The sequence below is a fragment of the Polyergus mexicanus genome, unplaced genomic scaffold, assembly GCF_030449975.1.
Source record: "Polyergus mexicanus isolate NDT 795.1 unplaced genomic scaffold, iyPolMexi1.0 SCAF_7, whole genome shotgun sequence".
Lineage (NCBI taxonomy): Eukaryota > Metazoa > Arthropoda > Insecta > Hymenoptera > Formicidae > Polyergus > Polyergus mexicanus.
The window spans coordinates 6827279-6899367 of NW_027223327.1; the positions used below are offsets into that span (position 1 = coordinate 6827279).

Below are 72089 nucleotides of genomic sequence, written 5' to 3' on the forward strand. Positions count from 1 at the left end.
TTTATATATATTCTTCATCGCATTGTTAAGCGAACATCGTATCTCGCGGTAACTTTATTCTCGCGGTAGCTTTATTCTCGCGTTACTCTATATATAACACTTTCAAGAATATAATAAAGAGTCATGGAAATCATCGATCTGTCCAATTCGCGGCTAATCTCGACTCGATTTATGGCAAATTCTCGCATTCTATCTCGTTTGCATGTAGCATGTAGCATAATATATGTTCGATGCTAATGAAGTAGAATGCGAATTTGTCAAATCGAGTCGAGATTTGCCAAGACTTGGACAGAATGGTGATTTCCACGACTTTTATATCGCAAAAACGCAAAAAGTTCATTTTTTCGCGTTCTATACGAGTTCTCTCTCGCACCGCTACGCGGCCGCCGTATCCTGCGTTCTCTCTTTCAAACTTTATACGTACTCTTTCTCGCGCTTTGTATACATTCTTTATTACGTCACTATGATAACGCTAAAACTCGCATTAACATCTTTTTCACATTATTCTATATAAAACACTTCCGAGAGCATAATAGAAAGATCGTGAAAATGTACGATCAGTCTTATTTATAATAGATTTTATATCTAATACCTATTATATATAAGACCGATCGAACATTTTCACGATTTTTTATTAAAATCTAATAAATAAAACCGATTAATTTTTATTATTTTATTAAAATCTATTATAATAAATTATATTTAAATTATATTATTCGCGCAAATTTGTTCTTCGAAACGATTCGTAGAACGTCCATCGATGTTTTTTCGACGCAATCGTGAATTATATCGAAAATACAATGATAATATATTATTTATAAAATATGTTTATACTAAATAAACTACTAATTAAAGTTTAAATGTTTTAAGAAACGTATAGTATTTTTTCGCTCCCTACAACGGTATTTTATAATGTCCCCACGGTAACGTATCCGTAGTTCCCGATATCGTGTATCGTTTGTCATCGTGCGGACTGAGCGCGATTTTTAATTCCGATACTGTATACATCTCGTGTAACTCGGATCTTATACAAAACTGCTCGCGCTTCATCTCGATCCCCTGTCGAAGACAGCGCGCGTAATCGTCAAACGTTATCGTTCTCGCGACAACGCCGCTCTTAACACCCTTGATTCTTTTTGTATCGCTTTTACCGGCGACTCGCAGCGCGTACATTTTCGCTCTAAGTCCAATAAATTCGGTCATAATCGCGCCAGCGTTCTCATCCTTCATCGCACCGGGTATTTTTTTATTAGCGAGAGGCATTCCATACGCATTGTCCATTGCGTAATCGCTCGTATCGAACTTGTCGATATCGCGCTTCATATTCTCGTATATGTCCTCGCATTCGACGCGATAAATGAGACTATCCGTATCGGTGTACATTATTTTACACTTATCTCGATACAATGGTAGCATGTACTCGTAGTGAAATTCGTATAAACGAATTTTAGATATATCGAGAATACACATACCTACATAAATTGGTTTATTGAACTTAATCTCGAGTTTACGCAATTCTACAGCTACGAGATCCTCCGCGAAAACGCTTCTACTGTGAAAATTCGGTTTCGCGATCATCGCCTCCGCGCCGTATCGCCCGTCCCATCGAGTCACGAGTCGAACATTCGAATGATTGCGCACGTTTTCCATAGTTTTGCCAAACACGGCATTATTCATTAATTTGTATAGATTTTTCTCAAACTCGTTTTTCGCGTTAATTCGTAATCGTGTATTCAGTTCGATATATTCGCGCAACCATGAAGATTGCGCGAATCGCAATATTCTGTGTATTTTCGTAATGCGTAATCCGTGTCGAACGCATTGCTGCAAATTGCGATAATATATCACGTAACGGTTCTTATCGTACAGTGTGGCGAGAAGCTTCTCGTCTCGTTTTCCGGGCGGCTTATCGCGCGTCGGGCAGAATGGCAAGTCAGCGTGAGAATCGTGAAGGTCGGACGGATATGCAAGGTCGACCTCTAGAATATAACCGATAGGCGAGTCCGATGTCACGGACATTAAGTCAACGCTCGTAACGTTATCGACCCATCGAAAATTTTCGTAAGGCAACGATTGACACATCGCCCATCCGTACAAATTATTTATATCGAAGTACATGAGATACGACGATGGTTCCGAAGAATCGTATGACTGTAAATATTTGTTATTAGCGCGCGCGTATCTGTTGGAACATTGACTTAGCCCGCCGCGTATTCCACGCTCCACGAACATTACCATATCAATGTCGGTTAATAATTCGAATCGCACACTCGTATACTTCAACATAGCGTCCCATGTGTATCCCGGTAACGTGTAATAATACGCGGGATCTAAATTATAACTTCTCATACACGCGTCACGAAAATTTTCGAAAACATCGGCCAATAGAAGAACGTCGGTCTTTAAATACAAATCACTATAATCACCTAACGTTTCGACGCGAAATCGCTCCCAGACTCTTATCGCGCGCGCGTAATCGTTCTCAGATATCGCATCACCGGTTAGCGAACTGTGAAAAGCCTCGCGCGGCGGTAGACGAGTCTCTAACAATTTATCTACGTCGTCGACATACTCGTACGGAAATACACCCTTTCGCGCGAGAAGCTCGAAATCGGCGTCGCTAAGATCGGAAAATTCCGAACGCGCGATCCTCAATTCGCTTTTGTCTAGATACGACGCCAATTTCTCGAGACTCGCGCTTAAAAATTTGAAAGAATCCACGAAACGCAACTTCAAGCGTTTTCCGAACCATCCCTCGTCCCACGCATCTTCGACGTTCTTCGTGAAAGAGATATACGTTTCTTTCGTTATCGGCAATATTTCCACGCTACCGGGAAAAGCGTTAGCTACATCTTTAATGATAAAATGCGCGTCGTAACCCGATAAATTGTGAAAGAATACGGGAATTACGTAAGTATCCTTATAATTTAAATTACAATTCGAATGCGCCGGACCTCTGTACCGTCCAGTCAGATGACAGTGATCGCGCACGCGAGCGTCTCCCAATTCGAACGGTTTCTCGCATATGCTGCAGTACGTCGCGTTTACGAATCTCTCCCATTCATCCGATGTAAGATTCGTCATAGGAGCATCGATATCGAGAACAGTTTTCGCGCGAAGCGCTAGATCGTGCAGTTCTCTAACGAACCACAATACGCAATTGTCACCGCGATAAGCTCTGTAAGTAGAGCTAACGCCATCGAGCGCGCATCGCGCGTAATATCCAGCGCTATAAACTTCGTGATGCTGAACGATAGATGTATTCGACGTTCTCCTCTCCTCTTTCTTCTTCAGTACGCATTCGAGATCAGCGTACACCACGAATGGAAGTCGCTCCTTTCTACTATAGTTACGAAACTCTAACCATTTGTCGTCTTTGGTAGGAAGGACTATAGCGCACTCGTTCATCCTTCCGCAGTCCACGCTGTGAGCCGATAACTTATCGCTCGTTCGAAAATAGTGCATGCATCTGCGACATAACGCACATTTTAAATCTCGCGCATTATCAACATCGCGCGACGATTTTTTTAATTAGTACTCACCGATCGCATATATGCGATTTATGTCGTCTACCGCTGAGTTGCGAGCCGACGAGTCGCGACAAATTCTTAATCCACGCGAAATGCGTCGCGTCATCTCGTCGCGTCATATCGTCAAAATACAACAGATTAACGTGTCTGTTCTTTTTATCATCAGTGAGACGCAAAGGAACAACGCGACAACCGTCTTTTCCCTCCTTTTTATCTCGAACGGTATACACATTAATAGATATATCGTTAATACGCTCGAATCTAGTAATTTTGTTCAAACTCATAGGAAATTTAACGCCCTTCAGATTCAGCACCGTCGTGTAATGCGGGTACGAAGATTCCCGACCCACGTTTTTTTCAGCTGGATACAGAGCGGCGACCACCGCCCATGCGAAACACGCATTGTCATTAGATTGCACGTTTATCACCGCTTTCTTCAACGCGATCTCTCGCGGTAATTTGACGCGACATCCCGCGTGCATAGGATTGTATCTGTTCACGTTCACGGTTAAATTGAATATTCGCGATAACGCCCATCCGCTATCGCGCTCCTGAAATTCTTCCAACGAGGTTAGAGTAGCGTCGACCACTCGCTTCTCGTACCACTCTCGCGAGTCGGAAAGAGGTAGAAGCGGATAATTCTTCGTGACAATAGTCTTAACATCGATCTTGTCGCCCGAAACGAACTCGCCAACAAATACGGTATTGACCTTAACACCGTTATATTCATTCATAACATCGCGTATTCGATCGAGCACGGTATCTCTAGCGTCCTCGAGAAATCGTCGAGGTTCGATATAATCGAAATTAATAACCGCGCCGGTTAAAACGCGTCTAGAGAAAGCCGTCTCGATCTCGGACCACGAGAATCCCTCGCGTTCCTCTACGCCGCCTCCCACGTGTTCGAAACGTCGACGCAGATCGTCTCTCGCGCCCGTTAATCGAACGATTCGAGCGATAAGAGAATTGATCGCTCCGGTCGATCTCCCTCGGCGCTCTCCTCGACATCTCTCCCGCAGAGACTCGAGACACTCGTCGCACCGTCGCGCCCACGCGCGATACGCGTTCCCCGTCGCGACGTCCCGCGCGCTATCGAGAAGATCGCGCGCCTCCATCTCGTCACTCGTCGTCTAACGAACGCCAAGATTTTTTACAAATAAACCACGTCTCCTCCTCGTCGTAATTCTCGATGTAGAACAAAGCTCTCGTCTCGCAGCCGGCGCACCAATTATTCGACACGTCGAAAACCTCGTCGACGAGATCGCAAGCGGGCACCATCTCGCTATACACCGTTTTCGTCACGTGCGTCGATACGCTCTTCGCGAAACTCGAGCTACGCGCGCAATACGCGCAATATCTCTCGTTCTCCTCGAAATACTCTCCGTTCTCGAATCGGCAACCGAACTTAAAGAAACAATGCACGACGTGATTCACCTCCCACGAAAATTTCGGAATTCCGTATCGCTGTCTCCAATTGCGATAGAGCAAATAGCCATCGGCTCCGACATTCGCGAAAGGTTCGTCGAATCGCGTCTCGCTCGCCTCTCGCACGAACTCTTCCGCGAAATCGATCTCTTCTATACAGTACAAACGATCCTCTATATAACGTTCGCGTAGTTCTTTCTTCAAACAATTCGGTATCTCCAAATTCCATATATCCTCGACATTTCCGATTCGAACGTTCACCGCTCTTCCGGCTAATCTCGTTAAAGCGCTCGGCGCGCGCTTCATCGCGCCGCGAAATATCCTCGAACGTACTAACACCTCGAGATCATCGCGGCGTCCTTTTATAACGAGGAAAATAGCGAGGACGCGCCCCCGATTAACCGAACCGGATACTCGCTCTCGGACGCGCGACGTCGCCGGAAAATGAAAAAACTCGCCCCGAAACGCGACGAGCGCGCTCGCGCTAACGCGCGCCTCGAGAGGAGGAGAGCGACGAGGGACGCCCCTCCGTCCGCTCGACCGCCCACCGACGATCCCCCGCCCCCTCGACGCCGGGCGCCCGCCGCCCGCTCGCGGATCGCGCGCTAGAAGCGCCCCCCTAAAGAATCGCGACGGCGGATCGCGCGCTAGAAGCGGCGCGCCCCCTAAAGAATCGCGACGGCGGATCGCGCGCTAGAAGCGGCGGATCGCGCGCTAGAAGCGCCCCCCTAAAGAATCGCGACGGCGGATCGCGCGCTAGAAGCGGCGGATCGCGCGCTAGAAGCGCCCCCCTAAAGAATCGCGACGGCGGATCGCGCGCTAGGGGCGCGAGTCGCGTCGAGGTCGCGAATCGGGCGCGCCACCCCCCGAGCGCCATCTCTCGAGCGCTCTCGGCGACTCGTACCCACCGCTTCCCCCCGGCCGCGCTTCCCCTCTTATCCTACTTACCCCCCCATGCACCCGCCCAGCCCGCTCTCCATCCCTCGGGCGCCCACAAACTGCTCCGAAACTATCTCTCTCTCTTACTCCCCAACGATACCCTCTCTCTCACACTCACACAAAACTGATCCAAAACCGGCCTATCTATACTACTTTCCAGGTTGCCAGCCGGCATTCAGCTCGACCACTGAATTTTTTGTCATCTCTGGTCGCATATTTCGCATGTGGTGCCCAGTGGTCCACACCCCCATGCCCGGTAGCCAATTTTCCACTGTCTACCCCGGACGCAAGACAGCGCCGATCGTCAGTCGGATCGCCAGACAAACTAGATTCATTTGTCGACATTTGCATAGTGCTCATGGGAGTAGTAGTGCAGTAGATTCCCCTGCCTTTCTGTACCGCAGTATTCCGACCGTTTAAGACTGCTTCAGTCACGCTTGGAATATCTTGCTCCTAGGCCATTCCGAATTTATTCTTCTTCTGCCCTAGTGCAATACTGATGGTTGCTGCTGCCCTCCATCAGGTTCACCATATCTGGCTACCCTTACTTAGTTTGGCCTGCAGGTCAATGCAGTTTTCCGGGGTGTGGCGCTGGGAGCCATAAGTAAGAGTTGGGTTCCGTACAAGGATCAGTTACCTCTAACCATCCCTCGCAGATACGTTGGATGTGACCGCTCTCAGTCAAAGGTGCTACCTCTGTACCGAAACCCTACACCCCAATCAATGTATATAGTATCGAGGAAAAGAACATTGTCCCGATACGTCTGAGCGAGTTAAAGAGAGACAAACATGTCAACCGATTGTACATTGAAGATAACAACGTTGGATACTTCGCGTGGATCACGTATATATTTAATAAAATATTATAGAAATAATTGAACAAAAAAAATAATTTCTTTTTACAGATGTTTGCATTACTTTGGCTCAAACGACAAGTTACAGTCACATACGGTGGACTGTCGAAAGATGAACGATTGCACTATCCCAGTGCTGGGATTTACTTGCACATTTCGGCCCGATTCCGTGGCTCACGCCTATTGCCCCCCACTCACCGCTCGTGCGTTAGCAACGAGTCGCCAGATACGCGTAACTTAGGAACGCGACGCTTTGTCTCAGGAGCGTCCGTATATAAGAATGCCCAAATATAATAATAAGACAATACTTTTCTATAATTAAAAGTTTTTCTTCAATATTTTATATCAATGAATTATAAAATATTGAAGAAAAACTTTTAATTCTAAGAATCTTCGTGCTATATTTAGAAAAGTATTGTCTTATTATTATATTTGGGCATTCTTACATATAAACGCTCCTGAGACGAAGCGTCGCGGTCCTTAGTTACGCATAACTGGAGACTCGTTGCTAACGCACGAGCGGTGAGTGGGGGGCAATAGGCGTGAGCCACGAAATCGGGCCGAAATGTGCAAGTAAATCCCAGCACTGCACTATCCGATTATCGAGCGATAAGGACAAGTGGCTCATGTTCAACAACTATAACCAGAAAGAACGGCTTTCTTTCGTCGTGTACGCCGACTTGGAGTGCGTTTTGGAAAAGATGGAGGAAGAGAGAAATTACCAGGGGGGTCCCGTTTGCCTACATTCCCGATTGCCAACAGCTTCGTTTGCCTACAACATTTTGCCGACAGCCTCGATTGCCGACATTCCCAATTGCCTACAGAGCGATTGCCTACAAGCATTATTGCGCACATAAAAATTAAAAATACGAACATATGTTTGCATACATGACGTTATTGCGCATATACACATTGCACACATGATTTCGTTGCACACATGGAGATTGCACACATGATGTTATTGCGCACATACACATTGCACACATGATATTATTGCACACATAAAATAAGGAAATTGTATTAATGTTTTGCACACATGATTTTATTGCGCACATACAGATTGCACACATGACGTTATTGCGCACATACACATTGCACACATAATATTATGGTAGACATAAAATAAGAAAATCGAATTAACGTTTTGCACACGTGACTTTATTGCGCACATACAGATTGCACACATGACCGTGTTGCACACATAAAATAACAATTAGACACCGCACGATTGGATACCGCACGATTGGATTCCGCATAACTGAGCACCGCAAATCCATATGGAACCTTTCTTCGCAATAAAAAACAAACACTTTTTAATGCGAAGAGAGGTTCCACATGAGTTTACAACTTTCCACGCGAAGCGAGGTTTCACATGGGTTTACAACTTCCCACGTAAAGCGAGATTCAACGCAAACCAATTTGTCTAGTTTTTTTATAGTGGAGCCCCTCGCAGGAGGGGGGGGGGCGGAAGATTCTTCTTCCACGCATAAGCGGGGAGCACACACATTTACATAAATGCATAATCACAAGCATAAGAAAATTGATTGGTCCATTTTCTTATGCATAACGAAATTGACCAATCAATTTGCTTATGGTTATGATTATGTGCCTATGCAAAAGTATGTGTTCCCCACTATATACTTTTTAATGCGAAGTGAGATTCCATATTGATTTGCAATGCTCAATCATGCGGTGTATAATCGAGCGGGATCCAATCGTGCGGTGTCCAATTATTATTTTATGTATGCAATATGGTCATATGTGCAATCTGTATATGCACAATAAAATCATGTGTGCGGAACGTTAATACGGTTTCCTTATTTTGTGTGTGCAATACGGTCATGTGTGCAATCTGTATGTGCGCAATAAAGTCATGTGTGCAAAACGTTAATTCGATTTTCTTATTTTATGTGTGCAATGAAGTCATGTGTGCAATGTGTATGTGTGCAATAATGTCATGTGTGCAAACGTACGTTCGTATTTTTAATTTTTACATGTGCGCAATAATGCTTGTAGGCAATCGCTCTGTAGGCAATCGGGAATGTCGGCAATCGAAGCTGTCGGTAAAATGTTGTAGGCAAACGAAGCTGTTGGCAATCGGGAATGTAGGCAAACGGAGCCTCCTCGAAATTACCAATATTATAAAGTATTTAGTATTGCTTATTATGTACACTGCTCGTACGACGAATCGTTATCCGTGTATCATTCTCGTCGCGGTACCAATTGCATGTCATGGTTCGTCGAAGAACTTAAAAATTTAGCACTGCGTGTAAAAAGTATTTTATCAGCTAATGTTCCCATGATAAATTTAACACCCGATGAATGGGAAAAATTTCACAACGCGACACAATGCCACATTTGCGAGAAACCATTCGTACAAGACGATACACGCGTACGCGATCATTGCCATCTGACAGGGCTTTACAGAAGTCCCACGCATTCAAATTGCAATTTAAATTATAAAGATTTTTCTTGCATTCCTATAGTTTTTTATAATTTATCTGGTTACGACGTGCATTTTATTATCAAGGAAATAGCTACAGCGTTCGAAGGAGAAATCGAGTTACTTCCGATAACAAAGGAAAAATATATATCATTTATGAAAAACGTTAAACTTGTCGAAGAGAAATCGAAAAATCATATTAAATTACGTTTTATCGATTCGTATAAATTTCTTACAGCCAGTCTCGATAAATTGGCATCATTCTTGAATAAAGACAAACTCAAAATTTTAAAATCTGAATTTCAAAATTTCATAATTTTAATTTATTGACACGGAAGGGCGTCTTTCCGTATAAACATATTGACTATGTCGACAGGTTGCAAGATACGTGTTTACCATCGCGCGAATCATTTTACAGTTCCTTGATCGGTGACACGATATCCGAGAGCGATTACGCGCACGCCGAGAACGTCTGGAAGCAGTTCTCCATTCGAACGCTGGACGAATATAGCGACTTGTATCTCAAAATTGATGTCTCGTTATTAGCAGACATTTTTGAAAATTTCCGCGAAAGTTGTATTAAAAGTTATGGACTAGACCCCGCGTATTACTATATTCTTCCCGGAGACACGTGGGACGCCATGTTGAAGCATACGAATATTACCTTCGAATTGCTTACAGATATCGACATGGTTTTATTTATCGAACGTGGAATATGCGGTGGTTTGAATCAATGTTCCAACAGATACGCACATGCTAATAATAAGTACATGCAATCGTACGATCCATCGAAACTTTCATCGTATCTCACGTACTTTAATGTAAATAATTTGTACGGATGGGCAACGTGTCAACTTTTGCTCTATGCAGATTTTCGATGGGTCGATGACGTATTTTGATACATGATCGATCGCGCTCGATTCGCCTATAGGCTATATCCTTGAAGTCGATCTCGAATATCCGCAATATGTTCACGATGCGCACACTGACCTACCGTTTTGCCCGACACGCGACAAACCACCTGGTAAGCGGCAGGTTAAGCTGCTCGCAACCTTATATGATAAGAAGCGTTACGTGATATTAGGTGTACAACTTTGCTTCCGCCATTTTCCTATAGATGGCTTTAGCGGTAAGTAGTGGTCGAAATAAATAGATCATAAACGTCATGCAATAAACTTGGGCATCTGTCAACATAACCCCATAGAAACATTAGTCGATTTGTGTCTGCATCATAAAGTTATTCTCGATTGAAAATGTCAGTTTACGAGCCAAATTCTCGTCATTTGCGGGAGGTTTTAATTTTCTGCTTCAATATGAAGAAATCTGCGGCTGAGACTCATCGAATGCTCTCAAATACTTATGGTGAAGCCGCTATTAGTGAAAGAACGTGTCGTGAGTGGTTTCAACGCTTCAACAACGGTGATTTTCATGTCGAAGACCGGCATAGCAGTGGAAGAGAGAAGGTTTTCGAAGATGCAGAATTGGAGGCATTACTTAATGAAGACTCGAGTCAAAGTCAAAAAGAATTGGCACGATCATTGGGAGTGACTCAACAAGCAATTTCAAAACGCCTCAAAGACATGGGAATGATTCAGAAGCAAGAAAATTGGGTGCCGTACGAGTTGAAACCGAGAGATGTTGAACGGTGTTTGTTTGTTTGTGAACAGTTGCTTGAAAGGCAAAGACGGAAGGGATTTCTGCATCGCATTGTGACTGGGGACGAAAAATGGGTTCATTACGATAACCCCAAGCGCAGAAAATCATGGGGATATCCTGGCCATGCTTCCACGTTGACGGCCAAACTGAATATTCACGGCTCCAAGATCATGCTCTGTATTTGGTGGGACCAGCTCGGCGTAGTTTATTACGAGCTGTTAAAACCGACTGAAACAATCACAGACAATCGTTATCGAACGCAATTAATGCATTTGAGCCGAGCATTAAAAGACAAACGGCCGCAATACAACGAGAGACACGATAAAGTGATTTTGCAGCATGACAATGCTCGACCCCATGTTGCGAAAGTGGTCAAAATATACTTGGGAACGTTGAAATGGGAAGTCCTACCTCACCTGCCGTATTCTTCAAACGTTGCTCCCTCTGATTATCACTTGCTTCGATCAATAGCACACGGCCTGGTTGACCAGCACTTCCGGTCTTATGAAGAAGTAAGAAATTGGATCGATTCGTGGATCGCTTCAAAAGATGACCAGTTTTTTCAACGCGGGATTCGTACGCTGCCCGAAAGATGGGAGAAAGTAGTGGCCAGCGATGGACAATACTTTGAATCATAAATGTATAACCAGTTTTTTACAATAAAGCCTCGAATTTCGGAAAAAAAAACGGCGGAAGCAAAGTTGTACACCTAATACATTACCGCAACCTGCAACAATCCACGCGACACTGATTCCGCGTTACAAAAATACATCGAATATTACAGTTTTCACAATCTCCATGGCTTCGCAGTTATATCGATCTCAATACACAATTCCGAACACTTGCGAAAAATGATTACAAAAAAAATTTATATAAATTAATGAATAATGTATTTGACAAAACGATGAAAAATGTGCGTTAATATTAAGCTTATAACACGGATGGAAGATATGGCGCAGAGGCGATGATCGCAAAACCAAATTTTTATAATAGAAGCATGTTTTAGGAGAATCTGATCGCCGTTGAATTGCGCAATCTCGAGATTAAATTTAATAAATCAATCTATGTGGGTATGTGTATACTCGACATATCCAAGACATGTTTGTACGAGTTTCACCACGATTATATGGTACCTGTGTATAGAGAGAAATGTAAAGTCATGTACACCGACACCGACAGTCTCATATATCACATCGAGTGTGAAGATATATATGAGAATATAAAGCGCAACGTCGACAGATTCGATACCACCGATTATGCGGTGGACAATGTGTACGGTATACCGCTCGCGAATAAAAAGATACCGGGTTTAATGAAGGATGAAAATAATGGCGCCATCATGACCGAATTCGTCGGGCTAAGGAAAAAACGCGTTGCGAGTAGATGGTAAGAAGGATACGAAAAAGGTAAAAGGCGTCAAGAGTAACGTCGTCGCGAGAACGATAACGTTCGACGATTATACGCGGTGTTTGAACGAAGAGATTGAAATGACGCGTCAGCAGTCTCGTATAAGATCTAAATTACACGAAATATACACTATTCGCAAGACAAAAATTGTTCTAAGTCCGTACGATGATAAACGGTATATCGTACCCGAAACCACCTACCGTGGAGACATTACAAAATATCGTTGTAAATAAAAATCATGTATATTTATTGTAAATAAAAATTATACGTATATTTATAAATTAAAATTATATGCATATTTATTGTAAATTATATATATATTTTATAATGTGTATTTTGTAATGTGTATTTTACAATTTTGTTTATATTTGTAAAATATCTTTAATATTATGTATTATTGTTAACATATTTATAATATATTATTTTTATCTATCCAAGAATTGTGTGTAGCATCAAGTCCCAGCCATTTCACATAAATCTTGTTACCCTTTTTGCGTATCACCTTTTTCACGAGATGTACGTCGGGATTAACAACGCGTTGTATTATAACTCGTATTCGTAAAATCCGCCGGCGACTGGATTTTCGCGCGAATCTTCGAGTACATAGGTCGCGGGATTAGTTTTCTGTACTTTAACGATCTTAAACACTTCGATCGACCAATTTGGCGTATAACCTTTGTCAAAGATGGTCTTGACTTTACTCACGCGTACCGGATCGCCTACTTTGAATCTAACTAGTACCGCAATCTTTACGTTGCTGTATACCGTATTTAAAAGTTTTGGATCGGCGATCGCGGGGATAACATCGATAGATCTCATACCGATAGTGCGATGTTTTCGCGCATTGTACTCTCTAACGAGCCGGGACAACGCGTCGATCCACATGTAATTTCCATTAAGCGTAAACATTTTCAATATATTGCTCTTTAACGTTCGGTTGAATCGTTCCACGACCGAGGCTTTCATGACAGAGTACGTCGAATAATAATTAATGCGATGTTTATTCACGAGTTTCTGTACATTTGCGTTGTAAAATTCTTTTCCTCTGTCGGTTTGAAAATTTTTCGGACATCTTCCATCGCCTCGAATTATCTTTGCGATAGCGTCAGCCATCTCGTTTCCACTCTTACTCTTGAGCGGTACAGCCGACGCATACTTGCTCAACACATCGATAACTGTGGGTATGTAATTGTTGCCTTTGTTGAATTGTGCATATGGACGCATCTCGACCATGTCCGCCTGCCACAGATCATCGAATCCGCGTACTATGACACGTCTACGTGGGAAATTTTTTCTCACTGTCGCGTGTAATTCCTCCACGAGTAGCTGTTTTTCAGAGGTCTTTCGCGGCATATTTGATCGAGGCATAATTCGCAATAATGAGATAATTCCATCATTTTTTATATATTCTTTATATCTTTCTTCTCCTGCGCTGAATTAGATGTAGTCTGTGCGTGAGTTGGATATCAAAGCATTTTCTGTATCTCGTCCATCATTATTTGTAGCGTCTGCATTCGTCTCAAGCGTGATTATTTTTTTCTCAAGTTTTTCCAATCTATCTTTTAAAAGCTTGACACGTATTTTCTCGTATTGTTTGTTTGCGGCATCAGTATCATCTTCCGGTTGCGCTACGCGTCGTATTTTGCGCGACCTTGCATCAAAGCCGGAGGCAGTCTGACACAGAGCATTATCACGCACGTAATTTCTTAGTAATCCATTCCATTGATAGTATGAGTTGTTCGGTGTTTCCAACGATAATCCCAATTTATTAATCGACATTTCGATACAAACGATATTGACAGACTGACTCGTTTCGTCGACGCATAGTTTAATTTATAATAAGACCAACTTCGCAAAGTTCCTCGATAATTGATACTATTTCATTGTCGTGGGCATTGTTGCCGGCTTGACGCGAAGCTTCCAGCAATCGCAAGCGATCTACAAACTCGTTGGGATCATTCCAATGAACGTAATCGATCTTATTATCGTTTAACGTCATAGCGCATGGTATGTTTATAGCTCTTCCAGCTTTTTTGGTAGAGATTAATGGCGCTATTATATTTTTATACTTGTATCCCTTGTTACTTAATACTGGATTACACATATCATTGTCACGTCTATGCGCATTAATATATTTATACATTGCCAATAATATATTTTTGTGTTTAATTTTATCATCTTCAGTGTATATGTCACCGTCAGACACTCTCTTGAAAATCAACTCGTAGAGACCTGGTGTTCTCACGTATCTCACTCCACCGATAATTATATTGTCATCTTTATCCACATCAAAAATTTTATCACCCATCATCATTCCTTCGTTGCGAAATTTAACACCATATACATAATCCATATTGTTATCTTTATCTTGACTCAAAATAGCTCCTACATATTTTTGCCCTAGTGGGCCCAAGTATGCGCGCAATGTACTTTGACCCTCGGACGTTTGTAATAAATGTTGAACCGACGTCACAAGCGTTTCAGGCGTGGTTTCGAAAATTTCTTCCACAGACGGAGACGGTCTTTCGTGCAATATTTGACTTGGTTGTACATCTTTTATCGGAGTAGAAGTAACAACATTCGATAATTGTTTCATTCGCTTACGTTTTGATTGATTTGGAGTAGAAGTTATTAGCGAATCGTTCAATGATATATTTGATCGTGTTCGCTTTGTTCCATATTTTGACTCTTTTCAGATGCTTGTTTTCGAGCAAACTCAATAGGTCGATTTTCGCTTCATTAGATTCCATATTGATTGTATTTTCGACAAGTTGTTTTAGAGGTTTGATAATTGGTTTAAAATGCCTTTCCAATACGACGTCTTCCTCCATTTGACCAGTTTTTAAAGAACGATATTTTTTGCGAATTGATTCGCTCGTTTTCACAATCTCTTTCGCAATTTTTTCACGATCGTCATTGTCAATCGTAGTTATCATGTTGCGCGCGGACGAAAAATTTTCGACGTTGCTCGATCGATGTATCAATAGCGATTAACCACTTTACGGTATTGCAAAATCGTTAATTCTTTTCGATATCGTCCATTAGTCTGTAAACTGTCTTTATCAATCACTACAAATCCATACTTGTGTTGCCAACATTTCTGACAGAATGCGCGAAAATCGTCGTAAGACATGTCAGTATTTACATGATCGTTCTATTCATGTTTCAAGTTTGTACCATCTTGTTTAAATAAAATCAGTAAATTTGCATTGTCCCGTACGAGATGCTTGGATATCTTGGCATACGTTTGACAAAGATAGAAACAGTCGACGCTCGAGTATCGACCCATTGCAAAGTCTCTTTTATCGTATCTTGCTTATCGCACGCCACGTCAAAGATAAAAATGGAATTCGGAAGCGCCTCGCTCGGTGGAATAACATCACTATTATTAGAGTAAAATAACCAATTTCATCGATCGGTAATAACAAATTTTCCAAGTATCGATATTTCGGTTGTTGAAGCGATTTCGAGTACACATTTCGACATATTCTCGAAACGTACACCGTGTGGATTTTCTATTAAACTTATCAACACGTTAGTCTTACCGCAATTCAAAGGACCGCAAATGATATCGCGTATAGTAATCGGCAGCATGTTTCCGAGCTTGTGTATTTCTTTCTCGGACGTTACTCGTGTTTTATCGTCAAAATTTGTGACTTTGATTGTCGTCGCTTGTCGCACGAACCGCATGTTTGCTCTCGCGAATCTCGAATCAGATTTTTGGAAAATGAGTCATCGGGGCCCTAATTATAGAGGTGCACCGGATCAAAATCGATCACTCTCAAAAATGTTTCTTCTTCTATCGGTTAACAGCGATGTTCTCGAGCTTACCACCGAGCAGTTACAGATTATCCCCAAGACTGTTTTACTGCGAGACTTTGGTAGCTACGTTGGAACAATTGTGGGACAAGCTTCCCGAACGTATAAAAGCTGACTCAGAGGTTCGACAGTATCGTCGATGTATGCGTCATTATAATTTACCGTGGCAGCAAACATATACATATCGACGTTCCAGCACCGTTAATAAAAAATTGTGGCAAATGCCGACAAAAATTATAAGAGATAGCGGTTTGTTAAATCGTACGATAAACGCACTTCCTATCGAATTACATATTCCAGGATATTCAGTTTTGCCGACCGGGAACTCATTTAGAAACACGATTGGCTAGAGGCGATCGGGGTATCAATCCCTTGGATGCCGCGTGTCGCGAGCACGACATAGCTTATTCCCGAAGCAACGATCTCCGTCAACGGCACGTTGTGGATAATATACTCGCCACGAAGCGCGAACACGTATTACTGCGAGAGATTCAATTCTTGGCGAATGAGCGGTCGCTACAGCTGTTTGGACCGCTATGAAAGCAAGGACAAAATTCGGTATGGGGATGAAAACCAAAAAATCATCGATGAAGAGAAAGACTGTAAAAAACGAATACTTCCTATAGCGAAGCGCGATGGTATCTTACCAATTTTACCATTATTGAGAGTTCTCGGTTCGTTGGCTGGCGAAGCAACGGGAATCGCGAAGGCGGTAAACGATAGCAAGGTGACGCAACGTCAGCTCGAAGAAATGCAACGTCATAATCGCGCCATGGAAGGTCACGGACTTTATCTTGCCACATATAAACGTGGACGAGGGTTCTCAACAGCGGCTAAGAAAAAAAAACCGTCAAAATAACGATAAAAATGCCTGCCGGTATAACAATCAATGTACAATTGGAATAACTTGCAAGACGTATGCGTATACCATTTTTTAGAGGCGTTTTCATTTGCAATAATTTACCGATAAACGGTGTACGGCGAAATGAGAGTGCTATCGTCAATTTGGATGATGTCGATGGTTCTGGTACTCATTGGATAGCGTATGCAAAGGAGATCGTATAGTATATTTCGATAGTTTTGGACGGTCGACCGCCCAAGGAATTAGTGCGATATTTTGGACAGAATGTTGCACATATAGAACACAATCACACGGCCTATCAAAATTATAATCAAAGTATTTGTGGATAATTGTGTTTACGATTTCTTCAAACAGTCGATGATCGATATGAATTTAAAGCTTGACAATTCAGCGTCGCGACTCAGTATTTGTTCGACGGTTTTCCAGCATGTCACTCATACTTACGTTGAATGGCAAGAGTAGCGTTCTTGCTGTAAGCTACTTTCCGGCTATAGATTTAAACGATGACGATTATGAGCTTGGTTTAACGGACTTTGAAATTTATCATACGATATCAAACGTGAATTCTTGGAATAATAAATTTTATTTTGATAACGACGACAAGAAAATTATGATTCCCGAGGGATCGTATGAATTACACGCTATAAACGAATATCTCCAACGTGCAATTTTACTACATCGACGTGTAGTTGGTTCCAACGATATTGTTGATAACGAGGATGTCGCGCGAGAGGAGAATGAAGATGATATCGAAGAACACGGCCAATATCCAATAACGCTTCGCGCTAATCATAATACGCTAAAGAGTGAAATCAAATGTGTCTATAGAATAAATTTTAATAAACCAGACAACGTTGGATCATTGTTGGGATTCTCGTCGAATCGTATATTACAGCCTCGGAAACGAATCGGATGTACCGATAAATATTATTAGCGTAAATATTATTCGTATAGAATGCAGCGTAACCACTGGCGCGTACAGCAATGACAAGCGCGTACACACGATACATGAATTTTCACCGAGCATGCCGCCAGAATATAAGATATCGGAAACGCCAGCACAGATCATTTATCTACCGATTGTTGCACGGAGCAATACTGATTTAACGATATGCATTGTTGATCAAGAAGGATATTTGCTCGTTTTTCGAGGAGAGAAAATTAAGATTGCATATACGGCGGCGGTAAAAATAATAACGTGCGACAAATGAAATTCTTGTGTTGAACGAAAGCACGGAGCACGCGAGAGACAATATCTTTACGAGGGACAATATTTTTGCAAGAAAGCGAGTGGCTGCAGTATCGGGTGACAATAATCAGATATCCGGCTAAAAAGAAGCTCTGCGCGTTGAATCGCGAATTTTTAAGATCATTGGGATTCGTCGTACGAAATACTTGAACAATATGATTGACATCTTGAATATCGGAGGCGAGCCGATCATTCACGATCGTATCGTCAAGATTGAGACTCATACGTACAATCCATACGCCAACACAATGCTTGGATATGGCGACGAGATACGGATACCGATACAACATCAAGATTTGTACACAGTGCCGTGTGAAAGTTTTCTATACGTTGAGGGTGCATAAAATAGATGAAGGGGCGAGAATGGTATTGGGAAACAATTGTGTCGCGTTTATGTTTGATGAACTTCGATATGAACTCAACGGTATGGAGATTGATCGCAACAGAAATGTTGGAATAACTTCCACGATTAAAAACTATATCTCTCTAACAACCGAGAAAGGTAAAATCTTGAGGAATGCTACGTGGAATATGTCGCATAATGCTGTTGTAGCTTACTTCAACTTTTGCGTGCCGCTAAACATACTATTGGATTTTTGCGAAGATTATAAGCGAATTGTGTTTAACGCTCGTCACGAATTAATTTTGATACGTTCGCGCAACGACAACAATTGCATATTTGGAAATGCTTTGACTGAAGCTGATATCGAATTATTCAAGATACAATGGCGCATATAATATTGAGCGAGGTCAATAAACTATCCTTGCTGCGCGCGTTGGAAAGCAGGCGATACTTGAATATCAGTTTTCGCTCTTGGGATCTAAATGAATTTCCTCTATTGCATAATACGACCAAGCATTCGTGGACCGTGAAAGCCGCCTCTCAGCTGGAGAAGCCGTGATACGTGATCTTTGCGCTGCAGACTGGCAGAAAAAATGCTGTGTCAAAAGATATTACTACATTCGACGACTGTAAATTGACCAACGTCAAACTCTATCTAAACTCGAAATTTTATCCCTACGATGATTTGAATTTAAATTTCGATAAAAATAGATTCGCCCTCTTGTACGATATGTACTCCCGTTTTCGCAAATATTATTACGGATGTGATAATGATGATGTGCTATTAAAATTTCTACATTGCGTTCCTCTCGCGGTTATTGACTGGCCGCGACAAAACGAATCTGTCAAAAATTTCACCGTGGATGTGAGGTTAGAGTTTGAATGCAAAAAAGATATACCGCTAAACACTACCGCCTATTGTCTCATCTTGCACGATCGCGTTGTCGAATATTGCCCATTGACTAACGTAGTTCGTTTTTACGAAGATCAACAAATATCCTCCCCAATGTCAAAATATATATAAAGATTGAAATTTTGACGGTCGATAGCAGTCATAGATCATTCTTGCAATCGTACAGTAATATTATCAGCATGATCGCACCAACGTTTGTGGATCTGCAAGGATTCATTGTCGGGCGAAACTTTGTCGTGAAGGAAGTAGCGATACTGAGAAACGGATTTGTTCTCTCTCATTACTTTTTTGCAAGTCCTGTACCATGGCGTGCGCTTACAAAATCTGAGAGATGTCAAGCTTCATGGCTAATCAGGCATCACCATGGACTTCAATGGGAGGATGGAAACGTTCCATACAGCTTCGCTAGACGATTGATTATGAGAGCTGTGATGAGTGCGACGAAAGAGGAAGATGGAGCATCTCCTATCGTGTACGTTAAAGGACAAACGAGAATGGCTGACCGATATACTTGACGATGATGCGAGAAACGACGTTATTATCGAAATTTTGGATGCAGACTATGAAGATATCACTTCGTTAAATAAGCTAGATGTTACTAATACTATGCGCTGTGAAAAACATTTAAAAAATTGCGCTTTACAAAATGTATTTAAAATATTCAATTGGTAGACGAATCATCATAAGGATTCACCCAAAAATTATTTAGAATAAACTATTGTTAAAATATATTTTTATTTTTTTTTATTCTTTCCTTTTCCTTTTTCTTATCCCAGTATTCGAATATCAAATTTCAGTATGTGACGTTAAATAGCGGTGTCAGCCGCCTTATCAGGCTACAGATGTTACATTTCAGTACATGGACATAGACTTTAAATATTTGAATAGCGTATAAATAATTGTTTCTGCCGTTCAATAGTCGTTTATAGCTATTCAATAGTCGTTCAAAGCCGTTCGATAGCCGTTTGATAGTCGTTCGATAGTCGTTCATAGCCGTTCAAAACTGTTCGATAATCGTTCTATAGTCGTTCAAAGCCGTTCAATAGCTGTTCGATAGTAGTTCAAAGCCGTTCAAAGCTGTTCAAAGCTGTTCAAAACTGTTCGATAGTGGTTTACATATTACAATAATACATTATTCATAGTTAAAAACTTTAGATAATTGTTCGTAGGTACGTGCTTACTTTTGTCTTCTTATCATGTACAGAAGGTAAGCGTTCTTTGTAAGTGATACATCCCCTCTCTAAAATGTTCTAGACAATGTCTATTCCGTTGTGTCCGTCGCAAAGTGTTAAACTATCTAACAGTCTAGTGTCGTTAAAGCAAAAGTTAATAATAATGCCGTCGTTAATAGAATTAATATTACAACGAGGACGGTTGAACGCGTCATGGTGGATGCATGATTTGGTGATGGGGCTGCTCAGAGCCCTGTTAAATCTAGTTGTGTTTCAAAGAGTAAGTAATATTTCCGCATATTTTACGATGTATTAATTATTTATAACATATATTATAATATATTATAATTTTATTTTATAGTACAATAGTAAGAGCGACATAGATTCCCGGATTCTTAAGAGGATGCCGGATTACAGAACGCGAATATTCGTTATTTTGCAAAATCTTTTTGTTGATTATAGATATCAACAAATCCTTTTCCATAATTAAAGTATACATAATAACGGAGTGCGGAGTTCACGATTTCATATGAAAAGTGAAAAAAAATGAGAAAATTACAGTGTTGTTATCGGCTTCTGCGTCAACATTTACTTCATATAACAAATTTGTAATCTACACGTGCCTAATCAGTAAACTCCGCACTCGGCATTTCATCAAAGAGTATAAGTGAACTTAGAGAAGTGAGTTTAGAAGCTTTATAAAAAAGATTTTGCAAAATAAAATTTTCGTGCATATGTGTGTGTGCGAGATGGAGGCTCAAGAGTAAAACAGAGCAGTAGATTAGTTGCGTGATGTCGCGATAGACAGAGCTGCAATCGTACTTGACAAAGACAGACATAATCCTACTATCTTCGTCTCTTTCATGTATGTAGAATAATATACATGTATGCAAAGTACGCACTAATATTATTGCCGTTTCTCTATATCTTTTTTCTTTTAATCATACACTCTGTCTCTTTCTAATCGCTCGCTCACTATGTACTACGTATTGTTTCATGCTCTTCGCATATTCACTGTACGTTCACTCGCGGTTCTCTCTCTCTCTCTCTCTCTCTCTCTCTCTCTCTCTCCTTTTGTTCATTCATTATTCTTTCATCCCATTATTATATTTTTGTATTTGTTCAACATTTATTCTTCTCTCTCTACACGTAAATAAATAAATAAATAAATCTATTTATTTTTATTTTTTACAGCATAAATGAGATATACAATATAAGCTATTTTCTTTTTTTATTTTCTTATAGTTAAATATAACACATATGCATACAAAAATATACATATACATACACATACACATGTATAATACTTTTTTTATTTACAAAATACACAATGTTTTATTTATGCTCTATAAGTGAATGAATTAATTTATTATTGTGTAGGAAAACAAAAATAAAAAGAATAAAAATTAAACAAATAAAAGAATATAATAATGGGAATGAATAAATACAATAAAGAACAAACAGAAAAAGAGAAAGAGAGAGAGAAAGAGAAAGAGAAAGAGAGAGAAAGAGACAGAGAAAGAAACAAAAAGAAAGACAGAGAGAGAAAGAAACAAGGAATTTAAATAAATTAAATATATTTAAAAAAAAACTATTTAAAAATTTGGTTTTGCGTGCGTGCGTGCGTGCGTGCGTGCGTGCGTGCCTGCGTGCGTGCATGTGTGTGTGTATGAACTTAATATATAAAACTTATACTAAAATTAATATAAAACTTAAAATTAATAAACTTAAAATTAATAAAAATTAATAAATTTAAAATTAATAAAAATTAATAAACTTAAAATTAATAAAAATTAATAAACTTGAAATTAATAAAAATTAATAAACTTAAAATTAATAAAAATTAATAAACTTAAAATTAATATTATAAATTTCAAATAATCGCGGGCTAATAAGAGCCAGGACGCGGATAGTAGTGCGTTAGTTTCATAGAAAAATAAGTTTTCTATGAAACTGAATATGTGCACAGGGCACGAAATTTACTTGGTGCTATACCAAGATTTTTAAAAATAATCTCAACTCGAGATTTATAATAACTCCTCTTTATCCCCCTGGATAAACGAAGGCGAGAAAAAATATCGGGGCAAAGTCGCTGAATCGGGAATCTAACTCGAGTCTTTCGCTTGCCGGGCGACTGCTCTTACCTCTGAGCTATTCAGACCCCACACCACCGATACTTCTCATTCGCCTTATAATATCTATTACTAATAACGCTATCTTTCAGCCGGCGTAAACTAACAAATTTAGCCTCTTATTAGCCCGCGATTATTTGAAATTTGTAATGTCACATGAAAGCCTAATTTCTTAAAATTTGTTAAATAGTACAATAATACACCTAGACAAATTAGAAAATATATTAGACCATAACGGCAAATTATTAAATAATTAAATCATTATGTTCGAGAATATAATTCTCGTGAAGAAATAACCGAATATGTTACTGTCATCACCGCGATGATAATAGATTTGATTCGAGACGCGAATATCTTACGTATATACGCAAGGACACGATACATCCCGTACTAACACTTATCAACGATATTATAAGACACTTAAAAGAAACAGCTATTCAATTATCTCACGGCTTATATTTCCCTTTCGAAATCCGAAACGATGAATGGTTAGCATTAGAAAAATATGTTAACATAATTATGTGAAGGATCAATCATATTGTTATGCCTCCGGAGAGGCACGGTAGTTGGGATCGTTTGCCGGAAAGAATTTGGGAATTCAGACTCCGCCCGAGTAACTCACTGATTTTATTATAAAAGAAAATGACAGTTTTGTATTCGGAATAAATATACATATATCTGTTTTATTCATAAATTGGCTTGATTACAAAGTTCCCGCACGTTAGCTCGCGTCGCGTATCGCGATAGTGGATATCTTGGCATGCGCGTGTCTGGAATCGAGTTTCGATCGCGAGATTCATTCCTCGATCTTTCGTATTTCTTTCCGCCGACTGCGTGGCTTTAATTTAATAGCCGCCCGTAATTAGCGTTATTGACTGCCCGCTTGATAATTATGGTGACTGCCCGCGTAATGTTAATTAATGATAAAGACTGCCTGCCGCTTATTAGCGATGAGTCTTTTTATTATGTCCCCTTGGTTTCCCGGGAGGGGATCGTTTGGCGGCCGGGTCACGTGTCGTCGCTCGATTTTGGCGGCAAGACCCGGATGCAAGCTACAGAGTTCTAAATAGAACTTCTTTGCTTGCATTTTCGCAATTTCCTTACTCCGTTTGCCCTGATTTCCGTGTTTTCGCAATGGAGTGATTGCGCGGTCGCTTGGGCTTCGAGCGTGGCTTGCGTTGTCAGCGCTTCGCTCGGTCAACGCTCGTAACATGATCTGTATTCGGGTTTCACGTTGAGCAATGCCTTATCGTATAAAATAATATATATCTAAAATAATATATATCTATTAATTCGCGTATAGCCTTTTCGGGCTATAACAATATTTATTGTATTCCACTTTCCGCTAATTTCACAACCAGTGTATGATATAATAAAGGTAAAATCCCACACCTACTTACGACCACAAGAATATATCTACTCACGTGGAAATATGTAAGTAACGAAATAATAGTAATAATTTATATAATTATAAAAAATAAAAAAAGGAAAATAAAGCGACCATCGGTCAGAATATACGATAAAGAACCACGTATATCTTACGGACTCCCAAGACGCATAAAGCGTATTTATTTTGATTATTTATTTTGTTTTAATTAATAAAAATAATTATATTTTTTATGTACTCAAGATTGACTCGTTTGAGAAGAAAGCAATAATATATTTTTATTGATTATATTTATTTTACTGTACCTTCCCACTTACTACTCAAGTTTTTCGAAAATCTAGTAGCAGATTATAAAAGTATATATTTTCATATTTTCTGTATGTACAATCTCCATGTTTACAATATCTCACAGCTATTATTTTTTATGAATATGTGAAAATGTTTCAAAGCATTTATATTCTGATTTTTTATTTACAAATTGTATTCTTGAGTTTTTATTTTATATCTTATGAATGGAAAATCAGAATATATCATATTCTACCTTTACAACGACTTTATAAGAAATCGTTTCCCCTGTCGGATACCTTAAATTACAATGATTTTCATCAACCTTCCGACTAAGCCCCTCGACTAATCTCTCATTTAAAATAGAAATATCGGAACCCGTATCAATTTTGAACATACAAAATTTTCCGTCATTTTTTCCCCTATAACTAAACGAATTTTTCATAATCTTATTTACAGAAGAACATTTATAAGTCACTTTCGGGGCATTAACTTTGTTAGCCGAACTCGCCCCGAAAAGCTCGACTAAACCTTGTTTTCCTCGCTTCTTAAAGCGGGACATTCCGATCGAAAGTGTCCCTGTGCTCCACATTGCCAACACTCTTTGTTCTGCACAAAATTTCTTCGAGCTTTATTAAAATATTTACTTTTCTCAACATTTTTACTCTTCCATTTTCTTTGTATTTTTATTATTTTTGTCATACATAAATTTATTTTTTCCATTTTTAAATTTAAAATTATTTCTTTCATCTTCCTTTTTGTAAAAACTATTCTCCTGTATAACTCTAATTGCCATAGCCCTCTCTATAGCCAATTTTAAAGATGTTACATTTTCCAATTGAAGTGTGCGCTTAATAAATCCATCTGATAGCGCCGCGATAAATTGCGCGCAAGCAATTTTATCCCTTACTTCCTATGTACATTCGGGATAAGCAAATCGCGACAATCATTCTAAATCTGCGCCCAATGTCGCTAAATCCTCTGAATCTTTTTGCTTTCTATTGGAAAACTGGGTGTAATATGTTTGGGCTAAATATCCTTCCCCAAAACGCAATGCTAACCTCGATTTTAACTCTTCGAACTTTAAATCTTCAATTTCAAAAATTCCGTCCTATACGGAACGCGCCTTTTCCCTTAAGCATGATGCCAAAACAACCATTCTCACCGAATTAGACTATCCATTCGCTCGAGCTATCAGATGGAACTGAGTAAAGAATTCTCGCAAAGGGACACTTCCATCAAAGTTATCGGGTTTCAATTTATAACCACATTCATTTAAACTCAAATTTCCGTGTTCAGTATGTAAATCATTATTTCTATTATTAAAATTTCCGCGCTCAGTATGCCCCTCTCTATTATCTCTATTACAAGAATGACTTAGCTGGCTATGGCTATCGGTGTTTTCCAGCTGTCATATCCTCTCCTCCATTCCGCGAAGCATTTCCTCACGCTGTTGCAGCTGCGCCTCATGATCAGCTTGCTGCTGTAACCGTTCCTCTCGGAGCTGTCGAATCTCCCGCAACGCAGATTGGAGTGTGATCGCCTCTAATGTCGGTCCTGACGTTGTCGCTTCTGGAGAAGTTCGACGCGGAGTCGCAGCTCGTTTCCGCGTCACAACCCCAGATGTAAGATCTTGTTGCTGTTCCGACGCCATAGCTCGTTTTGCACTCTCTCAAAATTGTTACGTTGTCCAACTAGATCCCAGACGAGCCCCCAAAATGTTGCGTCCGCGGATCAGAATCGAAATAAATCGAATCACGCAAGACATAACCGGCACTCACACTCCGTGTCGTAAATAAGAACTCTTAGTTATGAAAAAGCAAGAACTTTAATGGAACAGAACTATATAACTATTCACAGAAATAGAGAACAGAGAATGTCGTTAATAATCTTAAACACGTCCGCGCGGATTGACATCCGTCATGAAACTCCTATGGCGACCGAAAATAACATGTCCGCCGTTGTTTAACAGCAAACTCCCCGGCAACGTGCTTAGAAACGATCTCTCGAAGACGGGCATAATCCAGGGATGCAACAATATGTTTAAATTATAGTTAAAATTATACATACAGTTAAATATTGTATGTTGATTAATAATAATAGTAGAATAATAGGTAACAGAGTGAACAAATACACAAGATGTAAGACAAGGGTGTCTGTTAGACTTGGTAACTTGCTTCTTTGTTACTATAATATCGATGATACTTCGTGTATCATATCAACGAGATAGAGAAATAGCACGATTGTCAATCCCTGTTTGACATTATTTTGTTAATGTAATTTACAAAAAAAGACAAATACAAAAGTTATTTATTTATTAATTACAATATGATAGTGAATAATAAATAGCATTAAAAATATATTGATATTAATATACAATATATTTGTGTACAATAATATAAAACCAGATATAACAAAATAAATTATTTTATAGAAATATAAAGCATGATTAGTAGAAGAAAAAGTAAACAATTACAACTTAACTTAACATAAACAATAACTTATTCTGAAATAAAATTATATAAGATTTTAATATAAACTGTAATATAGGTTTATAATTAAATTCTTTATATGAATATATAATATATAATATATAATATATATCATATATTATATTTTTATATATCTTTATATATAATATTTTTATTTTTAATTTATATACGTACATATATGTAGATTTCGAAAAGAATAATACTAATATCCGGTTTTGCTAATAAAACACCAACAATTTTTTTATAATATAGATATAAAAATAAAAACGAAATATGAAATATCCCGAGCAGCACATAAACATTGGTCTTATATTGGATCTATGTTGATTGCCCAACGTTTATTATATCGGCCCAATGTTCCGAAATAACAATGGACCAATGTTGGCGGCGTCACGCTGGTTTACTGATGGCCAATGGTTGGTGAAATGTTGGATTTTGCATTTAGCCAATATTATACCAACAATTGAAAAATGATCCGATCGGACAAAAACATTGACCCAATATTGGGCATATGTCGACTGTCTAAATTGTAGATATTGGCCCAACGATTTCAAATGATAATGGACCAACATTATCAGCATTGCAATAAATATATAATTTTTAGCTAATATTAATTTCAAAAACCACAGATCCCAAGAATAAAATGGATATCAATAAATTTTTACCTACAACTGTTAATTACATCCATATAAATCACATAGATTTTAACTCATTACAAGAATTCCAAGAATTATATAAATAACATGCAATTACTAACATAATTATGCAATTATAAACAGATATAAATAAAAATATATTGGTGTCCATTTTATTTTTATGATGTATGGTTAATGAAAATAATATTAGTTAAACATCGTATACTTATTGATTAGAAATTGTCGACTAATTAAACCTCAATAATGGAAAGATCATAAGCAACAAATCAAAATAAATCAATTTTTGTAATAGAATTATGACATGTCTGAAATTCGGATATAGAGGTTGTCTTTATTATATAATATATGCAATAAAATAAACAGTTCTATAATTAAATGTTTTAATTCTAAAACTGAACAATACATAATTTAGAATAAATCTGAACAAAATAATATAATTTTTATTGTAATATAATTTGGTATAAAATATTGTTTATTATATTTATATAAAATATTGTTATACTATACTATAAATATTGTTATATTATATTATTTATATATATGTTAAGATCAGTCTTTATTTTTCAAAATAAAACGTTATATATGAACAATTTAACTTCTAAGTTTAGCAGGAACTTTTATAATTGCACAGTTATAAATTATCTTAAAAAAAAACTAACTATATCAAACATAAATGCAATTGATATATTACTGACTAGCAATATTAATATTCCTAACAGTAAATAATAATGTCACAAAGTAAAGTACTATATTGTACATAATAATAGCAGCAAAATATATCATTTTTATCAAGAGCAAAGTAAAAAATCATATTGATGTCCTGAAAGTAATTTAATATAAAATAATTTAAAATAAAGTAATATAATATCTGTAAAAAGCAATCATTTTCCATGATTAACTTTATGGCAAATCTAAGATTAAATGAAAAAGTTGGAAATTTTCCATGGAAAGAGAAAGCATAACAAAATTTAATTCTTAACTCGTGTAATTTTCTGATTGTGATTCATCAATCTAATTGTTATTTATAGTTTCCTTCCTCCTGTTTCGACCACCATCTCGATCCATTGCATAACGTAACCAAGATTTAATTGTTTCTTCGGTTATCTTATAAGAGGTTTCTTGATTAGTGCTTGCGGATCCTATAAAGTATAAGAAAACTCAATTTTACAATATGAAAATTGCATCACAATTTATTTTCAAGAATCGTAATTGTAGGCTTACTAAGAATGAGTTGGCATACGGCATCAAAAGATTGAAGACTTGTTTTCGCTCCTCTTCCTGCCCAGTTTAATTTTTGTGCTAATTCATTATGAACAATCCTTCTGAAAATTCTCCGTGTGTGATCCGCTTGCGAAGTTCCTCCAAGGCGGCGAAAATGATTTACCTAAGAACAAAAATAAAATCATCTTTAATTTTTTAGCTAATTTTCTTTGAAGATAGCCATGAATAACGGAAAAGTTTTCGTTTTTCTTATAACGAAATGCAAACACTTTAGAAAAACAAAACATAAAGGTTTTACAATTTTAAGAAAGAACAACATAAATCAACATATATAATTGATGCTTACGTAAAGTGCAAAGACAGATTTTTATTTCAGAAGTTCATTGAAAGTTGAAAGATTTCTCAGTGATAAGGCAGATATAAGAGTCTCTGTTTCCTCAGGTAACTTTTCTTCTGTAATGTTGTCTGAACAGTTTGTTTTTTATACATTTGATGTCTTTTTTTATGCTACCTATGTCATACTTAATATCTTCAAATGTAATAACAAATTTTGTGATTTGACCTGAAAGCATGTTTGATTATTAGCATTTTAATGTTTGTAATAGTAAGTATTGATTTTCTCCTGAACAATAGTAAAAGCTTATTTTACCTTCAGATAAACTTGTATTTGCTCGCGGTTCTGACGTTGTTGCTACTCTTGCCGCTGTCTTAAGTACAGAAGAATGCGAACTCATTTCTTTATCGATATCTATAAACATAAGTCAGAGGTTATCAAAATATTCTATACTTTACTAAAAACATAAAAACATTTGTGTTATGTAATTTACTTTGGATATTATCATTACTAGTCGATAATTTAATAGGTTCTAGTACAGGTAAAGGTTTGCTTTTTTTTCGACATTGAAACTTGTTCTTTGAAATAAAATTTCGATTTCTATCTATCTTATCATCATTTTCACTGGATAAAGATGCTTCATCAGATGATATTTCAGATGCAGATTTTGATGCATAACGCTGATTTGGAAAGCGTTTTCTTTTATTTATTTTGTTTTCGATTACCTCCGTGCCTGTTTGAATTTCATCAGTATCTAAATGATATCCATCTCTTTTTGATTTAGCTTTTGTTAAGAGATCTATAAATTATACTAATTAGTTTCATATCAAACTGAGCTTTCAATTCCCGTGAGAAAAGAGATAATAAAATAAAAGTCAAATTTAAATTTTGAAAATATGTTAACAGTTATTATTAAAAGTCTATTTTAAAAAAACATTAACCTGTTTGATACAAAACTCGACATGAATGTGTTTTCCAACATGATTTTGGTGTTTCGAAAGTTGTAACTGCCTTCCAAAATCGAGTTCCTTTATATTGAGGATAGAATGTTTTATGATTTCCATCAGTTAACCAGGAAGTTGGTATCACTTCACAACTTTCTTCGTCAGGAAAATCCACTACAGAAAACATTTTTATCTATAAATAAAAAGAAAACATAAATATTAAAATATTATATAATTGTAGATATTATAACAAGAAAGATATAATCTTATACCTTTCTTTTTTTACGGTGTATGCAGAAGAGGAAGACATATCGAGAAAAGAGACTGTTTCAAAAGAACATTTTTACAGAAAACAGAGCTGATATTCCAAACTTCATATTGTTTGGATAGCGATGAAACTTTAAATATTTTCAAAAGTGATGAAGAACACAGATAACTGTACATATCTTCTATTTGCAAATATTTTAATCCAATAATATATATATCCTTATTCAATTCGACAAAATTGTAAATTACTACAATATTATTGTCTTTCATGCTGACACAGTTATTCCCGGAAAACGTTGATAAAGTGAAGGCAGTGCTTTTCACCTTCCTGAATTGTTGTACATGACAAGGAAAATCAGTCAGAGGTCCATCTGAATGCCTTGAATTTAATACAACATGATAGCGAAATTTTTTATCTTTTGTGTAATCATGTAATAGTTTTTTGTTTCCTGCAACTAATACATGTGAGCTCTCTGACAGCCTTTTCACTATTTGCTGTAATGGTTGATTAGAAGTTCTCAAAAGTCTTTTTAACTGAAAAAGAAAGGACTCAAAAGGGAAAGCACTAAATGAGTCAAGAATGCCATATTTCTTTGCATCAGCTGTTAAATGTGTTAAACAATGAACATTATAAACAACTGTGTCAGCACCATATAATGTAGATCAGTGATTAACAAAGGATCTCAACAAATCGGAAGCAAAATTAAGATAATGTACAATTAAACTCGTACTACATAAGATAGTGGAAGCTACATGTAGTAACAAAAAATGTTTATAAATTGCGAAAGGAACATGGTTATTTAAAACAACTATTCCAGAATACAAAAGAAATTGCCGAAATTCTGATGCTTTCCAATATGCAATTTCCTTTAAGCTACGTGGTTTCCTTTGAAACTCAATTGGGAAATGCATTCTCTGAGCAATTAATTCATTGGAGATGCAGTGAATAGAATTAGTTGATAATCTAACACGTAGATCTCCTTTTAATAACATAATTAGAAGCTTACGCATGCATCCAAGGTTAACCAAATGCATGTAATCCAAAGGAATTTGGGAAACTAACCCAATATTTAATTCTGACAGAGGAGATATTGACTTATGATGATCTGGATCTGACATTGAAGCAAAACTTTCATCAGTACGTAATGGTGCATTTTGTAATAGAAATGTCATTCTATGATTTATATATACACCTTCTTGTTCACATCGGTCACAACCTGAATATGCATTAAATAACTTGCAACATTTGATCATACAACGTGCTGGAGTGTCACAGATAAAAGCTCTGATTACAACTTTAAATTCCATTTGACTTCTGTCATGGAAAAATCCATTTTCATATAATTTTTTGAGTTCTGGTACGAAGTCTTCAAAATAATCAGTAATTGGTTCTGGGTTACTTTCACTAAGAAACAAAGAAACTAAAAATGGCTCATACTGATATTGTTTATCAATAACATAGCAAAGTATTGGCCAAAATTGCTTCGAGGAACTTTTATATATAGGTATTCCATCAACATTAAAAGTCAATTGAATAGTGTCGCCATAATATTTATGCTTCATTTGTAAATTGGGAATGATACCGATATAATGCAAATCACCACTACTGCCTAACTTTCTTACAAGTGTTGTCCTACTTGTTTTTAATAGGGTACGTGCATCTCTGGGAAGATTTTCAATATTTGTGTGTACTTTCAGAATTTTTAATAACTTGTTTATCGATGAATGCTTAATATTTTCTTTGATGCACCATTTTTGTATTTCACTTTTTATAGATGTATCACTATTACTCTGTGACATATTGTCATTTGAAAATGATGCAGATTCATTATCGAAATTACTATTAAGATTTTCACAATAATCATTAGTATCATCAGAATCACTTTTTAAATCATTCACACAATTTTCATATAAATGATAATTATTACTATCTATATTTTCATTATTATTATCAATCAATTGATAGAAATCGTTTGTGTTATTTCTTTGATAAGTGACATCTTTTAAGTATGATTCCATTGCAATTTTTACTCCCTCGCTATCTTCCTTTAAAAATTCTTTCATATGGACTTTGACCCTTTTCTTAATTTCTCTATACTTCCGGGCTCTGTGTGCCATTTTTAGTTCTACAATAAAAATAGATAATCAATTAGAAATTACGTGATATTAATTATGAATATGCATCATATTCAGATGATAATACATATAGGATAATAATAACTATAACAATGACACATCTATTAGAAATTGCCAAAGAAAAGATTAGAAGAATATAGAAATACTATAATAAAAAATTATTAATAATTATTTATAATTATTAATAATTTTTTACTAATAATTAAGTACTTCAAGTATTTCAGAAAAGTCAACGAAATTATTGAACGATTTTATACTGACTATATTTTTGATGCTACGTTTAACTTCCTAATATAATTTTCTGCCAAGCAAACACGATTATTTTAGGTTAAGAATTACTTTCCGTTGTTAACTGTAAATACCATAAATATCTTTATACAAACAAATAAAAATGTTACTCACTTGTAATCCAAACAAGAGCACAATTCTTCTTTTTCTTATTTTAATTATTAAACGTCCATCCTCGTCTAAATTGTTTGAAATGCAATACCACGCACTAACACAAGCACCCATAAAACGATCCGAATGGCGGTTGCGATGTACGCGGTACGCGGCCCCGTCACAACGAAGATGAAGGGGTATGCATGCAAAGAGGAGCCATGTCTGTGTGCGCTCAGCGCCACTCATGTATCAAAGAAATTTCTTAAATATGCATATATATCATCCTTGAGAAAAATTATTGTCTGGTTGGTCTAACGTCGGCTAAACGTCATTCAACAAACGGTTGGTATTGCGTCGTCAATCGATTAATAATGTATACTAAAATAGTTAAAAATATTGCAGACAGATTTTAAAATAGTTAAAATTTACAAAGAAACACAACAATGCCTTTTCATTCGTATCAAATAAATAAAAAAAAAGCTGTCTAACTGATTCATCGGATTGTAGCATTTTAACAATATCGGTCCAACATTGTTTTCCCAACTGCCGATGCTTCCGATTAAAAGCCAACCGTTGGTCAACCAATATGTGCTGCTCGGGATATATATATATATATATATATAAGAAATAAACTTTTTTATTCCCAAAATCAGATATCAGTTTCACTAAAAGAATATTTAAAAATGTTTATTTTTAAGAAACATTTTCTCTCTTTGCTATAAATCAAGTTTACAAAAAATTTTATATAAGAACTTTTTTATTTAACTTATATTTTTTTTAAGTTTTTCATGTTATCCATTAATCTTTTTAAGGACATGTCTTAATGAAAATGTCGTAATGAAAACATGACTTCCTTAAAATGAAGGCATATAATATGTTGGTTTTTTAAACTTTTTCAATCTTTTTATATCATCCACTCTTTATTTTAAGAACATATTTTCGTAACGAAAACATGACTTCCCCAGAATGAAAAATTGATATACAAGATTCATTTTAGATTAAACTGTTAAATGCATATCCCAGACAGCACAAGGATGTCCTGAGAAAGAGTAAATGATAGCCGAATACTAACCTCTGGAGAATCCAGGGAGATCCTGTGGAACATTCTAAGGATTTCTATAGGATGTGTTAGGGATATTTTTCGTACGTTTCAAGGAGCAAATTTTAAAATTTAAATATAAATGAAGATTGGGTTCTGTTATTTACTGCCAATACTAAAAATCTAATATTAAAAATAGTTCACGTTCTTTAAGGGGATCCAATATTACCGACAGAACGCGAATATTCTTTATTTTGCAAAATCTTTTTGTTGATTATAGATATCAACAAATCCTTTATCACAATTAAGGTACACATAATAACGGAGTGCGGAGTTTAACATTTCATATGAAAAGTTAAAAAAAATGAGAAAATTACAGTTTTGTTATCGGTTTCTGCGTCAACATTTACTTAATATAACAAATTTGTAATCTACACGTGCCTAATCAGTAAACTCCGCACTCGGCATTTCATCAAAGAGTATAAGTGAACTTAGAGAAGTGAGTTTAGAAGCTTTATAAAATAGATTTTGCAAAATAAAATTTTCGTGCATATGTGTGTGTGCGAGATGGAGGCTCAAGAGTAAAACAAAGCAGTAGATTAGTTGCGTGATGTCGTGATAGACGGAGCTGCAATCTTATATGACAAGGACAAACATAATCGTACCATCTTTGTTTCTTTCATGCGTATGAGAGTAATATACATGTACACACTTACATTATTGCAGTATCTTTTCTCTCTCGATCAAACGCTCTGTCTCTTTTTAATCGCTCGCTCGCTATCTATTACGTATCGCGAATCGCTTAGCTTCATGCTTCTCGCATATTCACTTACGCGTTCACTCGCCCTTCTCTCTCTCTCTCTTTCTCTCTTTCAGCTCGTTCATTATTATATTCTTTTATTCATTTATTCCCATTATTATATTTTTTTATTTGCTCAACTTTTATTCTTTCTATTCTCGTCTCCCTACATCAGTGCATGCCACGATCTGCACATTTCGGCCGATTTCCGAGAGTCAACGCCTATCGCGCCCCCCTTGCGTCTTGAGATCCTCACCTAGCAACCGTAACCAAGCGCGCGGCGCTCTGTTTCAGGTACGGTGCATCTGTACCGCGAAACGGTTCGTAAAATATTCAGTTTTCGATAATTTCACCGTAATACTTCTATGTACAGAATAATAAGACAAATTAATTAGTGCCAAAAAAAACAAATAATTGTTTAAAAAAATACATTGTAAATAATTTTCTTAAAAACAATTTTTTTTTATACTAATTGATTTGTCTCATTATTCTGTACATAGAAGTATTACGGTAAGATTATCAAAAACTAAATATTTTACGAGATATTTAATTTTTTATATCAAAATATGTCAGATTAAAATATAAAATAGTACTCAAAAAGTACTTAATGAAAAAATACTTTATTATAGTGTTTTGGAAAGCTCTCGATGTCAGCTACAAGAATACTAAATAAAAAATGGGAGTTTCTATTTAAGATTTTAAATTTGACTTTCACATGACCTTCAAATGATTTTCCAAGGTCAAATCATTGTCACCATCTTATGGCACCCTTGAAGCCACACAACTTTTGTTTGAAACATTTTTCGATTTAACGCAGTGTTTCTGAGATATTTGAGTGGGTCCTTTAAAATGGAACACCCTGTATATACATACATACATACATACATACAATGGCACAATACATATATATGTATTATAATATATAATAACGGTTATATGTACAACAATGTATACATATATATATTATATTTATATATAAATTTTTTTGATTGTGTAGATAAATGTGTTTTATATATATGTAATAGATTTACAATAATATATTTTTACAATATTCTAAATATTGCAAATATAGAATGGACCCCTCCATCGTCCATTCCCGTGAGACCGCAACCAATATACAATTTTTGTCGTTTCTCCAATTATGATTTGCAATCGAGTTATGATTTTACGAGTATCACGATACATTTTTTGAATGCAGTAATAATCCTTTTTTTTTTTAGTCACGATGGGGAAATCCTCATGGATACCTTGGGTTCTCGAGGAAGGACCCAGGGTTATGTCAGACTCCTACTGACTAAAACCCCACCGGGTGATCTTCCCGGTTACTTGGTTTCCCCCCCCCCCTCTCCCGGGAAACTGGCTTCTGCACTATTTCTTGGGAGGGGGCGGGTGGTCCTAAACACATTGGAAAATGCAGCAGTTTATTACCTTCTATGATTTTAAAGAAGTGTTCTCTCATGCATTTTACATTCTTGGAGTATTTTTGTTCACAAGGATTGCCTCCTAAAGCTATAGTTGTGGCAAAAGCTGCACCATAAATCCCACAACTTATGCCATCAGGTTGTGTTTGAACTTTTTCAAAAATAATGTTATCTTGCTTTATTGTAGGATAACGTAGATGTATATAGTTTTTCTCCTTAGCTACCAACTTATCGTATGTACAGTCGGGGAGGCTATCATATACGCAAAGTTTGGTGCCATTAAAGAAAATACATCGCCAGTGATCACTACAATTCCCTCCAATGATTTGTAAGCTTTTGTTACTATCACTGGCTGCAATCATATGAGGGAACTCCAGATATCGGACACTTTGCGTTTCAAAGTCGGAAGTTTCTCTTACGACGCGTAAAAATCGATCTAATGATTCGTCGCTTATTTTGCTATCTATAGGCAAGATATTATCTTTCACGATAGAGAGAGAAGCAATCAAATTTAAAATTTTTTCATGTCTCTCCATATCGTCTTTCGTAATATCATGTTTGTTATTTGAATAACTAACTATGGTACAATCATCATCTTCCTCTATATCCATAGCAGCAGCAATAGCAGTATTTGCTGCTTCTATAGGCAAAACATTAGATTTAAATCGCTTTCTTTTCTCGAGAAGATCTTCATTTTCTATTATATTTTGTCGAATATTTTTTCGGCTAATTATTTCTTTAGCTGCTTTTTCTTTAGCTTCTGTTATATATAACGGATCTCTGATTGGCATATGCCTATTATGCCGACTATCCACGATTTCTGGAAGCATGCATCCATAGTAGAAACGTGTTAGAAAAGGCAGCATTTCATTTTTCCAGAACTCATTGTCTGTACTAATGTGCAATATTTTTATGCTTTTTGGCGTCCAAACAGCAAAAATGCAATATTCTTGCTCTATTATGTTCAATTGGCCTTGAACTTGATAAAAATATCGGTGATTCCGATTCATTTTATGTGGATCTTTTTTATCAAAGATACCTTTTAAAAAAGGCAATGTCTTTATGGCTTCTTCTGCTGTCAAATGCTCAGCCGACAGAGGACATTTAATTTCCACAAGACCATTTTCTTCAATAAGTCCATCAGGGGAAGAACCCAAGAATGGATTTTCATTATCAATGAACAATCCGCAAGGTTTTATTTCTTTATTTAATTTCATGGCTAATTCTTTCCTTGCTACATCTTCCTTATCGCGATCATATTTCATGGCTTCGGTATCAATAGACGGAGAATATAAAATGTTTTTTACAGTCAATGCGCAAGATGTTGTCGGTCTCATGCGACATACAGTTCCAAAATTGGATGCTGTCAACATTTCACGTCTCAATGATAACCATAATTCGGACTTATATTGATTTCTGGTCTCGAATTCAATTGTTTGCCAATTTTTTCCATTTTCGAACAACTTTTCTATATGACTTAGTCGCAGTTGCTCGAATATAGCGGATGGGTGTTCCGGCCTTTGCGACTGCGGACCGTAATAACAATCTGTTGCTGATTCTCGTTTGAATTTTCTTTGCCTTCCCTGCGCTTCTCGAGATTCTCTGGTTTTTGCAACTTTTATTTGTCGTCGCTTTTCCAGATTCTCGACAATAGGCGGAACAATCTTACACATGCTTTGATGTAATTGTGTAAGTACTTGTTGCGTATTATATTGAACAACTGCTCCTGCAATTCTAGCATCGTAGGAGCCTCGTTTACCAAAATTAATACGTTTTCCGCCAATTTCTTTGCAGATTATCGAATTGAACGATTCTGCAGGGTTATTTGTTAAATTTAACAATAAGCTCTCGGAGTAAGCGCTGAGATACATGACAGCAGTCTCTATTTTTGGATAGAAACCATGTAATTTTAGAAACGGTACATAATTTTTCTTTATCTCATTGCAATTCTCTTTGCATATACCGCATGCTTCACATCGCTTATGTTCGCCAAAAACATGACTAGGAATATTCAAAATATCTTTCTGCAATTCCATAGCCAGACAATGTAGAGGTTGCCTTTCTTTTCTTTGTCGAGCGGCTGACTCTATTACCTCTTTTCGTATTTTTAAAATATTGCATTTTACAACATTTCGCACCTGTACAAAGCCACGCTGTCTACACATTTTTGGCTGAGTCATCTCTGCCGCACCTTTCAGCTTTTTGCACAAATTGCGAAGCAAATGATTGGTGCATTCAATTTTTTTGACAGTCACCATATGTTCATGGTATGGTTTTGTTATCAACAATGGCCTGATATACGCTACTGTCACCATCGGCAACAACTGTTTTATATATCAGTCCATGCATTTTGAGGCTACATTTAAAACCTTCTACGATGGCATCGCTCTCCATGCTTGTAGAGCTCGCATTGCGATCAAAATTTTTATAGCATTTGTGAACTCTTGGTTCGATACCTTTCTGCTTTGCTACATCACATAGCGTGCAAAATTTATTGCGGATACCGACGAAGAGAATCTTTCTGGTGCGGTAACCAATTATGGCTCCAATACCGGAAAGAGAGTCGCATTGCCATACGATCTCTTCATCCAACTACCATCCGCTACGACTGTTATGTACGGAATACCGTTTATAACTTCGTTTCTCTCGAGAGCGAGTTGCTTTTCAACTTCGCCAGCCATTTTCATCTCTTCCATGGCTGTTTTTTTAAAGTCATCGACTAAATTTTCCCTATATTTGATACAGGTTTGCTCGGACATGCAAGGAACATTTATGGCTGCACACAACTCTTCGAGCTGGGCATAACCAATTCCCATTGTAACAGTTCCTGTTACAGCAGCCGTATTAGTGTCCATTGTTTCCGGCTCTGTGGGTTCTGATCAGATGTTGGCTTCATATTTGCACATTTGGCATTTGAAGAACAACTGAGTCATTAACCCACGGCGATGAAAATTTATGAGTTTCCAATCTTTAAATTGGCACTCTATTCCTTGCATATGATTATCAAAGGTTCTGTGGATTTCATTCCACAGAAAACCAATGTCGACAATGCGACGGCCTTCAGGCATGTTTTTCTGGATACGATTTGTATCCAGAAGACTCTTTTCGATAACAAAATTATTGTTATCTTCGCAAAATTCAACATTTTCACACATACCTGTATTTGAAGTTGACTCGAGGCACTGCGTTCTTTGGGTACTAATTATCGAATCCATTATATCGGGAAGTACTTCAACCGATTTTTGCAAATTTTTAGATTCGTTAGTACCCTCAGTAATGCTAGTGTGCCGGGAGTCATTTGCCTCTTGGGTTAGCTTCAATAATTTTCGCCTGTAAAGAAAAATTAATGGATGAATATTTTTTAAAACATAGCTACAGAAATAAAATATTATAAATAATAATATATATTATATATATAATTTAGTATATTTTTGAAAAAAAATAAACCTCTGAAAAATAAGTACAGTCTTTTGTTTATACATTTTTTTATCTAAGTGTTATAAAAATTAGTTATATAATACAATAAAATGTTTTAACAACATAAATTCCTCTAAAATATTTTATAACCAGCATAATGCACATGCAAAACAACCAGCTCACGAATTGATCGCCTCTGGCATATATTTTTTAACACATATGCACATCGCATCTAGTGTGAAATAACAACCAGCTCACGAATTGATCGCCTCTGGCATAAATTTTTTAACACACATGCACATCACATCTAGTGTAAAATAACAACCAGCTCACGAATTGATCGCCTTTGGCATAAATTTTTTAACACACATGCACATCGCATCTAGTGTGAAATAACAACCAGCTCACGAATTTATCGCGTCTGGCATAAATTTTTTAACACACATGCACATCGCATCTAGTGTGAAATAACAACCAGCTCACGAATTGATCGCCTCTGGCATAAATTTTTTAACACACATGCACATTGCATCTAGTGTGAAATAATAATCAGCTCACGAATTGATCGCCTCTGGCATAAATTTTTTAACACATATGCACATCGCATCTAGTGTGAAATAACAACCAGCTCACGAATTGATCGCCTCTGGCATATATTTTTTAACCAAAGCGAACATGCAAAACGCATTTGGTGTTAAATATTCTTAAAACAACCAGCTCACGAACTAACCGCCTCTGGCTAACTAACTACTGCACTAACTACTATTATAAAATACAAATATAATAAATTTTCAATAAAAAATCAAAATAAGCAAAAGTCTGCGTTCTTATTTTTCAGAGATTTATGTAATATATTCGGTATTACTTATATATATATATATTGGATAGCCCATTTTAATCCATCCAGTCGAATATCTCAAAAACCAAGCCCGGAAGAGAAAAATGTTTCAAACAAAAGTTGTGTGGCTTCAAGGGTGCCATAAGATAGTGACAATGATTTGACCTTGGAAAATCATTTGAAGGTCATGTGAAGGTCAATTTTAAAATCTTAAATAGAAACCCCTTCACGTGACCTTCAAATGACTCTTCAAGGTCAAACCAATGGTACCATCTTATGGCCCCTTCGAAACCAAACAACTTTTGTCTGAAACATTTTTCTCTTCCGGACTTGGTTTTTGAGATATTCGATTGGATGGATTAAAATGGGCCACCCAGTATATATATACACACACACACAATATACATAGCTTGTCTCGCCACCTCCGTACAATTATGTATTCTAGGGATAAAACAGGGTCAAAAATTGAAATACAAACATTTTTTAGTTGTAATGTTTTGAGTTATAAATGACCCCCCCCAAAGTTTACTATAATATCGCATACATCTCGCGCATTCAGATCCGTAACTACATATATACGTGTACTGATCTGTCATTTGTTACTGATTTTACAAATCAGGTAATATTGATTTTTATTGCACAGCTGATTTTATTATTTTTTATGTGTATGAGTATTATGTTATGCAATTAGCTGATATCAAACTATACTTGTACGTAAAATATTTAATTTTTTGTTCAATAATAATTTCAATTATTGATTAATTATTATATTATTATTTGACCAAGTTTTGTATAAATTTATTTATTTATTTTATCTGTTAGCAATAGGAGATGACAGATCAGTATGTGTATAAAGCTTGGATATGAATTGTATACAATATTATTAGCGAATTTTAATCACATAATTCAAAAATTATTGCAATCTTCATATTTTTGTATTAGAATTTTTGACTATTTTATTTCTAGAATGCATTATGTATATGAAGTTTGTGACCATGTACATATATATATATAGATTCTAATATGTATACATCATTAAATAATTATATAAAAAAGATGTAAGTAAATAAAATTTAATATTAATTTAAATTGAAGTAAAACGATATAAATAAATATAAATTTAAACATTAAATAAGTCATTTTATTTTATTTTTTTATAAACTCAGGAATTTTATAATCTCAATTCAAAAAATGTTTTTGACAGTTTTTCTCCAATTTAAAAAAATTACTAAGAAAGTAAATGTAAAATAATTTTATAATAATTATTTACAAAAGATATTAGAATAAATTTTTTTCATAATTAATTTTGTAAATAAAATTTAAATTAGTGTTACGTCCAGACTCGAGGAAGGATGAGTCGACGAAAGGGCGCAACAACTATCTTTTATTTTCCCGAAGTTAAACGTCTCGTAGCGTTCGGAATCGGGTCGAACGAACTGATAGGTCCGCAAAGCAGGTAAACGACCGTTCGGATCGCTATTACGCTGTTTATTCAGACGTTCGTTCGGTGGTCCCTTTTCGGTCAGGGAATTTAATCCCTTTTACGCGGGATGGGACCTAGTGCGATCTTTCGTACTGGGAACGAGAGAGGGGTTAAGAAATGTTTAATTAATAAAAAATATAATTTTATTCATTATAAAAATAAAAGTTCGAATACATGATATATAATATATATGTAGGAAGTGCTTACATTTATCGTGTGAGTGTGAGTGATTGTGTGTGGTTGAGCTTATCGCTCCGCGGGTGTTACACTGGTACGGAGGGCATCAGTCAGAATGACGAGGGAAAGTCTCTACCGTTAAATTTTAGGTTCTGACTGGTTAATACAATATAAAGGTTTAATGATAAATAAAAAAAAATTAAAACATGTGTGTGTATGTGTGAGAGTGAGTAAGAGGATGCGGTATGAAGGAGGGAGAAAGAGAGAAGGGGGAATTTTTAGGTTTGGTTAATCTTGGTAAGATGAGTCGGCTTCCAGGTCGGGCAATTCGTTGCAAAACTCTTCTATCGCTTGGTCGAATTCCGACTCTGAAAGGTGCGGGGAAGTTGGGGGTGAATTGTTAAGGAGGACAGTAGATAGAGAGGAGAATGAACGAGGGGAAAGCGGAAGTTCGGTGACTTCGGGGAAGTAGATTGGGGAGTAGCTGGGGGAGGGGTAGTTAGGCGAGAGGGGAAGAGTGGGTCTAACAGATATTGTTGTTGCACTGTTATTGCGAGTAGCGCAGAATCGGCATTTTACCGACGTTCGAGTCCTCTGACTCCTGCGAATGACCGTTTGGCTTGGACTGCCGGATCTGGTTTTCACTATGAAAACCAGCGTTAATATAATATACGTAATGCGTTATATCTCACGAGGGTTAATAGCGCAAATTAAATTGGATGAATGTGACTTACTTTTTGTTTCGTAGGTGAAGGTGTGGAATTTCTTAATGTGCCGGGTTGCCGGGTTCCAGATTAGCCAGGCGATGAGTGCACTGGTATAATTTTTTCTTGTAGTTTTCGCGGTGCCACGGCACTTAATGAGAATTATGTTAACTGAAGATGCACGCACAGAATTAAGTGAATAAAGCAAGTGCTAAGTAAGTGAAGTGGTAAGCAAGAGAGAGTGAATGGCCCTTTGGGTCCTCTTTTTATATCTCTTTTTTAGGGGTGTATTCTAATTTCTAAGAGTGGGAATCTTCCAAGTCTCTAACGAATTAAAAATTATGCCAGTGCCCTCATTAGGCAGGGTGTTTCTCCTACTTTTCGAATTTTTACCCGTGGCGATCGTCGATTGGTGATCTCGATATCAGTTGGGCATTAGATTTTGTCTTGCGCACGTGATCTGATTAGAAAGGGTCTTACCGTCTGTGGCGATGAAAATTCAATCGCACTATGGCGACGAAAATTCAATCGTACAAATGCATAAGCGGCCGCACCGATAGTACGGGCGCCGCCGCTGCGCGGCGCGCGCCGGGCTAGCTAACTCGGGAGCCGAAAGACGCTCAGGCGGCTACATATACGCCGCGCACAGCTAGTACCGGGCACCTCCGCTAGGCGGCATACGCCGGGTACGCTTTTCCGTAAGTAAAAGTCAACCCGCAGGGAAGATAAGCAGGCCCCCCGTGGAGTCAGGACGATCATTAATTAGCGCATTTCTCGCTACATTTACCATTACAACACGGCGCCTAGTCGCCCGAATTACGTCAACAAGGAGATCAAGAGCAGCCAAGACGAAGATCCAGAAGAATATTTCTCCTCTGGAAGGAGAAATCGGCATACGCCAGCGAACCAGGCCGACGCCTCTGCACCTCCTAGCGAGGAGGAATACAGGCGCTGCCTCTCCATCGCCTGGCGCTAAGCGCCTCGACTCAGGCACATCCTCGCCTTCAGCTGGCGCCCAGCGCCCACGCTCCGGCGCATCCTCGCCATCGCCTGGCGCTAAGCGCCTCGACTCCGGCACATCCTCGCCTTTGGCTGGCGTCAAGCGCCCACGCTCCGGCGCATCCTCGCCATCGCCTGGCGCTAAGCGCCCCAATTCAGGCGCATCCTCGCCTTCAGCTGGCGCCCAGCGCCCACGCTCCGGCGCGTCCTCGCCTGCACCGGACGCCAAGCGCCACAGCTCAGGCGCCGTCTCGCCATCAGCGTCAAACGCTCCGACTCGGGTTCATCCTCTACGCTACCTAACGCACCACCACAAAAGCCGAGGAGTGTGCGCATCACCTCCAGCACTCATCTACGACGACTCCTGACGCAACGCCGCAGTTCCCATCCAGGGAGGATCGACGCAGGAGCAACGAGGCAGCGGAGCAAGGGAGAAGCAAAATTGGAGCCTTCGCCAACGACTGGAGAAATGACAGAACGACGACCGGCTTCGCCCATAATCCTTTCATCGTCCGACGAGAGTCACGGGCGACCCAAGACGCCTCAGCCAAGAGAGCCTTCACCCGACGGGCGGATTCCGTGGTGGTTGCCTACCGGGACTCCCCCAGCACCGTCGTTACTGGATATGTCGTCACAGGAGTTTCATCATTATTGGTTTAGTTACGTTTGTCGGATATTTTCTTAGGGGAAATTTTATTATTTTTTCGATATCGATTTATTCTTCCGTTGGAAAATTCTATTTCGAGGGTATCTACTGATTTTGTTTATTTTTAGGCGACTGGCGCGGTTTCGTCACCGGTTTCTCGCGTCTTTCCCACGGTTGTTCATAGATATTGATATTGACAAGTGACTAGATGTTTAAAGAAATGCGTGGCGCAAGATGCTCTATTTACTGAACGACTTATTTTTATCACCGATCGATTATCGTTGCCGCAACATTGCGAAAGGAAGGAATCGTGGAGTTGCCAGGACGTAACATTAGCTTTCTTTACTTATATCAGTGCATGCCACGATCTGCACATTTCGGCCAATTTTCAGGTACGGTGCATCTGTACCGCGAAACGGTTCCGTACCCCCTTACTGCCAAATATCAATGTTTTAAACGCGATCTCTTTAGAATTTTTTTAAATAATTAATTCAAGAACAAAGTTTCAATACTCGATTATTAATTACATTTACGATATAATAATTCTAAAATATTATTAATATATATTCGATAGATCAAATTTGTTAAATGTCTCGCGCGCGGAAACTCTTGTCGATATATAAATTAATAAATAATTATAAATTTAAAGTTTTATAAAAGACGCTTTTATTAAAAGCACGAAATACTTATGAACGATATTATTTAAGTTATGGACTGTTGGATATCCCCAGTATATGATGTCATTGTATAAATTAGAATAACATAATTATAATTATTATATTTTTAGCAATAGGTTTCTACGTCACCTATGAGGTACTATTGTTGACGCGTTTTTTTTTTAGTGGTTTTCCGTGTAGGCCTAGTCCACTAAAGAAGAAGAATAACGAAAAATAGCCACCAACTAAAGGACGAAATAACAAAATGAAAAGAATATAAACAATTTTAAAATTTATTAAATTAAAATTTTGTACGGTTACGTCGTTCGCATGATTCGATGATGGATGGAATATCTATCTGGATATTTGAAGAACTTATTCGCATCAATGAAGATAATGATGTATCTCTCAAACAAGAGCGTCTGTCTGTTTTGATATATTTCATTTGGGAAAAATAACATTTATACAAATAGATCAAATTAATTTATCCTGCGCGCGCTGGTAATTCGTTGCAATTGTTTTAACCGATTGTTATCTGTTTTAAAGCGTGTGTCAGCATAACGTCTTGCTTCGAAAGAGTGCTCAGTTCAAGTTAATATAATAAGTATAGTTAGTTCATTGACTTGTTCATATTTAATTCTTCATCAAAAATCTGAAGGATGGCTGATTCAAGTAAGCAGAGATACGAGCAACGATACCTTAAGGTTTGGTAGGATATTTTTTTCGCATTTGTTCGCAATCGGACAATTTGTCTTTTATGTGGTTATGAGCCTTCTATTGTAAAAAAGTACATTCTCGAAAGACATTATAGAATCAAACATTCCGGAGAATATTCAAATTATGCATGTCAGGAAAAATTAAAAATACTTGAAGGATTAAAATTAGTTTATCAGGAAGGTGATAGCATTTGTCAGGATACATTAATTTCTAACGCTGGTCATGATAATGAAAAAGCTGTAGCTGCATCGTACGCTATTTCTTTTCTTATTGCAAAATATTCGAAGCCATTCGCTGATGGCGAATTCGTAAAAAAATGCATCGTTGAGGCAGTAAAATCCTTTGACAATAGATTAACTGTTGACGAAGCTGCGAGCATTCCGCTTAGTATTCAAACAGTAGGGCGTAGAATTAATAATATTGCGTCTTCTATCAAAGATAAGTTAAAATCCTTGTTAGCGACTTGTTCATACTTTTCATTGTGTCTTGATGAAAGCACCGATAATCGACACGTGAGCCAATTGAGTATTTTTACTCGAATCGTCCACAACGATTTCTCATGTGTCGAGGAGCTTTTAGATTTAGTTGCATTGCATGGCACAACTACGGGTCTTGATATCTTCAGAGCAGTAGAAAACACTCTCAAAGAATTTAATGTAGACTTTACAAAATGTTCGGCTATAGTAACTGATGGTGCCAAAGCAATGACTGGCTCACAAAATGAATTCCTCGGTCTAATCAGGCAGCAAAATTTAAAATTTCCCGTTATTCATTGCATCATTCACCAAGAAGCGTTATGCGGGAAAGCTTGTCTTACATCTTGCGTATTTGTTCACTCTGTTACCTATTATTCAACTATTATTATTAATCAACATACAATATTTAACTGTACGTATAATTTTAACTATAATTTAAACATATATATATACATATGTTTATATACAAGTATAAAATTCTCAAAAATAGGCACCCGTTAAGGCGCGGGTCCAAGGAGATCCTTCTTCTTCTTCTTCTCTTTATGGCTGTCAGACTTCCCAAGGGAATCATCCAAGGTTGGGAAGTAACGCGTTACTTGTAACGCCGTTACCGTTACTTTTTTTCGGTAACTGTAACGGTAATAGCGTTACAAATTTTATTTGTAACGGAAAAAGTAACTTCGTTACATTTTTCGGTAACGAGTAACGAATTTAACAGTTACTTTTATCGTTACTTTTTTCAAATTTTTTGATTTATTTAAGATATTATTCTTGCTATTGTGCGTGATAAAATTTTTATCTTAACTGTAAAGCCGTAAGCAAATCGACCAATTAGCATTCTTATTATGTTGTAAAAATGCTTGAATGTGATTGATCAACTTATGGCTCTTGCAGACCAGTGCGATGACGCGACGCGCGATATCCAATGAGAGCTTTATCTTTTCGGAAAAGCAGAGCTCTCATTTACTACCAGTTCTAAGTACCTTGCAATGAAAATTAGAAAATCTCAATAAATCTGACCTTATAGATTGCCATTCATTAGTTGAAGCTATTCAGCAAGGTTTAAATAAAAGGTAACTTATTAATATGATTAATACATATGTTATTTAATTTTAAATAAGGATTTAATTGAAAAATATTATTTTATTTTAAACTATTGATTCAAGAGTATTAATTTCAATAAAACAAACAATGTCGCTTAATTTACTATATTTGATTTTAGATTTCTTACAATATTTGAAACAAAAGAATTAATAATAGCAGCATGTTTACATCCAAAATTTAAGTTAAACTGGTTAACCGGAGAAAAAAGAAAACGTGCTGAAAATTACTTGGAGGATTTATTGGGAATCCGATCAACTGAAAATTCTTCAAAAGCTGGAAAATCTGACGATCACGATGATTTTTTCATTTTTGAGCAAAAAACGGTGCAAAATGAATCTGAACAAGAAGAATTGCAACGGTTTTTAAAATCAAATAATTGTAATATAGAAATGTTAAACGACTATCCAAAACTTAAAAAACTTTTTATTAAATATAATACAGCTCTACCAAGCAGTGCATCTGTAGAAAGAATGTTTAGCATCGGTGGCTCTGTATTAACACCACAAAGAGGGCATTTAAATGATGATACTATGGAGCAACAAATTTTATTAAAAATTAATAAAGAATTTCGATAAAATTTAATCATTTATTTTGTAATAAACCTTGAATGAAATCTTGCTTACAATTTTTTAAAAGTTTTTCTTATGCAAAATAATTTATTAGTTTGTATTGTAAAAAAGTAACGGAAATTGTAACGATTCGTTACTTTTTAGTAACTGTAACGGTAACGAGTTACTTTTTAAAATTGGTAACGAGTAACGGTAACGAGTTACTTTTTAGAAAAAATAACGGTAACGAGTTACTTTTATAAAGTAACTTTCCCAACCCTGGAATTGTCCATACACCATCTGCTAGATATACTGAAAGTATCGATAGTTAGATGTGTAACTTATTCCTTGTAGCAAAGTTGTGTAAGGCGCGGAAAATCTTAGTGTTGTTTGTGAAAGCCAGTGTTGGTATGTCCAGAGCTATGTCGGGAGTAATCCCATGCAACTGAGTAATGAGCAGATTAGAATCATCCTGCGAATTTGGGCAGTGAAAGAAAATGTGGTTCATATCCTGAGAAGGATGACCACACAAGCACTCCGAGGATTCCGTAATGTTTTTATTGAAGAGATGGTCTTTTGTTGACGTGTAATGGGATCTCAGTCTTGAGATAAAGGTAATAATTAGTCTCGGAAGATCCTCCTTAATATTTTTCCTATTGGAGTACTACGGGGGCGCGAGAACGTCCCGCACATGATTGAAATATCTTGTCCCTTTTGAAATATCTTGTAATGACTTTCAGCAATGATGGTTTGAGAAGCTCTACTTTTTGACAAGGCTTTGAACTTGGAATAAAGATTGGTATAGTGACACTTACTAAGGAGGAAGGTGTCGGGAAGACGCAAAGATTCTTTAGCAAGGACGTCCGCCCTCTCATTACCGGGAATGCCCCTGTGACTGGGGATCCAGTAGATATGGACTTCGAACGTCAATGGAGATCCGTAACCGTAATCGTAAACGTAAAAAGTTGAAAGACTGAAAACTCGTTAAAGAGTCTACAATATCGATTGGGTCGCCATAAGAGTGGGTCCGTAAAAGTTGGTTGGTTTGAACTTTTACGATTACGATAACGAAAAGAGGTTAGAGTCAGAATTACATCCAGAACGGGTATGAGGTTATATGTTTATAACTAAATATAAAAATTTATAATAAATAACAATGGACTTGACGGACCAACGTTTAATTGAATTAGTCGAGAAATGTTTCTATTTGTATAATAAAAGTAATCCTGATTATAAAGATAAAATAAAATCACAAAATTCATGGTGTAGTATTGCAGAAGCGTTGAATGCAACAGGTGTGTATATGCTATCAGTTTTATTTATTTATTTAATTCTATAGTAATACAACAGCTTATATGTATACAGGGTGGTCCTCGTAATGGTCGCCATGATTTTTAAGGCACTTACAATAATCTGACATAAAAAAGTTTCAAACAAAATTTGTGTGGCTTCAAAGGGACCATAAGATGGTGACAATGATTTGACCTTGGAAAATCATTTGAAGGTCATGTGAAGGTCAACTTTAAAATCTTAAATGGAAACCCCCATTTTTTGTTTAGTATTCTTGTAGCTGACATCGAGATCTTTCCAAAACACTATAACAAAGTATTTTTTTATTAAGTAATTTTTGAGTTATTTTCTATTTTAATCTGACATATTTTGATATAAAAAATAAAATATTTCGTAAAATATTCAGTTTTCGATAATTTTACCATAATACTTCTATGTACAAAATAATAAGACAAATTAATTAGTGCCAAAAAAAACAAATAATTGTTTAAAAAAATACATTGTAAATAATTTTCTTAAAAACAATTTTTTTTTTATACTAATTGATTTGTCTCATTATTCTGTACATAGAAGTATTACGGTAAGATTATCAAAAACTAAATATTTTACGAGATATTTAATTTTTTATATCAAAATATGTCAGATTAAAATATAAAATAACTCAAAAAGTACTTAATAAAAAAATACTTTGTTATAGTGTTTTGGAAAGCTCTCGATATCAGCTACAAGAATACTAAATAAAAAATGGGAGTTTCTATTTAAGATTTTAAAGTTGACTTTCACATGACCTTCAAATGATTTTCCAAGGTCAAATCATTGTCACCATCTTATGGCACCCTTGAAGCCACACAACTTTTGTTTGAAACTTTTTTATGTCAGATTATTGTAAGTGCCTTAAAAATCGTGGCGACCGTTACGAGGACCACCCTGTATATTGTAGTATACTATAATTAAATCATACATATTATTATGCAGCTACTGGCTGCGAACACCGATGGGGTCAATTGCGAGAACGTTTCACTCGTGAGAGAAGGTTTTTAAAAGTAGGACTTCCATCTGGCTCAGGATCCTCAAGACAGTCAACTCCAAGTGAACTGTATAAAGCTTTGCAGTTCTTAGAACCTCATATTCAAAGTAGAAGGTATATAATTTATTACCCATTTAAGTATCTTCACGAAATTTATTATATTATGTATTTATATTTATCTTATACACTGCAAATTGCTGAAAATTGACTCATCCGTATAGTTAAAATGCCTAATAGAAACATATAGATGTGAATAGAAACTTTTATCTGCATCTGTGTATTTCTTAATTAAAGATAGTCGACTCTGCTATCAAAACATGATGTATAAAACATTAGGTCTGTTCTTTATAGCTGAACTGGCTGCACTAGTTCAGAGCTTATCTTTCTCCTTCCAACGGGGAGAGAAAAAGATAAACTCTGAACTAGTGCAGCCAGTTCAGCTATAAAGAACAGACCCATTATACATATCACATACGATAAATACGCACATAAAGAAAAAGTATTTTCCAATTATTCCAGAACACGTGGGAATGTTTTAAAAAGAAGCTTGTCACCATCTGAAGAATCTGCTACGTGGGATACGCTAGAGATTGACGATCCAGATGTGATCGAATATCTGAAAAGTATAGACAGTAATAAAAGCAAACGTGGAATGGAAGTGAAAAATGAGTTCAAAGAATCGGAAGGCGATTTATTGAAAGTAAAAATGGAACCGGATGAAAATAATGCCAATGTATTGAATGTCAAGACTTCAGTTCTCAGTAAAACACGTACAGACATTGTAAATAACAAAACGATGAAAACCGTAAAAACCGCTGTAAGTGTCGAGGATGATACTTTACAAATTGTTTCTGAAGCATTACAGAGTGTGAAAGGATTATGTGAATCTGCTGACAAGTGCGATGATATTGCCTATAACTTTTGCATGACTACGTATAGTCAATTGAAGAATATGTCGAAGAAAAAGCAAAAAATCGCTCGTACCAGGATTAGTACCATTATGTTAGAACTGGAATCTGACTCGGACTAAACAATATTTTATTTCTTAATTTTGTGATTCTATTCTAAAAAAGTTAGTTTTGCTTTCTATGCTATTGTAGTATGTTTTATAAAAAATAAGTAACTATGTTAAGTTTCAAACATACATATATTATATTGTTTAATAGCTTTGTAATTAGAATGGTACTTTTTTAGAAAAGTATTAATGAATGTGATTTTATCCAAAGAAGTAAGTTTTAGTTTTATAGTTATTGAAGGATTATTACATATGTGTAAACGAGTCGGAACATTTTCAAAATTGTCGTTAAGGCTGTTAATGGTTTCAAAACTTTGAAACTATCCCTATTATAAATTTTGTGCAATGTACGAGTTTCTATTTTATAAATTAATGTTATGTAAATGAACGCAGCATGAAAATGTTACAAGTGTAGTAGTTTATAATCGAGACTTGTAATGTAGTTGTTATCTAAAGTTTTTTAATAAAGATACAAAGTATAATACATAATAAGATTATTATTTAAAAAATAATTTAAAACAAAAGAATAGCGAACATTTAAAATAATGTTGATAGTCAATGTTCTAAATAGTCAACATCTTCACGAGTTGTACGATTAAAATGATTCTCTCGTGATATATGCTTCTTGCCACGAAACTGCGCCTTCTGGAGAAATAAAGTACTCGGCAAACGTGTCACGTAAGGTAATATTCTTGCGTGTAGCATTATTAGCTCCCATTCTTCCCATGTTTTTAAAGATGACATTCTCTTCGCATTGTCTCCACTGTCCAGATATGACATTTTCTTCGTTGTCCTATGTATCAGTATAATTTGGAGGGCAGTACATAGCATTTTCTGCTTTTGACATTAACTCTGATTTCCGGAGAAAGTTATGAAGACACAATCCTGCACACATAATCCATTCTGCAGTATCAACATGTGCAATAATAGTTGATCGGAAGATTCGCCAACGACTGGCCAGAATTCCAAAAGAGTTTTCAATAACACGATGTGCTCGAGAAAGACGATAATTGAAAGTTTTTTGTTTTGTTTGACTTACTTCCAGGATATAGTCGCATAATATAGCTCTTTAAAGGAAACGTTTCATCTGCAACCATATAATATGGAAACTTTATGTCAGTTTCCGGTAAACAGCTGTCGTCTGGTATTTCCACTTTGTTGTTATCGAAAGCTATTCCAAAAGCCGATTCTTTAAAAACTCCTCTGCCACTTTGTGAACCAAAAGCACCAACATCAACAAGAGTAAAATTGTACTTAGCGTCACAAACTGTCATTAATACGATACTGAATGTTTTTTTATAATTAAAGAAACTGGTTCCGGTATTGTCAGGAGCTTGTATAACGATGTGCTTCCCATCAATCGCTCCGAAACAATTCGGTATGTTCCACAACTCTTGGAAATCTCGTGAATACCTTTTGAAATCATTCATAGTAGGTCTTGACAAATATATAGGCGATAACTTGTCCCATATAATCTTGCAAGTGTCACGGATAACCTTGCTCACAGTTGATTTTGACACGTAAAAGTTCCATGCAACAGTTTGCATACTGCAACCATGAGCAAGATAACTATATGAAATAAAATATTCGTGTTATGACAATTCAAAAAACAATAAATTATTGAAAGTATTACAAAATATACTTACTACAAAAAGTAATACATAATCGATGTTCCGGCGACAAAGGCTCTCGAATATTTCTTTTTGTTAGAGACTCTTGCACTAATTCTAATAATTTTTCGAATTGTAAAACAGTCATTCTAGTAAACTTGAAAAACTGCTCGTCGTCATTCGTTTTTAATAAACTGGAAGAGAGTATGAAAATGACCTTTTTGCTTCCGCTGTAATAACATTGGTCGAACCCAATATTTTCGTTTTTGAAGTTTTTTCTTTTTTTTCCGCAATAATTGCAGCATTATTGTAGCCAAATTAACAGCCACAAGAGTTGTTCTAACACGCTGAATATCCATTAATAAACAGTGGCTTGTGAAAATGCATCTTTATGTGTAGGAGCGAATATTGGCTTCTGCGCAGTGATGACAGAAATGGTATCCTGCGCGTGCATATTTGAGACCAACCATGTATATACGTTGCTACGTTACGGGCACAGAGCACCTAGTTTTGGCGGACAAACAGGTTAGATGATTGGCATCACAGGCGGTTTCGCGGTTTCTGTACGTAGTTTTAAATTCGGAGTGCCCATTTATGTGCTAGAAAATAGGATGATGACTCTCGCATAGGATGCAAAAAGAAGATAAGCAGATAATGCAATAGTGCAGCAATAGTAAAGATAAGCAGATAGTGTAATATTTATTATTATTATTAATAAAATATTTTTATAAAATATGGAATTAAATGCTTCCAAAGGAGCCATTCCAAAGAAATTTCCAAAGAAAGAAAAAAGTAGGAAATTATATTATATATATATTTATATATATATAATACAATGAAGGGTCCATAACATACCTTATTTTTCGCTAGTACACTACTGCAATGACGTAACTTTCGTCATACATACGCGCGCAGGATACCATTTCTGGCATCACTGCTTCTGCGCATAGGATAACGTGGAAACGCTTGCCGCGTGGCAAAAGGCGACATAGTAGCCAATCAACTTACAACTTTTCTATTAGTGCGAAAAATGATTGGCTACCGCGTCGCCTTTTACCGCGCGGCAAGCGTTTCCGTCTTATGTGTAGAAACCATGTCTATGATGCGAAGAGGGATCATATTTGTTCGGTAGTTGGCGTTGTATACTATTGTGTAAGTACGATGCCGGTTAACATCGGTGGAAATTGTCAAAGATAAAGTGTTGTTGGTCAAAATGGGTCCTGTATTTTCTATCATTTTCATTGTACTATTATCTACATATGCGAGTGCGGCACAGCAGCAAACAAAGGATAGCTTAGTACAACAACTTAACGAAGATAATTGGGATCTCATGCTCACGGGAGAATGGATGATTGAATTGTAAGTTTAGCCGTTTTCGAATTGATATTTATCCACCGTCATAGCTGATGACATGTCAAACAAAAATATTCGAATTGCTATTAATGAATATTAACATATATTATGGAATGTGAAATATAAAAATAAACCTATTTGATGAAATAAATCTTTGTAATCTGTAGTGCTACAAAAAAATTATTTTTTTTATATACACATTTTCTTAGTTTACGATATACTTTAATCGTACTAAATATTAGACTGTCCAATCACAACCGTTCCTTTCTTTTAAAGGAATGACTATGATTGAGCAGTGTAGTATTAGTACGTATTAAAATATATTGGTGTAAACTAGGCCATTGTTTCACATTAGTATTTATTAATATTACACTATACTAAGTTATATATATAAAATATATTTTGTTAACATTTCTATTGTGTTACGATATTTATTATATTATAGTTATGCACCATGGTGTCCTGCGTGCAAAGCACTTGAACCAATCTGGGAGGATCTTGCATTATTAAAAAAGAATCTCAATATAAATATTGGGAAGATAGATATAACAGATTCCCCAGGTCTTAGTGGTAGATTTATGGTTACAGCTTTACCTACAATATTTTAGTAAGTTTGTAATTTCTATAATTTATATTGAATCTTCTCTTTTTATATGTAGTTATATACAAATATATAAATATATATTAACAATTATATTCTTTATTATAATATTATAAAGATATAATTAATATTTAATTTTATAACTATTATAATTTTATAACTTTTAAATTTATATTTTACTTTCTAGTGTAAACAATGGAATATTTAGGCAATATAGAAGTCCAAGGGATAAAATTTCATTAATTGAATTTGTATCTAAAAAGACGTGGACAAAAGTTGATCCAATACCTAGCTGGAAGAGTCCAACTTCATTTCATATGTCAATTTTGAGTCAATTCTTTAAATTGTCTCAAGTATTACGAGTAAGTATATATGCGTCATGTGTAATTTCTACATTCAGTGTATTCTATTATCAGTAGTGACCTGTTTTTCTCAAAATCTATAAACATCTATATTGCAAAGTATAATTGTCATAAAAATTATATGTATTAGAGAATGGAAAAGTATATATAATTTTTTTACAATAATATGGATATTTTAATATAATATCAATTATAATGCTGTTCATACAACAATATATAACAGAATTATTTTATAAATTATACAAGTTTTATTAGCTTGAATCTTTACTGATAATTTCTATTTTTTCATTTTTACTACAACATTGCTAGCTTCTCACTCTTGTATATTGTATATTGTGATCAAACAATGTATTAAATATTAGTTATTAATACAAAAGTTAAAGGTTACAGAACAAAAATATTGTATAATTTCAAACTGATAAAACTTTTATAATTTGTAAAGCAATTCTTAATTGATACATTAAGTAATTGTTATATTTGTTTTAAATAATACTACAACTTTTATTATATCAGGATATCAACATCATTATATATTAAAAAATTATACTTATCTTCCCGTTTTCTGATATATAACGTTTTTGAGTAAAGCAAGTTTAATAATTTTTAACTCTGAGAACAATTAATGTTATCATAAACTTTGTCTTGGATTATTAGAGATATTTGGATTATTATATTAATCAATGAAATATTTTGAATAAGATGATTGATTAATCATCTTATTTAAAATATTTCATTGATTAATGGCAAGAATGTGTTTTAAAGCTAAAATGGCGTCAAACGGGATATTCTTTATATTATTTATATTATAAATATATTTATATTAATCAGATTCAAAACCCATTTTCGGTCGATGTTCATGGCAAATTGGATTTAATCTTTTTTAGAACGATTAAACCTGCTTCACTCGAAAAAGCTAATAGATAATTTTCATGTATAATAGTTATATATAGAGTGTCCCACCAGTACATCCCTTTCAAAATGAAAATAAATGGCTTTTATCAAAAATCGCGAACATTTTTTAAGTAAATCGGATATGCTCTATCGAATGATGACTTCGAACTTGATCTTGAACTTGACCCTGAGGACAATTGAAGGTCAACTTTTATTTTTTAAATGGAAACGCCTTTTTTATTGCATATTCTTGTAGCTTATCTCGAAACCTTTTCAAAACACTACAATAAAGTATTTTTTCATTAAGTACCTTTGAGTTATTTTATATCTTAATCTGACATATTTTGATTTAAAAAATAAAATATCTTGTAAAACATTTAGTTTTCGGTAATCTTACCGTAATACTGTTATGTACAGAATAATGAAACAAATTAATTAGTATAAAAAAAAATTATTGTTTTTAAGAAAAAATGTGTAATTATTTCCAATGTATTTTTTAAAACAATGATTTGCCTTTTTTACACTAATTGATTTGTCTTATTATTCTGTACATGAAAGTATTACAGTAAGATTATCGAAAACTAAGTATTTTACGACATATTTTATTTTTTATATCAAAATATGTCAGATTAAAATATAAAATAACTCAAAAAGTACTTAATGAAAAAATACTTTATTATAGTGTTTTGAAAAGCTCTCGAGATAAGCTACAAGAATATGCAATAAAAAAGGGGGTTCCCGTTTAAAAAATCGAAGTTGACCTTCAATTGACCTTCAAGGTCACCATTCGATGGAGCATACTCGATTTACTTTATAGGAAATGTTCGCGATTTTTGATAAAAGCCATTTATTTTCATTTTAAAAGAGGTGTACAGGTGGTCTGGGACAGCCTGTGTATTCACAATATAGTTAAATTTAAATGATTTAACCTTTTGTGGCACAAATTTCTTTTTAATATATTTTGCTGAAATTTAATATGAGGTTTTTGGAATCACTGATTACAAATTTGAAGCCAAAATTAAAAAATTCAGAATTACAAACCTAATATGTAAGAATTTTTTAGGCTTCTGATTTTAAATCTGTAGTCAAAATTTGAAAATTTAATATATGGTGGATCCAATATCAAGAAAAGAATATCGCATACTCTTTATGGAAAATTGGAGTTGATCTTGTTTAAACTCAAGAATATGTTATTAAAATTATAATCGCGAATTGTGGAATATTCTATGCGTATATATAACAATATAATATGTGGAATTGAGATGCATGGCTTTGATTTTTACACACAAATTAAATTGGTATAACAGTGTAGAAAAATTCCAATTTAATTACTTTTTTCTATTTTAGGCTATTCATAATAAACTTTTGGAAGATATTGGATTACCTACATGGGGCAGTTATTTAATTTTTGCTGTTGCAACAATTATTTTGGGTGCAATATTAGGATTAGTAAGTGATATATGAATTTATATAATACGTGAATTTCATATGGACATTAAATGCAAAATTAACTATATTTATAATTATATACAGCTTATTGTATGCTTGATCGACTTCATTTATCCACCAAAACCTACGCAACAACAAAACAAAAAGAAACAGAATACATTGGATGGTTCCATGCAGGAGAGAAGTTTGGATGAGGATGAAATTGCTGAAAATGTTGGAGATGATTTAGTAGATGAAGAAGAATGTGAAGCAGAAGAACCTGGAAAAAAAGAATCTGAGATAAAGGAACTTGAAGTGAGTGAGAAAGATAAGGATACTAAAGCTGATACTAGTAGTCCCAATGTTCGCAAGCGTAAGCCACGTAAGGCTGATTAGAGACAATAATTTGCTTAATGTAAATATTTAATAATTATGGATCAATTATGACTAACTTTTATGGTATATTCCCAAAATCATTCCTGCATTGCGATAGCACATGATGAGACATAATATCTTATATCTCAAAATCTAGGTAATCAGATTATTCAAAGAAACAATCATGTTTGCTGTCCTTATATTTAAAAATTTGAGTGCAAGAAACTTTTCTAAATTATCATTGTAAATGTTTTCTTATTTACAAATATATTTTTGAAGTTATGAAAATGAACACTTCTAGTATATTACTCACAGTAATATTTTATTCTAAGCAAAATACATTGTAGAGCTTAAATTTTTTTGAATGTTTTTAAGACTTAATTCTCTCAAAGTAACAAAAATATATATATAAACCTATTGGAAAAACTTTTTTCTAAGTCAAATAAATTTAATAAATGTTTTACTAGCAAGTTATTTGTTAGATGATAATGCGTTCTTAAGAGTTCTTGAAGTAATTAAATTCTCTAAAACACTTTTTACATATGATTTTTATAAAATATTTGACATCACAAAAAAGACAAAATAAACTAAAATATTTGTATGAATTTTTTTTATGATTATAACGAGAGAGAAATAAATCTTTAAACTATTTGATAATTTCTAATGCTTTGTTTTTCATATGAGAAAAAAAACGAATAAAGTGAAAATATTAAAGAAGAAAATGGAAATATTAAGTAATATTTATTGTCTATCTGATAATATGTTTAAGCATATTTGATATCTTTATTAAAGAAAAAATAAAGCATTAATTACTTCCTTTAAAGATTTGAAAGACCATTAAAATATAAAGCTATTTATTAATTATAGTTACTATGTGAGAATTATTATAAATTTATATATTATATATTAAGATGTCCTAGAATCAGCGCACCACTTGATAATGATAGATTCTTGAGATTATTTGGAGATGAAAACCTTTATATGGAAATGTCAAGATTATAATAGTCTTTAAATGAGAAGCAAATTAAAGTAGACCAATAAGAATGCTCAAAATTTGCTTTTTTAGACACAGTACATTGCACAGTAGTAGGTGTTTTAAGATATCAATTCTTTTAACTATTAATATATTTTCAAAATGTTATTATAATCATTTCTCAACAATCTTCTTCACATGAAGTATATCATAGACGAATAATGTCTCACATATAATAAAAATGTTCTAATTAATATAATTGATAAATTATCTTTTTTTATCACAAAATAGAAAATTTGAATACATTGATAAAGTAGAATTTTATATATACATTTGTAATGTCGTGTTAAGTTATAATGTTTATTTTTTAACGGTTTTTTTTTTCCCAGTAAATTATCGATATAGAAAATTTCTATTTGATATCTTAAAGAACCTTTGTTATTGTGCGATGTATTGTGTCTGAAAGCGCAAATTATAAGCAATTATTGGCCAATTGTAAATGTTTTCCTTTTAAAAACTATTGTAGTCTCGGCATTTTGATATTAAAATTTTGATCTCCAAATGATCTCAAGAATTTATTATTAACACATAGTGCATCGATTCTGGAACATCTCGTATATTACATCTTGTTTAATCCCTTTTTTCTCTGCTATTTCTAAATAAAGTATTTTATTATATTAAAAAAATTATTGAAAAATAATTGGTGAATTATCTTAATTATATACACACAAATCGATTGTTTTTTATAATATTTTTCATATATACATTTTGGCTAAAATATACAGGGTGTCATTTAAAGACCACTCACAAATATGAAGCGTTGTTTCTTACTATAAAATGAGTCGAAAAATCCTGAATCATTTTTTTCTATAACATTTAATAAAGGAGTAATTATTGAGTAAAGTCAGGCCAATCGGCGCCGACCTTTAGCCGGGCGCATGTCAGTGAGACGCGCGTCTGGTAGTGTGTGCTCATGCATTTTTTGGTAAAGAATAACGCTATATACTTAGTGGGCGGTCTTTAAGTGACATTCTGTATAATTATACTATAATATTTTGAAATATATTACCAAAAAAAAAAATAGGAAATACTTTTCATACCCTAAAAATTGCTATTTTCAAACCATTGAAACTCGGAGAATTATTGTATACAAAAAATTGAAAAAACATTTTGAAACCTGAAGTTTCAACTTTAACGTCCTATCGGGGGTTTCTAAAAATTTTTTGATCTTTTCTGTGTTTTAAAAAAGAACACATTGTTTTGCTCCTTAAAATTATGTATTTTTGACACTGCAATACGATAAAAAAATTTCTCGAAAAATTCAACTTAAATTCCATAAACTACAATATTTTGCCTACAAAATGCTTTTTGTAAATTTTTAGGGTATGAAAAGTGTTCCCAATTTTTTTTTTGGGTGATGTATTATAGTTATTTAATATAATTATACATGCATTTATATAAAAAGAAATTATGAACTTTTTTCTAAACAGATTGATAATTTTATTAGCATGTATTATAATATTAATATAATATATTAATAATTGGTGTTCATTTTTATCATTAATTAGGAACAGCGATCATTGAGTATAGGTTTTATATAATTTCTTATTGTGCTCAATCAAAGAAGAACGTTTTGTATATTGGTTTTTTTATAAATAGGATTACTTTCTTTTTATGAGCTAAAACAATTTCTATCAATGATCAGATAAAATCAATTTATCATTAAAATGCTATAATGCACAATATTACCTTTTGTAATACATTTTAAATTACATTTTTATAAGGCCTACTTTAGCTTGCTATATCTGAAATTATTTTTCCGACTTTTATACAATACTGTGAAAAAAAGTATGTATGTATATGCATGTATGAGTAATATAGTTATCTTCATAAAAATATTCTTTCATGCTATTGTGACAAGATATGTATGTATGTTATATTAGAATTATGAATAAATGAAGTCTCTGTTCTTAAAAGAAGTTAATTATCGATTATTAATAATATTAAAGTTATTTTATTTATAATTTTTATATATGTACTTTATATATATATATATATATATATATATATATATATATATATATATATATATATATATTGTATATATACATATATACAGGATGTCCCATTTTAAAAGTTCCACCCTTATAACTTTTCAGAATCAACGTTTGAAGAAAAACGACTCGGATAAAAGTTGTAGGGGACAAAGGGGGCTATCTAATAGTGACATTGGATTTGACATTAAAGGTCATTTTCAAGATCATTTGAAGGTCAACTTCCGTTTTTTAAATGGAACCCCCTATTTTTCATTATATATTCTTGTAGCTTATCTCGAGTGCTTTCCAAAACACTATAATAAAGTATTTTTTCATTAAGTACTTTTTGAATTATTTTATATTTTAATGACATATTTTGATATAAAAAATAAAATATTTCGTAAAATAGTCCAGTTTTTGATAATCTTACCGTAATATTTGTATGCACAGAATAATGAGACAAATCAATTAGTGCCAAAAAAACAAATAATTGTTTTAAAAAATACATTGTAAATAATTTTCTTAAAAACAATTTTTTTTATACTAAATTGATTTGTCTCATTATTCTGTACATAAAAGTATTACAGTAAGATTATCGAAAACTAAATATTTTACAAGATATTTGTGGGTAGATTATGCAGGATAGGAGATCCTTGTAGAATGCTACTCAATTTTTCTTAGGTAGATGAATGAATTAGCTTTTTATAACTATGATACATTTATTCAAATCTTTTATACATTAATAACGCAGGTTGTGGTTGCACGTATAAGGGTTATTATTATTGTTATTATTGCTTCGGGGCCTACGTTTGCCTCCGCGTTTCTTCGTTTGAGTCGCGACGTCGACTGTCCTCTTAGGAAATGAAGCTGAACTCGTCTGGGTTCCGTACGTCCTCTTCCTAGGAGACGCTTTTATGGGCGAGACCTTTAGAGGAGAAATCAGCGGAGGCAATCTATTGATTTTCCGACTTCCTCGGCCCTTTTGAGCAATGTGAAGGCATCCATTTCAGACTCAGTCACGCGTTTAAGTAAACTAAGATAGAGTCTTGTGTTTTCATCCCATTGATGCGGATACCATTCTGCAGTTGGAGGAATAGGTGATGCAGGAGTGTGTGATGTTCCGGGTAAGTCTGGCGGAAGAATTGATGTGCGGTTGATAGAGTAATTCCAAAAGCTGCATTATTGCTTGAACCTCCATCATCCGTAAGGGTTTCGGAAAGCGCAGAAGCATCTGACCTGAACACATACTGGAAAGAGGCGAGAGATGTGTCTTTTAATTGATCTTTCAGATCACTCTTGGTAGAAGTTAAGGAATCCAAGCTGGGCTTGTCTTGCTTTATGGATTTTGTTACTTTGGTGGATTTGGTTATCAATTTAGGATCCTTTGGAGTCGTCTTAGTCCAGGAGATTTGGCTGATTTGTCCATGATGGCTGCCGAAAAGTAGACAGGTGCAGAGAAATTGTATTGATAATTCATATAAACTATATTTATCTTCTTTCTCTTGATCACCCTATGGAGTGGCGTCGGGCGAGTCCTTCGCCGAAGAGTGATCTCGGCGACTCCGCAAAGTTAGCCGGACCACTTTAACTTTTTGATAATTAAAATTATCTAATCGTTTGGTGATGATTGGTAGCCTAATTAAAACGTTTGGTGGTCAATCATTTTTTTTTTAATTAAATAATTAAAATATTGGTGTAAAGTTAGCCGGACATTTTTAATTTTTAATCTAATCGATTAAATCAAGGCTTATTCGATGCAAAATCGTTAGGTGGTCACAAATCCTTTATTTACAACGTTTGGTGGTCCATAACTTATCTAAAAAGCAAAAAAAACCATGTGTGGTTAAGTAGTGGGAATGGCTAACTGGAAGCCGTAAAGTTAGCCGAGCAAATATATTATTTACCAACTAATTTTGTTCAAATTGGTCTTAATTGAAAGACAATCGTTTGGTGGTGATTGGTAGTCTAATTACAACGTTTGGTAGTTAATTATTAGGCTATTATGATTATAAAACCATGTGCGCTGTTCCTGCGCCTGCGCGTACCTTCGTCGTGTAATGGCTCTCGCAGCCAGCGCAATGACGTGATATCCAATGAGAGCTCTGCTTTTCGGAAAAAATAAAGCTCTCATTGGATTCGCGCGTCGCGTCATCGCGCTTATCTGCAAGAGCCATAATGCTGATATTACATTCAAACAAAATGTTTGTCGATTGGCTATCAGATGGAGAATTCGGAGAATATCGATAGAAACTCTAGAATTCCAGAAATTGTTTATTCGATAGTCAATCGTATGAATGTAATATCAGGTTAAGGCCGATATTACATTTGTCGTACGACAAACTTTTTAAGCATATTGATTGGCTGCAAAATAGAAACTTTCTTGAATCTTGTTGTGCCTCTAGCCGCTAAGGAAGAGGTCTTTCGGGATTTGTACGCCCAAAGGATTAGGATCCACGCTCGAAATAAGACACTCCCGGACGTTAGGTATAATTTAGTATATTCTGCAAGATTTAATACACTCACTTATTCGTGATTATAATAGTCGGGCGCGATACGTACGGTACTTCGATAATATTACTGAGCGAGCGAGTAACCAGCGAGTAGCTCCCGTTGGTGCATCTCGCGCTTATTATATATCTTAATTAATTAGGTCGTTGATTGGGAAGGAGTGTGGTGTCCCTGACCGGAGCATGTCTCGTGCTCCGCTTGTCAGTCTGTCTCGTCAGCTGCTTACTCAGCTTCCGAGAACTTGACCGTGACTTCCTTCTCTTTAGTCACGTATCTTACTTTTATTTTATTAATATTCTTTTATTACTTTACTCTTTCTTAATTATCTTTCCTTGATCTCTTTTCTAATTTTACTGCTTTGCTTTACTCACCTCTTTCTTACACTTTTCTGTTTTACTTTATTGTTTTATCCTTTAATGTATTAAGAAATTGGTCGACATCCCTCCCCCTTTGGAAAAAGAAAATTAATTATACGTGAATTTTCGTCTACATATTTTTTCGCTATACATTTTTTGCATTTTACAATTGTTTCTTATATTTACTTTATTTTAATATAACATCGCAGTGTTAGTTATCGCGGTGTCGGTTTCTATCTCAGTTGTTCTATTCGATCCGCTTGCGGTGCCGTAGATGTGCTCTTGAATTATTTTCGGTTTTCCTGATGCATCGGCTTTCTTAGGGATTACCAATAACGGTGCGTTCCATTGGCTCGTGCTTGGTCGGATTATTTTATTTCTTAACATTTCTCGGACTTGTCGATTTACTTTCTCTTTATGCTTCTCCGGCAGGCGATAAGGCCGTACGTTGACCGGTGAGCTATCTGCTTGCGTTGCAATCTTATGCGCGACAGTATCTGCCCACACGGAACAAAAACCTCTAATGAAAGTCCAGTAGACGTCCATCATGGAGATTCAAAACCTCTATCTCAGACAGCACAAGGATGTCCTTAGGACGTCCAAAGGGCATCCAGGACATATATGTAGGATATCCTCAGGATATCCCATTGTAATCCTCAGATTTCCTCTGGATGTCCTGAGAAAGAGTAAATGATAGCTGTATATTAACCTCTGGAGAATCCAGGGAGATCCTGTGGAACATCCTAAGGATTTTTATAGGATATGTTAGGGATATTTTTCGTATGTTTCAAGGAGCAAATTTTAAAATTTAAATATAAATTAAAATTATGTTTTGTTATTTACTGCCAATATTAAAAATCTAATATTAAAAATAGTTCACCGTTCTTTAATATTTGAGGCTTTCGTGCTGTACATGAATATTTTAGATTTGGCTCCCGGGTTTGAGTTGTGTAATATTTTCTAAACAATCCAATATCTGAATTTCCTATGTTGGGATTGCATCAGAAATTGAACTGATAGAAAATAATTACATTTGTAATTTCCTGTCAGTTGCTCTTTGCAAACTTTATATAATTCTCATGACCAAATCTCAAATACGAGTTCGCGTGTCGCATAGCGGTAAACAAACGAACTAGCAGTTGAGTACTATTGTTTGTAAAGTTTTTGGAATGTTGCGAACAGTAACATTTTTCATGAAATATTAAATAAATAATAATTTTGGATATATGAAAATGTGCGCATCAAATTCAATTATTAATATTAAACGAAATTAATGTTAACAATTAATTGCACATGTATATGTCCTCTGGAAATCCAAAGGACATCCAATATAATAGACAGGGCAGATATATCCTACAGACATCCAGGGGTTATCCAGTGGACATTTATATAGGACATTAATACTTATTATAATACTTAAGATTTCTAAATTATAATAAATAGTCCACACAACTAAAAATAATTATGTATGCATATTAAATTTTTATAAATATATTTATAATAATATCTTAAAACATCCTACAAATATCCTGAACCGTCCTGGACATATTCAGGATGATCCTGAGGTTGTTTTGTGCTGTCTGGGATTAGACGTCCATGTAATCTCCTATAGACATCTATTACACATCCACAGTTCCGCATTTCTTACTTCCATTCAACATCCATTAGACGTCTTCATAGATGTAAGATGAACGTTATATAGTGTAATCATCATAGATATTTTGTGGAACTTTGATGGATAAATAATAGACATTAACTAGAGGTTATATAGATTTATTATGGATGCTTTTTCCACAAAAATTAAAAACTAAACTATCATTCATAAATTGTTGAATTTATATTATTTACTCATTTTTATGTGTGTACTAATTGTACCAAATACAAGAAATATATTTCGTTAAATCAAAAATATATTAATTGTTTTTAATAATTAATTATTTACGCAAACAGAAAAATGAATAAATATTACATATCTAACAATCCCTACAAAATTTTTTTTTTTTAGTTATTGCCTGTAAATGTATTGTATATAATTTTTTATTGAAAAAAAAAATATTTTTTCGGTTTTATTGATAAATTTGAATTAAGTTATAATTGTATATATTATCATATATAACCGATATGAAATAAAATTGCAAATATTTTTAACGGTACAATTAATAAATTAAGAAGATTTCGCACTTTTTCGATCAGTCGGTTCTATTTTTATCTTAATAGTAAAAGAAAGATAATTGTAAACACACAAAAATAAAAAAATTGTGAAAAACCTTTTTCTAGTTATTGTAAAACCAATAACAAATACAAATCATATAAATAAGAAATATTTTGCAGTAATTGATAATAACACACAAATCTGTGTCAATAAGAATTTCATAAAATAAAAATTTTTATTAACACAGATGCATATGTTCGATTATTATATGCAATCTTAATATATTTATAATGCGCGTAACTCAAAAAACTATATAACTTTTATTATTAATTAAAATGTGGATGTAAATTGTCCATGCACATCTGAAACATATGTAAAATCTATTATAATAGGCTTATTTTTAAACAGTAAGCGAATTGACCAATCATAATCGAGATTCACTAGGGTTATTTCGAGAGTACTCAATTGTGATTGATCAATTCGTTTACCGTCTAAATCTTACTGTTTTTATATTTTTCTAATGGCTCTCAATACTGAAAATTTATAATTTACATAACATATACTATTGATTTTCAATATTAGCAGTGAAAATCAAGACCCAGTCCATTCTACTTAAAGCCAATGGCTTTTACAGAAACATAAGCAATAGTAGTGTACAAATAGTGTCGGAAATAACCTATAATTAAAGAGCCATTTAATTTCAATATACAGTGATGAGCGTGAATGGTGAGTATATACATATAATAATCTAAACATATAAAATATAAACATTATTCTGAATACGAGCTTAGAGAATTGTGTGTTAAAACAATAATATATTTCTCCCCTTATTATCTTTTCGCTATATCTTTTCATATCTTGTATTAATTTTTTTTTTTTTTAGGAAGTCTCAGACTTGCGATATAATAAGCTATTGGAAACTTGCACATCGCATTTCATCATTGACTGTTTCATAAAGAGCTGAAAACGAACTTACGTACATTATTGCAAGTGAAAATAACTGCGAAATATGCAAATAATTCTATAACACAACGTACAATAGAATTGGTATGTAATATGTTGCCAGTAATGATTAAAATAATTAATATTTCATACCTTTTGACATTATTAATATACCTTTCCATTTCTTTATTCTGATAAATTAGAAACGTTGCCTTCGCATCTATGTGTCCGCTTCTTCTCATTTTCATGTCTCGCTTTTGAATGTCGAAACCACTCCATAACCCTTCGTTGTATTTTGCCCTGATCGGAATCTGAGATATTGTGAAGTATGGATCCAAAAAATATTTTCATTATTTTAACTTTTTCTTCTATACTAATTGATTGATGACTATAGTAATTCATAGTGTATTATCTTTGTTTAATAATTATTTCTAAGTTATACAATGTAAAAACGGAAATAAAATTTAATTCATCAAAAACTTTTTAAATTTGATTAAAGTAGTAATCATAAATATATCTATATATGATACAAAATGTTCCATGGCAAGTTATTGAAACTAATTAGCTGTCATTTTTACACGCACATAGAGAGGAAAAAAAAAATATCTTCTAACAGAAGATATTTTGCAGTTGTATTTACATATAAACAAACTTACTGAAAATAACTTTTATTAGTTCCAATTTATGCAGTGGCTCTTTTCCGCGTCGGCCTTCGCAGTTATATTTCTCCGCCAATTTATTTGAGAATGTTTTATACAACGTTCTCTTTACGGCATCATCGACGCATGTTCCTCCGACAGATTTGATATATATCTGCTATAAGGTAAGAGTAAAAGTAATATATTATTAGATTAAATAAAGTAATGTCTTTTTCTTAACAATCTTCAATTACTTTCTATAGCAATTTTAAATGATTAATATCTCTGATAATATCTAATAAATAATTAATAATAATTTTAAATGATTAATATATCTCATGAAATGTGATAATCTTATAAGTAAAAAAAAAACAGCTTTTTATGCTTAATTATTCTTTATATAAGACTTCTATTATATAAGACTCTTCGGCCGCGAGGATTTCCGCCGTACGCGACTTAATTAGGCCGCGACAGCTAAAGAAATCTCTCGAATACGCCGGTAACTACTTTACGCACGCTCGTGAATCCGCTTCGATATAATAGAAAATACTAGATTACGCGACTCAAATCGGTCCGTTGGTCCGGCTCGCGGTAAGCCGATATATGTCTCGATAACAATGACGGTGACCTTTGCGTTGAAATGCCTAATCCCTAGCTCGAATGACTCGCGGAAACTAATAGCGGGCTCAAAGACACCCGATAGATTTCTTGTACGAATTTTTAGGATTTCGCTTCCTCCTGACTCTAATTTCTTACAATACTTACAAACACGCGCTAACAATACACAGGAACAATACGGAAACCATCTATAACGACTGTGGTGTACGAGTCGTGCGGCGCAATACTTTGCGCGAGTCGGAATATCGATCGCGTGAACGCCAAAAATCCCGATAATTTACGACGTATTATACAGACTAACGCGAAAATAACACTAATGACTGTCGGCGGCAGCGAAGTGAATAGAGAGAGCCTATTTTATCTAATTCGGATGAGCGACATGTGCCCGTCGGCCGTGCGACTTAATCTACCGAAAACATTCACCAAAGTAATTCACCAAAACGCGTGGCTCGACAACTATTTAGGGCGCAACTCATCCGAATTAATTACCTACAGTTATTCGGCAACAAAATCGGGTCGACGACGCTCGTCCCACCGGCCGGAAGTTCTCTGTGCTTCTCCTAAGCGGTTCGGTGTGTTTGCTCGCTCCCGGAAAAGCCTGCGTCTTCTCTAACGGCTCGCCGAACAGTGCCGAGCGAGAGTCCTGCAGGAGACACGTCGGCGCGATAAATCGCTATCGCGCCACTTGTGGCGCTTTCGCGTTACGCAGGGCCGTCCTGCGGTCCTCGCGATCCTTGTTGTCACCACGGCCGTGTTGGTGGATCCTCGCCCCGAAATTTCCTAAATCCGTTGTTGTCTGACCGGCAGATGCGGAATTTCGGCAGCGTCCGAACGGTTCTCCCTCCTATTTTGAAAGATAGGTCCATGGTGAAGAATCCTCCCGCCGCTCCGTCCTTGGGACTCCCTCGCTTCGCGCGGGTGGAGTGGCCGCCCCTTCGGCCGGTTCCTTCCGGTCCTTCGCTTCTGTCCCTGTCTTAGTAATATTAAATTATCGGTAGCGAGGTATATTAGCCACCATGAATGTACTTAATATTGAAAGACTACGACCTGATGTCTCCTATGTCCTGGACTTCCGCTCTTGGCCGTCTCTCCTCTCTCTTCCTCTCCTTCCTCTCCTTCCGCCGGATGGGATCCCGCCGCTCGACCTCGTGCCGACAACTAACTCGCGGGCTCATCTCGAGCTTACATTTGCGATTTTTCCACCCGAAAGTCAGATCGCGCTGATCTGACCCTCGGACCGCTCTCTCCCTAAATTAGGAAGACGCAGGCCCCCGAAAAACCGCCCCCGATCGGGCCATTCGGCCCTTGTGACGGACGTCCCAAAAACGTCACGTCACAATGTATATATATATATATATATATATATATATATATATATATATATGCATTCAATTACTAAAATATAATTTCACATGACTATTATATTGTATATAAATTTATATGCGTTAACTTACTATTTCAGTGTTATGTTGTTAATCTGAAACTTTCAAAATCTCCTCAACTTCCGCTAATTGGGCTACAGTTTGCAACGGAAACCGATTTTCAGCGTCACCAAAAGAAAATTTCGTATTTGCATATTCTGTGCTTTTATTAGTTCTTTCAACTAAAATATCTAATAAGCTCAATGCTTGTCTCATATCATATTTTATAGTCACTATTTCTCTTGTTAATCTCTTTAAATGATCCACTGTAAATAGCATTTATTATTAATAAACAGTTATATATATATATATATATATATATATATATATATATATATATATACACACACACACACTTATAATGTATAAATAGCATATACATGTATATAATATATATAAATAAATGTATATAAATGTATATAATAATATAATAAAATGTAATAAGTATAGTAAATAAAATATATAAACTGTATATAAAACATATAAATTAGTGGCATTACATACGTTGCTTTTTCAAAAAATATAGCAGACAAGAACATATATTGTATTTCGATATACTATACAATTTTACTAATGAAAGAAATAAAATTATTGCATTTTTTTTAAATTGATAGTTCTATATGAAAATATTTATTATTATTATTATCTTTCGCATATCTATTATATAAAAGTTATATAAAACTATAAAAAAATAATAATAATAATAGATTTTATTAAAAATTTTAGAAATAGGTAAAATTTGTAATACCTATTATTTTTAAATTTGTATAGAAAACAATTTAACACGTATAAATAAAGGCCTTACAATTGCTAAATTTGCTCACAATACACAATTGCTAAACTCTATTACAGTTGCAAAATTTCTATATGTACACCATTTATTTCAAATATATATATATATAATAAATGGTGCAGGCGTGTGCGTATGCGTGTGCGTATGCGTGTGCGTGTGTGCGTGCGTGCATGTGTATGTACGTATATGTGTGTATGTTCATATTATATTTATATGCATTACATTTACTTACCAATTGCAGTTTGTGTGAGAACTGATGATTTAAATCATCATCTTCCTTTTCCTTTACATATCAGTTTCTTTGCATACAGCTAGATCGACCAACTTCCTCCATTTTATTAATATGTCGGTGTATTAAATTGTCTCCATTTTTCTCTCTTGTAGCAATGTTAAACGCTTCTTCATCTCTTTCGTACAAAATACCATAACCATTCGCATCTGCACATAAAATATATTATAAATACATTTAGCATTCAAAATAGAAGTTAGAAGAAAAATTGAATTTTGACAAGATATATGTAAACTTTATGAGTATAGTGCACACATATATATTATTCTATATATACAAATATATATATTTCGTCGTATATCTATATATATATATATATATATAAAATATGTAGGCACACAATTTTTAAGATATTATTAATATTGTATATGTATTATTTTAAATATTGTATGTAAAAAATTATGTATACTTTTGTAAATTTATAATTGCTGATAATATTAATGATAAATATGAAATATATATGTATAAAATTAATGGCGTGCGCGCGCGCGTGGTGTGTGTGTGTGGGCGTGTGTATGTGTGTATATATGATATTTATATGCATTACATTTACTTACCAATCGCAGCTTGTGAAAATTGATGATTTTAATTATTATTTTCCTTTTCCTTTATATATTGGTTTCCTTGCGTACAGTTAGATCGACCAATTTCCTCCATTTTATTCATATGTCGGTGTATTGAATTGTCTCGATTTTTCTCTCTTGTAGCAATGTTAAGCGTTTCTTCATCTCTTTCGTACAAAGTACCATAATCATTCGCATCTGCACATAAAATATATTATAAATACATTTAGCATTCAAAATAGGAGTTAGAAAGATAATTGAATTTTGACAAGTTATATATGTAAAGTATATGAGTATAGTACATATATATATTATTCAGGGTTGGGAAGTAACGCGTTACTTGTAACGTCGTTACCGTTACAGTTACTTTTTTTCGATAACGATCGTTACTTTTCTCTATTTGTAACCATAACGGTAACGTCGTTACATTTTTACAGTAACGGTAACGGATTAGCCGTTACTTTTATCGTTATTTTTTGGTTCTTTATTATCTTACATCTATTCGATAGATGTATTTTTTGAAAAATATTTTGTAGCCTTCTATCATTGGCTGCATTCCGATAGTCACTGCTAGTACTGAAAATCTATAGTAACGTAAATTATAGATTTTACAATACTGATAGTGAATATTGGAATACACTCTGAATAATATCAATATTTCTCTTATCAATATTTAAAAACTATGTTCCATAAAAATTTTCGACAAATTTGAAATTTGTAAATTACAATTTAAATTCTTATAAAGATAAGCGTATTGAAAAGTAAAGATATTAACATAAAAAATTAGAATCATTAAATAAGTTTAATATAAAAGAACGCTTGCTATATAGAGACTAATTTAGAGTTTTTAATTGTAACATAGATTATTACATTTAATATTGATTATTAAATAATTGTATAATCTAATAGCTTATTTTAGCATTACAAAAAAACAAAAACATAACGAAAAAGTAACGAGTCGTTACTTTTCAAGTAAC

At 35.1% G+C, this 72089-nt stretch overlaps 6 protein-coding genes and 1 long non-coding RNA gene across 10 annotated transcripts in view; 2 read left to right on the top strand and 5 right to left on the bottom strand.

Annotated features, from left to right (window-relative positions):
• Nucleotides 1–12797: 12797 nt before the first annotated feature.
• LOC138935154 (uncharacterized) lies at nucleotides 12798–13607 on the bottom strand. Its single transcript, XM_070299581.1, has 2 exons — nucleotides 13385–13607; nucleotides 12798–12988 (listed from the first exon to the last, which is right to left on the bottom strand). The coding sequence occupies exons 1-2, from the start codon at nucleotides 13605–13607 to the stop codon at nucleotides 12798–12800; spliced, it is 414 nt and encodes a 137-aa protein (XP_070155682.1).
• Nucleotides 13608–28104: 14497 nt separating this feature from the next.
• Nucleotides 28105–33158, bottom strand: LOC138934951 (uncharacterized). 2 transcript variants are annotated; one of them, XM_070299121.1, is made up of 7 exons: nucleotides 30336–30497; nucleotides 30061–30256; nucleotides 29613–29852; nucleotides 29435–29533; nucleotides 29132–29347; nucleotides 28786–28948; nucleotides 28105–28703 (listed from the first exon to the last, which is right to left on the bottom strand). In XM_070299121.1, exons 2-5 carry the CDS (start codon nucleotides 30248–30250, stop codon nucleotides 29223–29225), a joined length of 654 nt encoding a protein of 217 aa, XP_070155222.1. In that variant the 5' UTR covers nucleotides 30251–30256; nucleotides 30336–30497; the 3' UTR covers nucleotides 28105–28703; nucleotides 28786–28948; nucleotides 29132–29222. The 2 variants fall into 2 exon arrangements, with proteins under 2 accessions (XP_070155222.1, XP_070155221.1); XM_070299120.1 differs by lacking the exon at nucleotides 30336–30497 and adding an exon at nucleotides 32869–33158 and having other exon boundaries at nucleotides 28106–28703.
• Nucleotides 33159–35979: 2821 nt separating this feature from the next.
• On the bottom strand, nucleotides 35980–44060 carry LOC138935155 (uncharacterized). Its single transcript, XM_070299582.1, is given in 5 exon segments — nucleotides 35980–38382; nucleotides 38384–38670; nucleotides 38673–39436; nucleotides 43652–43937; nucleotides 43994–44060. Coding segments are annotated over 5 exon segments (3807 nt in total).
• Nucleotides 44061–48319: 4259 nt separating this feature from the next.
• On the top strand, nucleotides 48320–51614 carry LOC138934708 (uncharacterized). Its single transcript, XM_070298724.1, has 4 exons — nucleotides 48320–48485; nucleotides 48612–49166; nucleotides 50137–50302; nucleotides 50708–51614. Exons 2-4 carry the CDS (start codon nucleotides 49028–49030, stop codon nucleotides 51216–51218), a joined length of 816 nt encoding a protein of 271 aa, XP_070154825.1. The 5' UTR covers nucleotides 48320–48485; nucleotides 48612–49027; the 3' UTR covers nucleotides 51219–51614.
• Nucleotides 51615–53669: 2055 nt separating this feature from the next.
• LOC138934707 (thioredoxin-related transmembrane protein 1) lies at nucleotides 53670–67607 on the top strand. 3 transcript variants are annotated; one of them, XR_011447170.1, is made up of 7 exons: nucleotides 53670–54172; nucleotides 54612–54773; nucleotides 54955–55129; nucleotides 57368–57469; nucleotides 57554–57763; nucleotides 66732–66895; nucleotides 67466–67607. XR_011447170.1 is itself a non-coding variant. In XM_070298723.1 (5 exons), the coding sequence occupies exons 1-5, from the start codon at nucleotides 54027–54029 to the stop codon at nucleotides 57842–57844; spliced, it is 876 nt and encodes a 291-aa protein (XP_070154824.1). In that variant the 5' UTR covers nucleotides 53674–54026; the 3' UTR covers nucleotides 57845–60686. The 3 variants fall into 3 exon arrangements, 1 of the variants encoding a protein (XP_070154824.1); XR_011447171.1 differs by lacking the exon at nucleotides 67466–67607 and adding an exon at nucleotides 67185–67199; XM_070298723.1 differs by lacking the exons at nucleotides 66732–66895; nucleotides 67466–67607 and having other exon boundaries at nucleotides 53674–54172; nucleotides 57554–60686.
• Nucleotides 66761–67578, bottom strand: LOC138934709 (uncharacterized). The gene is made up of 3 exons (XR_011447172.1): nucleotides 67447–67578; nucleotides 66965–67101; nucleotides 66761–66808 (listed from the first exon to the last, which is right to left on the bottom strand). It is a non-coding gene; the product is annotated as an uncharacterized lncRNA (long non-coding RNA).
• Nucleotides 67608–69518: 1911 nt separating the features above from the next.
• LOC138935156 (uncharacterized protein PF3D7_1120600-like) overlaps nucleotides 69519–72089 on the bottom strand; it is a 7766-nt gene continuing 5195 nt past the window's right edge. Inside the window, exon 9 of the mRNA XM_070299583.1 lies at nucleotides 69519–69733. Coding sequence (XP_070155684.1) covers nucleotides 69519–69733 — 215 coding nt within the window. The remainder of the gene's footprint in view (nucleotides 69734–72089) is intronic.

Bases quoted from the DNA above. Each gene is read 5' to 3' on its own strand.
- LOC138935154 (XM_070299581.1), bottom strand. From the start codon at position 13,607: ATGCCGCGAAAGACCTCTGAAAAACAGCTACTCGTGGAGGAATTACAC. The intron at 12,989-13,384 runs GTAAGAGTGGAA...TTGCGGTACTAG, and splicing joins GTCGGCTGTACCGCTCAAGA to TTAGATTCAAAGTAGGCGAT.
- LOC138934951 (XM_070299120.1), bottom strand. From the start codon at position 33,093: ATGAGTGGCGCTGAGCGCACACAGACATGGCTCCTCTTTGCATGCATA. The intron at 29,853-30,060 runs GTTAATGTTTTT...AAATTCAAACAG, and splicing joins TCGAGTTTTGTATCAAACAG to GCACGGAGGTAATCGAAAAC. The intron at 29,348-29,434 runs GTAAAATAAGCT...ACATGCTTTCAG, and splicing joins AAATACAAGTTTATCTGAAG to GTCAAATCACAAAATTTGTT.
- LOC138934708 (XM_070298724.1), top strand. From the start codon at position 49,028: ATGGACTTGACGGACCAACGTTTAATTGAATTAGTCGAGAAATGTTTC. The intron at 49,167-50,136 runs GTGTGTATATGC...ATTATTATGCAG, and splicing joins AGAAGCGTTGAATGCAACAG to CTACTGGCTGCGAACACCGA. The intron at 50,303-50,707 runs GTATATAATTTA...CAATTATTCCAG, and splicing joins CCTCATATTCAAAGTAGAAG to AACACGTGGGAATGTTTTAA.
- LOC138934707 (XM_070298723.1), top strand. From the start codon at position 54,027: ATGGGTCCTGTATTTTCTATCATTTTCATTGTACTATTATCTACATAT. The intron at 54,774-54,954 runs GTAAGTTTGTAA...TTTACTTTCTAG, and splicing joins GCTTTACCTACAATATTTTA to TGTAAACAATGGAATATTTA. The intron at 55,130-57,367 runs GTAAGTATATAT...TTTCTATTTTAG, and splicing joins AATTGTCTCAAGTATTACGA to GCTATTCATAATAAACTTTT.